This window comes from Watersipora subatra, chromosome 5, assembly GCF_963576615.1.
Source record: "Watersipora subatra chromosome 5, tzWatSuba1.1, whole genome shotgun sequence".
NCBI classification, from domain to species: domain Eukaryota; kingdom Metazoa; phylum Bryozoa; class Gymnolaemata; order Cheilostomatida; family Watersiporidae; genus Watersipora; species Watersipora subatra.
The window spans coordinates 14,797,291-14,869,379 of record NC_088712.1 but is presented as its reverse complement, the minus strand read 5'-3'; the positions used below and the strand labels follow the sequence as shown (position 1 = coordinate 14,869,379).

The 72,089-nt window shown below is 33.7% G+C and overlaps 1 protein-coding gene across 1 annotated transcript; it reads right to left on the bottom strand.

Moving 5' to 3' along the window:
* Positions 1-28,113: 28,113 nt before the first annotated feature.
* On the bottom strand, positions 28,114-62,932 carry LOC137396511 (uncharacterized). The gene is made up of 13 exons (XM_068082817.1): positions 62,891-62,932; positions 61,060-61,108; positions 57,042-57,193; positions 50,658-50,736; positions 49,826-49,936; positions 46,235-46,388; positions 45,549-45,679; positions 41,399-41,512; positions 38,536-38,694; positions 32,775-32,894; positions 32,272-32,600; positions 28,683-29,018; positions 28,114-28,556 (listed from the first exon to the last, which is right to left on the bottom strand). Exons 4-13 carry the CDS (start codon positions 50,670-50,672, stop codon positions 28,532-28,534), a joined length of 1,494 nt encoding a protein of 497 aa, XP_067938918.1. The 5' UTR covers positions 50,673-50,736; positions 57,042-57,193; positions 61,060-61,108; positions 62,891-62,932; the 3' UTR covers positions 28,114-28,531.
* Positions 62,933-72,089: the final 9,157 nt, after the last annotated feature.

Below are 72,089 nucleotides of genomic sequence, written 5' to 3'. Positions count from 1 at the left end.
ACAATGAATGATAGGTAATAATTACGGCTTAGGCTACTATATTTTTAAACTAAAAATGTCAAGCAATAATCGCTATGTTTCCAATATCTGTATTAAATGCATTTAGAGTTGTACGCAAATTGAGTTACTGCGAAATTGAGTGCTTTAATGAAAATTCGCACGATGCGCATTTAACGCCCAAAGTTAGCTAATTATTGACCCAATAAATCATTGTTTCCACGACTAGCATAATTTGCATGATTCACATTTGAGGCTCTGGGCAAGTTCAGTTACTTTGCAATCAAGCGTTTCAATGAACATCTGCCGATGGGCATTTAATGCCAGCGCTTGACCCTATAGGTCAAGTATTAACCTACATGTAATTAATGACTCTATAAATATCTATGCTGTCTTGTCATTCTAAGGTTAGCGGCATTTGTTTAGGCTTTAGAAAATTTGCCCATTGAGACTGCTGAAGCCAAAATAAAAAAAACTGAAGCCTGAAAATGTTTAAAATGTAATAGCCGCAATAATTCAATGCGTATGATTCGCAAGTGTCGTCCAAATTCATCATGATTTGCCAGCATGAAGAATTCGATAAAGTTTTGCTAGTGCAAAACTCGCCTAGCTTGCAAATTTATGCTATTTCCATGATGCTGTTAACTTGCGGTTCGGCTAAAATTTTTGGTTTAAGCGCATCACAGAAACACAGTAAATAGCTGTACAGTTTTGTCAAGATTAGCTTAGCAGCATTCATTTGAAACATAGGCACATTGATAAAAGCGACTGAAGCGTGAACGTGTTTAGAATGCAACAGCCTGAGCAATATTTTAATGCCTATCAATCGGGAAACAAAACTCGCTTAGCTTGTGGACTTTTCCCATTTCGATGATGCGGATAACTTGTGGGTCGGCTCAAACAAGCGCATCATGCATGTCGTAGAAGCGTAGTCTATGCAGTCGATATCAACCTAGTAGTGAGCGTAAAAGCTAAACTTCATTAGCACGCGGCAGCACAAATACCAAACAGGGTAAAGTTTCAATAATAAACTTTCAAGATATGTTTGAATGCATAAACTATACATGTTCATAGCAAGTATAGTGACATGTGTAGCTGGTTCTGCTGGTCTCCGTGTTTTAGTCGCCATGTATGATCTTAAGCTATGAAAATGAGTTTGACCTTACTGAGATGATGGAAAATCTTTGTATGTCTAAAAGGAGGCCAGATTAACGTCACTGTAGAGGAAATCCATTGTATAAGTTTGGATGACTTATTTGGAGTTTTCTGCTTTTCTTTTTTTCCATTACTATAGTACGTTACATAGCTTGGCAGCTTTTTAAAAGCAGAGAGTACTAGTTTGTAAAATGTCTGATTCATATTGCTAATATTTTGGCATTGGTTTTGCCGCGAAACTCGTCTTTACAAAGAATTAGCAGCAGTGTAAAACATTTCACAAAAGTAATAAACAAAGTAGGTCAAAGCTCGTAGACTATATAAACGTGTTGCCTATATTTGAAAATTTGTCAGGTTATTCTTTTGACATATTTAAAAAATTCACTTCGATACTTATTAGAAGCAGGACTTTTATCACAAACATCATTTAATTATTGTTATGCATAGGTTCATACCTGTTGAGGAAGTGGTGCCTTTAACTGCAGCTCACGGCGGGGAGCTGCAAGAAGATGGCTGATTAACACGATGACGAATTTATCTAAGCTCAAAGGTAATCTAAATTACCTTTTTGTTAAACGAGAAGATATGACACTTGCTCTTTTTTCAAAGACAAGCTAGAAACCAAAGTTGTCATTTATTTATAAAAGTTATTCAGTACTTTGGCTAGTAACAACACTTACTAGGTGCTGCCGACAGAAGTGCTGGCTCACTGCTTGGCATTTTTTGCAAAGGGCTATCCTAAAATAAGATACAAGTTATTATTAGCGGCAAATATTACCATCATATAATCTAAATATGGATATTGATAACTGTACTTGCAACAAGCTATATCTTAAAATAATCCACTTTTGTTAAAGATCATCCCTGGCTTAAACTGGATATTACTGAAAGAAATATGAGAAACCATATTTTGATTAAAGACCTCAAAGAAAAAAGTTAAATCTTCAAGTAGCCTAATTTATCTGTCATTAACCTTTGCTAGTATTCATTTAAAAATATACTCTTTCTGCTAAAAATATTTTCCTGTCTTTGGTAGCAGTTAGTATTAAACGTATTTGATTTCAAACTTGTCTGTTTACTGGTGCCACTCAAAATAGACCTGGAGCACTTAATTTCAGTGTGTTATTTTCCATTACACCATTAATTCAATTTTCTAATGAATAGAAAAAAATCGCTTCAATATACACTTGTGATGAAGTAAAAAAACTCTACATAGTGCCTGTTTCTAACAATGAAGCTACGTAAAGTGAAAATCCGTAATTTTTAGGTCAAAAAGTTCAGATATGATTGACCTAACTAAAAAAACCTGAGCACAATATTTGTATAAGTTAACTTTATATAATTTCACACAAAGTTAATTTTACGATACCATTGCTTGTCGCATCATTGTCTCCTTATGAGTTAGTTTCATTTACAAACTTTGTATGTGACAGGGCACAAACTTGCTAAAGAACATGAATGATATAGTCTAGTAGTTGCCTTTTAGTCACAACTTCTCCGTTCAAAATAGTTTTCCGAATCAATGCATACACCCCCTGTGCATCTTAAATGGTAAATAAATGCCTGACACAACAATTAATTTACTGGTAAAATTGTTGACCAATTAACCAAATTCTTTATCAGCCATGTTTATTGTTTAGTATGCACCCTGTTAGAGATTATTGGTTTAATGTTACCTACAAATATTAATTGCTCACAAAGGTTTCAGGTTTTAAGGGAGTGGTTGCTAGTCAATTTTAGAATTATCTCAAAAAGGTCTTCGTAGACTTTGTAAGAAACTATAAACATTTTTTATCATTTTAGATCTTTTTTCTGTGAGCTGGCTTCCAAGATGTTTCAGGATTAAAATTGACAAAACATGATCGCAGCTAAAATACATTCTCCGAAATAACATCAGTAATTGCACTTCTTGTCTGTCTCTCTCAGTATATATGACATGGTCAATTTTATTCATTTTGCAGTCTTACATGTCTCTTTTGACATATTTTGTTTTTTGTTTAATCATGATTCTTAAAACATTACTTCCCAAACTGCTTCAAATACAAAGCACAATTTTTCAAATGCTTTAAAAATAAGTTAACAAAAATTATTTCTAATGCTTTTATTTTTTAAACACTATGTAACCATATAAATAAAAAATGCCAATGAAACTATTTATGTTGTTTATAAACAAGAAGTATGACTATTAACACAGTTTTTAGGAAATTGGAGTCACATATTGTGTTAATGTTTTAACTGTAAGTAAATTTTATCAATTTTAATCTGGAAAAACTCATATAAAAATCACATAAAAAATTGATGAAGTTAAAAACAATGACAAAATATTTATAGTTTCTTACAAAATATATTAGACGACAGTGTGTTTGTGGTATTAATGATCCGCAAACATACCAACACTTTTTTACAAGTTCTACCCAACTCTTTTACACTCAGTCTTACGTACCCAAATCTTAGTAACAACTTAAAAGTTGTGTTCCAATAGCGAAGGGCAAGTGGTAAGAATAAAGTGATTAACAAACTAAACCAAAATTACTGTCAGGTACATCAATGCAAATTAGTTTAAACTAAAAACTTTAAAAAAACTGTATTGACCCGGGAGTGGTTTTTTCTGTTTTACCAATATATTTTTGCAATGATCATTTAGATAATGTAAACTACCTCATTCTTCCCTTTGTTGTTGTGGTCTTTGCCCCCATTTTCAACTCTCTCTTCTTTCCCTTCCGCTTTCTGTTTGTTTTGATCCATTACTCTACCATCTTTCACATCCCAATCACTGTTATAGTCACAAGGATTCTCATCATGAAGCTGGTCCACGTACGACTCAACTGAAGCTGCTTCAGTGTCGTGTGGCACCTCATAGCGTTTCTGTAAAATTCAAAATATAAAAACTAAGATAGTTCTTGCGAAATAAAATTGCTGCTTACTATTGTGTGTTTTATGTAAGCAAAAACTAAAAGCACCATGGTTCTGTTTGGCATTTATTATGAGAATTAGAAAAAACTACTTGTGAATTGAAAGCTTTTTGAGTCGTTTCAATCTAGTTTCATGTTGTCATTCACTGTATAACAGATAAATCATTTTAGTTTAACCTCAAAATTTAAAATTTTCTATCTAGTTCATGCTTGATTAAAAAAATAGCCGTCAATTAATTAATAGGTTGTAGTTTAGAAATATATTGGCAAATCTAGCATGTTGTTCAGAGAGTCAAACATGGGTTTTATAGTTGACTATAAAAAATACTTGAAGTCCGCAGCATAACGTGAGCAGAAAAATTAACATATTCATTTGCCCAACAATATATCTGCAATTTTTTTAGAGAATTCCAGTTTCAACTTGTGTCTTTCAAATATTTGTTAGCAGTGAGAGTATATTCGGTTATATATACAGAAACTTTAAAATAGTGTGAAGTTGCAAGTTATCCGATGTCATGTGCAACACTATTCTCTCTACACAAATAATAACAATAGCAAATAATAACAATAGCAAATCATCTAGGGCAGCTTTTGATGCAGTCAATTTTTCTATACCAATGTGGAGCAAAGTGTTTATTAGAAAAATACATATTATCAGCGCATTTTCGATTCAACAAAAATGTTTTTTCTAGGCAAAAAAACATTCTGTTGGTGTGCGTTTTCCTGCAAAAACAATGAACTAAGTGTATGTTTTTTATGCAATTTTTGGAACAGACTAAAAAGAAAGTTTTCACTTTGAACTTTTCCACAATATTTTAGCTGACCTCTTAGCACACTCCCATCATTAAAATATGATTCAGCCGAGGTACTAGAACTTTTTTTTGCCTTTTCTTAGTTTTCGGTCATGTATTTAATTACATAGTCTCTATACTTCATGGTGATCTAATCATCTATCAAATGTTCTGTATATTTAAATTCCAAATTATCTGTCATATGATGAGTTCAGGTAGACAAGTTTTTGAGCATGCTCATATGCAGAACATCTTGGATAAGAATTTATTGGCATTGTTATTGTTAACTGACAACCCTCTTCAGTTGAGAGATTCTCCCCAAATGATTGACTTCAATGACAAAATTTTTGCATGCATTTAAAATCTATTGTTGGCTGCATTGACAATATCAAAATTTTTTAGGGTGTTTTTTACCTTTTTTTGCCTGTACTTTCTTAACTGCATTCGTATCAGTGCAATATCATCAAATCAATAATCATAATAAAACATCTAGGCTGCTTGGTACATGCTGTACCAGCCTCATTGCATACGTCGTGTTCTTATCAATATTGTCTGTTTGCTTGTTAACTTGGTGTAAACACTATGTTGCTAACCTTCTATATGAAAATTCAACAATATCTTATCTTTAGATCGTCTAACCCAGTAAGTAAACGAGCGCGACTGGCACCTACAAGGACGAAGTCTATCCGAAGTTAATTATATGAGTCCATACAGAGTTGTCATAAAATATTACTCTGTATGGAATGGAACTCACAACATTCAGTCTAGTAGATCAACACTCTCATATACACTATGTTTCCATGGCACACATGAGCCATGTTTGGAGTTGTGGGCAAGTGCATGGAGTTACCGTGTAAATAAGCGTTTCGGTGAACAATTTTGCGATGCACATTTAACGCCAGCACTATGGTAATAAGAATAGAATTATTGACTTCTATAAGTCAATAGCTAGCAACACAGTTTTGTCATCCTTAGCAGCATTTGGAGCTACAACGTTATGAGCATTGGAACTGCTCTATTGAGCATTGGAACTGCTCAAAACAAAATTAAAACTTTTGAATTGTAAAAATATTTATAATAACAAATCCCACTCGATATTTTAATGCGCATATTTTGCTTTTGTCATTTTCATCATTCGCAAGCATGATGTATTCTATTAAGGAGTACGAGTAGCAAAACTTGCTTAGTTTGCGAATTTACGCAAACTAGTTTTCCAAAAATCCTGAGAAAGTAAATTGCGTCTTCCATGATTCGAATAACATGTGAATTGGCTCAAAATTGCTCAGCAATTGCATCATATTGAATATGATGCAAGTATTGAGCATGGAAAATTAATATGGAAATTAAATTGTTATTGAAATTGAATATATTATGCCAATATTTAATTTTTGTGCGGTATGACAGCAGAAGCGGGCAGAATGTTCTTCGGATAAAGTTGGAAAGACTGTTCATGTTAATAACTTTCCTTAACATACCAGGTAATCTCGCATAGCGCATTAGACTGCCAAAAAATATTATGGTACAAATCAAGAAAAATTAATTTTGTGGTTAATTGCATCGATGTTGCAATCATAACTCACCTGATAATTGATTAGTAGGAAAAAAAACTAGGCAGTATATCTACAGAGTGTATAAAAGTGATGATGTACTTTAGTGTTGAAAGCTTGGTAATGAAAATAGTTTACATTCTTTTATTGGTGGATGTATAATGAAAGTAGTCATCGTCCCAGTGAGCAGAATAGAAAATAGTTATAAGCCTACCACTGTTATTTGTTTGTTTGTGAGTACAGTGCACCCTCGAGATACGATTACCCTGATATACGATTTTTTCACCTTACGAAGTCAAACATCGTGATATCTTCACCTCGCTATACGAATTTTATTTCACCATACGAATTTGAGAAAAGTTTCGCCCGAGTTAAAATTTGGCCGTCGGTGTGCTCATAACACACGTCGAAATAAAAAAGACACCGAAATATAGTTTGCCGAAAACATTCTTAGAACGTTTAGAAGAGACACGATGATCGACTTCTCTCATATCCGCGTGGAAAATTTCGTGTTAAATGCACAAGCGAGAGCAAATATTCATTTGTAGCGTTATTATAGCTTTTGCTATAAACTTTCAAGTCAGCATACGTATATAACTACAAGTATCTACATTTAATTCGTTATCTATGGAATCTGAGACCGATCCAAACGTTACAAAACGAAGGAAAATTGATTTCTATGTCAACGAAGTTGGATGTCGTAAATAAGAAGGGACCCGTATTATTAACATTGTCAAGGAATATGATCGCAACCAATCAGCATTTGCAATTATTATGCAATTATTATTAAAACAAGAACTCCATTAAAGCAAGCACAAGAAAGAGCTTCCGACAGAAGATTTGAATGAGCTAGGTCATGCACGCGATCAGCATTCAAAAGGAGCAACCATTTAGTAAAGGCAAGGATGTAGAAGATACGGAAAACCCCACATTCGCAGAAATATTTTAAGTGTTTAATTTACTGATGTGGACTGGTACATTAAAACAATGCATGTATAATATATATTATTTATCTCTTGTGTGGCATGTTTTTCATATTTTAGTCATTTTATTTGTTTCCTTTTGGTTTTATGTTTTATTCTCTTGTTTAACCATGTCTTTGCATATGGGCTTGTTATCTTCTACGTGAATACAATTCATCGTATGTATGTATGTAACTCATATAACTAGCTACTCAGGATAGTTGAAGCATCCACATTACTTTCTGAAACTTGCTAAAGCCCTGTCCCCCCTTAGGGTATAAATACGTACAAACTTTGTATGTATAGTTACATTGATTCTTTTGCACATTTCATACAAGACAAACTACTGTACCACATTCTCTGGATCCTTTTACAAGCGCTAGCTAGAAATTTTCTGCATTGCACCATCAATTTTTTTCGTAGAAAAGGTAGAAGAATTGGACAGGAATGGACAACTTCTTTTAGCCTACTAAAAAATTCCAATTCATTACGTTTTAAATTTATTTTCAAGTGCACAGCACCATAATTAGCATTGATACGCTTTTGCCTCATCTCTGCTTTACTCGCTACATGTACCAGCTAAAGCCACGTTACTCCACAAGTATGTACGTCCTGTATAGAAAATAAAATTTTATTTTTCTTTTCGGTAGCCATTAAATGGTCAAGTGTGCGAGGGGCCGCTTTCTATAACTGCATCGCTCGGCCTTATTGATTTAGGTTGAAAAGGTTTCAAACAGATAGGCTAAAGTTTGTAGTGAAAGTGAAGATATGAACTGCTGAAGGATAAAATTTCGTGATAAAAAGTTGATACATACTAAAACTTAGTTTCAAGTGTAGGTTTAGCAAGCTAAACTTACTTGAAGTGAATTCAAAGTTTATGTTATGCGTACCTTTTGAAGGCAAGAACTCCTTACCGTACGTTATGCATTTGGTACACACATTATAATTTTGCGTTTTATTGCAGATCATAACCATTAAAATACACTAAATACAATACAGTTACTGTAGGTAACTATAATTACTAAAGTTAACATACTATTTTGTTGCTAATTGTCAATATGTACACATTTTTATGAAAAAAATTTGACGATTTTCACCAGGGAGTGTTTGCATTGTTTAATTACAATGGTCTCTATACCCCGATATACGAATTTTTCACCATACGATGCCAACCCTGGAACGAATTAACATCGTATCTCGGGGGTGCACTGTATTGTCTTTTTAGTAGGTGATGGTTAGTAACCTTATATATGCTATTGACCAAAAAAAAACTCCAGACTTTATTGAAGTTCTGGCCAAATCACTTCTTTACCGTTTCAAAGCCAAACTATGCGTTGGGTAAATTGCTAGCATAACGCCTTTTAGCTTAGTTCACCAATTTTGATAGTCTATCACTGTGTTGAGTTCTTAGCATAGGAAACAAACCACTCTTTTGACTGTTCATTGGTTGTCGATCTGGAAATAAAATTTCACTAGTCATTCATATGCGTGATGATCTAAGGCATGGCGAATACAACCTTGTTTCTCTTTTGTGCTTTCTCTCTCTCGCTCTCTTTCGCTCTTTTTCTTTCTCTCTCGGTTTTACTTTCTCTCGATTGTTCTCTTTTTTTCTCTCGTTCGTTCTCTCTTATCTCTCGTTCATTCTCTTCATCTCTTTCTCTCTCGCTTGTTCTCTTTTTCTCTCTCTCTTTCTCTCTCGCTTGTTCTCTGGTTTTCTTTCTTCTTCTCTCTTTCAGTTGTCTTCTTCTCTCTCTCATTCTCTCTCGTTCTCTTCTCTTTTCTCTCTCATTTGTTCTCTGCTTCTCTCTCATTGGTTTTCTTCTTCTCTCTCCCAATCAATATCTTCTTCTCTCTCTTTTTTATTCTCTTCTTCTCTCTCTCGTTCATTCTCGTCTTTTTACTCTCTCGTTCATTCTCTTCTTCTCTCTCTCGTTCATTCTCTTCTTCTCTCTCGTTCATTCTCTTCTCTCTCTCTCGTTCATTCTCGTCTTTTTACTCTCTCGTTCATTCTCTTCTTCTCTCTCTCGTTCATTCTCTTCTTCTGTCTCTCGTTCATTCTCTTCTTTTCTCTCTCTCTCTCTCGTTCATTCTCATCTTTTTACTCTCTCGTTCATTCTCTTCTTCTTTCTCTCGTTCATTCTCTTCTTCTGTCTCTCATTCATTCTCTTCTTCTCTCTCTGTCTCTCTCTCTCTCTCGTTCATTCTCATCTTTTTACTCTCTCGTTCATTCTCTTCTTCTCTCTCTCGTTCATTCTCTTCTTCTCTCTCCCGTTCATTCTCGTCTTTTTACTCTCTTGTTCATTCTCTTCTTCTCTCTCTCTCTCTCTCTTGTTCATTCTCTTCTTCTTTCTCTCTCTCTTGTTCATTCTCGTCTTTTTACTCTCTCGTTCATTCTCTTCTTCTCTCTCTCATTCATTCTCTTCTCTCTCTCTCTCGTTAATTTTCGTCTTTTTACTCTCTCGTTCATTCTCTTCTTCTCTCTCTCGTTCATTCTCTTCTTCTCTCTCTCGTTCATTCTCTTCTTCTGTCTCTCGTTCATTCTCTTCTTCTCTCTCTCTCTCTCGTTCATTCTCGTCTTTTTACTCTCTCGTTCATTCTCTTCTTCTCTCTCTCTCTCGTTCATTCTCTTCTTCTTTCTCTCTCTCTATCTCTCTCTCTTTCTCTCATTCGTTCTCTTCTTCTCTCCCTCGTTCATTCTCTTCTTCTCTCTCAATCGTTGCCTTCTTCTCTCTCTTTCTTTTCCTAAGCCAGCCAGGTTCAGAAACCTTTACTAACCTTTTTCCACACAACTCAGTTTTCAGAGTAAAATTCTTAGTAAATTGATTTAAATTTAATTGGTGTTATGTTTTGTGTTCACTTTTTAGTGAGCTTAAAAAACCAATTGTTTGGTACTTTATCAGTTATTCAAAAGTGATCAGTAGAAATCTTTTTTACAAATTTGTACAAATGATGATTAGATAACATTGAATATATATGAATTTTTAAGAATGCGGTAGGTTTCACATATAAGTAAACATTCTTTTTTGGAAAATACAGATTGCTAACTTTTATCCAGTTACTACCAAATAGCTTCCCGTGTGAGTAGCAACTGAGAACATAACTGGTATAAAGGCCTGATGAGTTAAGTTTACTCGTTGTCCAAATTACCTGAGACTATCAGAGTTATAATTAGGTAGTCAACTACTGTAGGTTAGCAGGATTATAGTTGGGTAGTAATTTATTCACGCAGCATCGAGAAAAAACTAATCAAGTAAATTTTAGCTACCGCATGTGAGAAGTTTGAAAAAATCAATAGCAATATATATTTAGGTAGATTTAAACTTTTATTTAGACAATTATGAGCAAATAAATATTAAAATGTATGTTAATAGAGCTGCAAAAAACTTGATTTTGATAGCTATAACTGATGTGAATACGAGCTCGAAAAAAGGCGGATTTATGGCTATGTAAATTATTTTGGGCAAATCTAGGCACATATTCGTCTTTGAAGCGATTTAATCACAATAAAATTTGGCGCACATACATCTTTAATAACTAAAAGCTGCTTGCAATAACCTCCTGTGGTCAAAACAATAGTTTGTACTGTGAACTTTGGCCAGTTACCTTTGCATGAGAAACAGATTTTTTGCGATAGGAGGAGCCTCTTCTACTTAGGCCGCGGCGATTAACTTTTGTGCCCAATTGTCGAACTGCCTTCTCTTTCAAATCATCTTTGGGCACCAACTAAAACATACCAAGTCATCAATCTAATAAAATTGACTAAGGTTTTGTGCGCATACATCTTCAATAACTAAAGACTGCTTGCGATAACCTCTTGTGGTCGAAACAAGAGTTTGTATTGTGAACATGGGCCAGTTACCTTCACACAAGCAACGGATCCTTTGTAATAGGAGAGGCTTTTCCTTCTTAAGGCACGGTGATTAGCCGTTTTGGCTAATCTTTGAAGCGCTAGTTCTCTCAGTTTAACTTTATTCATCGACTAAAATGTGACAATCATCAGTAAGAAAAGGTTTTTCTTTGGCATATTTGCTACAACACTCTAAAGCAGTTGTATGTTGAATATCATCCTTAGCAAATAACTAACACGTGAATGAGTTTCTTCGCCACTAAAACATTTTATTGTACTATGTACATTATCTTGCGCAAGTCTTGCACATATTTTTCTGTTGGGTGTTTTAACCACGATAAAGTTTGGTTGACTTCAATATTGGAAAAACTTAGCAGTCAGACCACCTCAAACATCGACGACAACCACAAAATATAGAATAATACCTATACTTTCTAGTAAAATTAACTAAGGTTTCATGCCCATACTATGGAGTGCCATTTGTAAAATTTTGTGATATTCACACTATAAAAACATTTTTAGTATATCAGTTTACATGTTTAATATGTGAAGATTCATGTTTAGTATGCTAACTTACATATTTAGTATGCCAATTTACATGTTTAGTATTTGAAGATTCGCGTTTAGTATGTCAGTTCACATGTTTTATATGGCAAGGTTCATGTTTAGTATGCTAATTTACATGTTTAGTATGTGAAGATTGTTGTTTAGTATGTCAAAATTCATGTTTGGCATGCTAACTTTAATGTTATGTATTGCGAAACGCGCATTTTCGCTATTCCGCTGCGATCCTGTTTGATATGCCAATACGCATGTTTGTTATTCAACTTTTATTTTATATGCGATCTCCTTTTTATTACATTTCGAAGAAATGCTCCTAAGTCAATCGCGCCCGTTTTTACACGTAGCCCGCGGCCCATCGCTAAATAGTTGGCAAACTTGGAGAATTTCGATCGATGACCCTGGAGAGCGAAGACACTATAGCGAGATTTCTTCACCGCGTGCATCCGAAGCTAGCTTTGCCACATTCGTTCGTTTAATAGAAAATTCTTTCAAATTCAAGTTACTTGACTTTGAAAAAAGATAAGTCAAGATTCTATTAAGACTCAACTTTCTATATCTGATTTTCTTTACCTCAGCAAGTGAGTATTGTATGTTGCTGTTCTGTAGTAACAACGACGTGGATTTCTTCATCGACCTTTTTTTCTATATATTGAGGAAGTTATCCGTTGACTTACTGAGTTAGACTACTTACGCTAAATAGTTTGCCAACTATTTAGCGATGGGCCGCGGGCTACTTGTAAAAGAGGGCGCGATTGACTTAGGAGCATTTCTTCGAAATGTAATAAAAAGGAGATCGCATATAAAATAAAAGTTGAATAACAAATATGCGTATTGGCATATCAAACAGGATCGCAACGGAATAGCGAACATGCGCGTTTCGCAATACAAAACATTAAAGTTAGCATACCAAACATGAATTTTGACATACTAAACAACAATCTTCACATACTAAACATGTAAATTAGCAAACTAAACATGAACCTTGCCATATAAAACATGTGAACTGACATACTAAACACGAATCTTCAAATACTAAACATGTAAATTGGCATACTAAATATGTAAGTTAGCATACTAAACATGAATCTTCACATATTAAACAAGTAAACTGATATACTAAAAATGTTTTTATAGTGTGAATATCACAAAATTTTACAAATGGCACTCCATACCATACATCCTTAATAACTAAAAGCTGTCTGCAATAATCTCCTGTAGTCGAAACAAGAGTTTGTATTAGTGTCATGGGCCAGTTACCTTGACACAAGCAACTGATATTTTGTGATAGGAATAGCTGCTCCTACTTACGACATGATTATTAGCTCTTTCAGAAAGTCGAACTGCCTGCTCTCTCTCTCTCGCTTTAATAACCAACTAAAACATGCCAAGTCATCAGTAAGCTTAAGTTCCACTTTGACATATTTTCTACAACAATCTAAAGCAATTACCTGTTAAATATAATTTTTTAGCAAATAAATAGCACATTAGCTACTTCTCTAGCAAAATAGTTCATCTTTAGCAACTTGAATCTTTACCTAACTTGTATGAGCTTGCTAAAATAATACTCAACAATTTTATACCAAGTTGTTTCATCGCTAGCAGTGTCATTCACTCTATTTTAAAAGCTTTTTTATTCCTTTGAACTTTACCAGCTAGTATTCCAACAGTGCATAGGTTGTGTCAGAATCTCTATCAGCCAGAATTCCGGCATTCAAATGGTTCTATTTACAAGAGCTATTTATAGCTCAATAGCGTCGCAAAGGACTAAACTTTAATAGATATAACTGATGTGGACATGAGCAAGAAAAAAGGCAGCTCTGTGGCTATTAGGTACATTATTTTGAGCAAGAATGGCCCGTACTTTTTTTTCGAGTGTTTTAACCACGATAAAGTTCGGTCGATTTCAATATTGAAACAACTTGGTGGTCAGACCACTTCCAACATCAAAAAGAACAACAAACAATAGAATAATACCTAAACTTTTGTGCCCATACATTTTCAATAGCTAAAAGCTGCTTGCAATGACCTCCTGTCAACAAAACAAGAGTTTCTATTGTACGCATTGGTCAGTTACCTTCACACAAGAGACAGATATTTTGTAATAAGAATAGCCTCTTCCACTTAGGCCATGAGGACTAGCTTTTTTGGCCAATTGTCCAGCTGACAGCTCTCTCAATTTAAATTTAACAATTGGCTTTAGCAACTAAACATGCCAAGACATCAGTAAGAGAAAATTTTCTTTTGACATATTTGCTACAACAGTCTAAAGCAATCGTAGGATTTTCTTTTGACATATTTGCTACAACAGTCTGAAGCAATTGTAGGTCGAATATCATTTTTTAGCAAATAACTAGCACATGAATTACTTCTACAGTGAAACAGCTCATTTTTGCAGCTTGAATTTTTACCTAAATTGTATGAGCTTGCTAAAATAATACTCAGCAGTTTTATACTAAGTTGTTTTATTGCTAGCAGTGTCATTCGCTCTATTTCAAAAGCCTTTTTAATCTTTTGAACCCGAACCGCCGGTATTCCGACATAACATAGAGTTTGTCAACATCCCTAACAGCCGGAATTCCAGCACTCAGATGGCTTTGTTTACAAAAACAGTTTCTAAGTAACATCATAAACTAATCCAATTCATTCTTGCCCAGGATTTTTGAGTTGACAATTACCTTTCATTTGAAACAGTTGCCAAACCTGCATGTATTTATCTACATTCTTTGTTATAATAACAAATTTTATTATAACTTTATCGGAAAAAAATTGATATGACTCGTTCTTTAGTAGGTCATAAATGATTGTGGTACAAATAAAGAATTCTATGATACTAACAATAATTTCCAATTATATTTTTACTCATTAAATGAGGATTAACATGTGCTCAATAGATATTATAAGTTGTAAATGTTTTTATGAGTTTTTAAAATCATACATACATCATATTTTAGTCCTGATAATTGTGAAGTACTGTTTTTTCTGTTTGATGAGATTTGCTGTAGGTTTTCTGACTTTTTAACTGGTGTTTTACCAAATATCATTGTATTATGAGCACATTTGGATATAATCAATAAAACTTTAAAAAAATTTGATTGTTGGACGAATTGCCCAAGGTCAATGACGCACTGACAAGACCTGCCAGTTTTCAAAGGGTTAAGGTTCCTAAGTAGTTTTCAACTTATAACTTTTACTAACACCACCTAGGAAGCAAAATAAAATGGAAATTTTCAGTTTTTCATCACCAAACTATTATGGGGTTTTTAGTAGTATTTTAACTAAAAAAATATATTTCCTTCTAAAAAATATTTTTAAAAGGATTATAATGTATTTTTAAATACGTATGGCCTAATTAGTGTACAAGCAAAAACCACTTTATCCTGAACACAAAAATTGAAACAAGTTGAAATAAAAATCTAGCGGCTGTAAAAGCAGGGTTCCTAATTATTATATTGGTGTGATGAGATCTGACTTTGCTTTTCATTGTAGGGTAACGCCCTTTTAGCTGCTAATATAAACTATAGCTTTTGGATCAGTCCTCATATGCAACTTGGTAGCTTGATTTAACAAAACTTCCCTTGATTCAACTCTAATTATTTCCTTCTAAGTACATGTCTATGTACTTCCTTGACAAATCTTAGACAGGTGCTTTTCATGTCCTTCAAATATATTCATCTTTTTTGTTACTTTTAATGTGGTTGAAAAAACATGGTCTTTGAAATATGATACATTTTTGATTTGCATTTTTTCATTGCTGTTACTATTTTTTCACTAACGTGAGAGAAACTTGTCTACAACACACGTGTTTTTTGCAAACATCAATTGAAAATTAAAACACATTTGCAGAACAATCTGTAAATTCTAACCAGATCTTTTCATAAGCATGAACAATATACAAATAGCTCTTATAAAAAGCTATTTTTAGCTTTACCTTTCGACGCGTGGCTCTTTTGACTTTCCTCGATATAAGTAAACTTGCTTTTTTTGCCATCTTTGACTTGACTTTGATTTGAAGTCTAAAAGTAGATCATAAATAAAGCAAAAAGAAAAAGAGGTCACAGTCTTGTTCTTTACCCAGCATTAAATTTAGGCACAGCCAGTTTGTTAGCTTACATCACATTAGCTCATAGGAAAAGCTAAGAGTCTTATTACAGTTATTACAGTCGGAGTGGTAGAATCATGAGAGAGCATGTCATTGTTTTACATCTCAGTATATATGAAATTGAATCTAGTGATTCACATGTTGTAGAGTCTTAAAAACTGTTGCTTGCTTCTTGAGAAATATTGTTAGTCTTGAAAACCAAACTCTATTTACCGAGAGCAAAAGGTGTTTTGCAAACAAATACTTATTGTCAACAAAAGCAAGTCTGCGGCGAATCCCCAATTCTTTAGGCGACTCACGTCTACGAGAAAAGTCAATAGTTTCTAAGTCCAACTAACGATCGGTAGTAGAGGATTATAAGTTTCATCTCAATTATTATTTCTAATTAAATAATTTCTTGTGGAATGACTAAATCATATGCCTGTCAATATTGCCTTATTAACATATTTATTATCGTGAACCTGACGGAATGCGAGTCTGAGCATTATAACTTTAACTGCTTATTTTTGAAGTCACTCATTTAGCAGTTGCATGGCAGTAAGGTTAATTTTCAGAAATAAAAAATCAAAATAACTTGTCATCAACGGATCATGGAGATAAATGTTCTTTTTTATTAATACTAGTTTAATGTTAACGAGTCCTTTGAGTTGGAATGTAAACTAAACCAACAGGAATTACTCACACAGCGAAATAAAATTTGTTTATAAGCTTTGATGTTTTGACACTAAAGCTTGTTTAACGCAGGACTAGACTTTCAAGCTAAGCAAATGATTCCGCTCAGTTTCCTTAAGCCACTGCGGTTACAATACTAGAGCGCAAAACGTTCAAGCTCATTAACCATTATGTTTATGAAAGCGTTGGTTAGTCAATCTTTCATGCGGTCTCCCTCAATCCCTACCTAGTTCCAGTAATTATTTATCGTTTAGTGGTTTAATTATCATTCAATGAAAGATTCGAGACAGTAAACAGTGACAATTTCCGATTAATAAGTATCCGGAACTTCTCTAAAAAAGTTTCACCTAATAAAATGAATATTATATAGTTTAAAAAACTGTTTAACAAATCCATATTTTTATAATAGTTTTTTTATTAATACTAAATTAATATCATATAAACTATGAAATATGCATATTTAGCTCTTTACTAGCGAGTAAAACTAAAATGAAACTGCTTTATATGATGACTCGATCGTTATGTTTTCACAGCTTCTATAAATGGGTTTTCACTGGCGTGCACATTGACGGCTGGCCAGCCGACTAGATCATGGAAATTCCAACACACGCGCATTGTAAGGTACAATGATTCAGCGGATGTGTAGGAACAATTATACCATACTGATTATCAACTTATACTTAAGTGTTACCCTATTCAACTTAATTGGTCGTTGTATATTCGTGATTATTAATTTATTGCGGAGCAATTAAAAGCTTGTTCACACTGTAACGCTATATGTTAGCATTGCATCGTCATACAGCGCTGACATATATTGTCTATGTATACTGTAAACCGATGAAATCGACGAAGCAAAGCAGATGCGTTTAAAAAATTCCCAGCTGTCAAACTTCCTCAATAGTTTCCGGAGCATCAACAACAGCCTGATACTTGACAGCCAGATAGTTGCTGAGAGACCAGTATTTGATTTTGGCAGGCATCAAGAAAGTTGTTCCTTTTGGGAAAATTAAAAAGAAAAGTGAAAACAAAAGCAAGCAACAGCGTGGGTTTATGGTAATGTGAATATTGCCATCACCTATGATCACTGAAGTATAATTGTGGCATCGATGCCGAGATATGGGGATAAAGTGTGAACCAGCCTTTGGAGATCAGCGAGTGGCATTGTAATCACCACAACCACTGTGTGGTTTATAGCTCATAGTTCATAGCTCATAGTTTGTTCTTTTAGCAACTTATTAAAATAAAATGGACAATGGTTTTACTTATTTTGCGATAATTATTGTGAAACTGTTGCATACATACAATTGTTTACCTGATTCTATGGAAGATTTAATTGGAGAGTTTTCGTAGTGAGGAACAATATGTTTGCAATACTTTTAAATCGATACATCAAAAAGTCTAGAAAAGGTCAAAATAGGAATCAAAAACTTTAATTTGACAGTTTTGTCAACGTTTCGTGTTTTATTACACCACAAGTTATTATTGACAGGCTGCAATTGATAAAACAAAACATACAATTGACTGTTCATATGGCAGTTTTTATAAAGCCACTCATTTGGATAAAATGCTTGAATATGATTCAATTAGTAATAAACTAAGCCTGCCGTAGTAGCAAGCGATCAGTAAAAAAGAGGCCACAATACCACACTAATAAAGACTGGGTTACATTAGTAACTATTAGTTTACTTATTTTCACTGTTCATACCAATGTCCATTTTCAAACTCAACATCTTTATGGTTTCTTCGTTAATGCTTTGAAAGAACCACCAAAAAATTATTAATATCTGTATCCGTATAGTAATAGCTCTGTTTAACTGTAATTTGATACTTTGATGTCTGTGAAAATAGGTTCAGCTATTCAGTCTGATTGGTACTACTATTTTGCGACTAAAATATTTACTTCCACATGCGCTAACTTACACATAACTAAAAACCTTCTCTATTTGCGTGAAATATGCAACTCTTCAAAGATTTCCTCTGCTAAAAATTGTTTGGTTACTAATATCAAACGGCTGAGAAATACAGACACAAATTTGAAGTAAAAAGATATCGTGAGATGTACAGAGCAGCCAGAACAAGATCAGATTGGGTTCAAACAAAAATCAACAATCAGAACTGAACTGGCCAAGCAAAAAACGCAAATACTTACGTCTTAAAAATAACAACTTTTGTTGCTGTGTGCACCATAAATATGGTTTGTTTATGTCACCTGCTTTTTGATACATATTTGCAGTATTTGGTGGATTAAATATTATTGTATAACTTAAATGTGTTGGTTTATATATATATAGCAAATTATATTATGACATCAATGTGGTTATCTAAACTTGGCTTTCAATAGATTAATCTCTTTCCATATAGCACATAAATGCTAGTTCTAGCTGCAATCTGTAGCGAATACCACAGAGTGCAAAAAGCTTTTATGCAACATTGCTCAATATAATTATGAAATAAAATTATGACTTCAAATTTAGAAAGAGATAAAAAGTAGAAAACTCCAATAAATTAGAACGCAGACTATAAAATCATTGTATGCTAAATCTAAGCAATAGATATCAACTGGTAGAGACGTTTTTCAGCTTCTTAGTGCATATTTATTTCGAGATCTATGACTAGTTATAAGTAAGTTACAGCTGATTTTCTGCATACAACGAGTGCAAATGGGGGCAGCAATTGTTTTGCCTGTGAAACACTTAAAATTTATCTTTACTAAAGTCAACTGAGCTACATGAAATAATAATAGAGTGCAATAATAATAATAATATTCCGTTAATAAAGTGCAAATATAGAGGAAGAGTTGAAAAGTAGACCACCTTGGCAGTCAAACCGAAGTTTTACGGTAATTTAGAAAGTTAAACATTAGCGGCAACAAAAGTTGTGATGTGAACAAACTACATCTCTATCAATCTACCAACTCTTGCAGTACAGAGTAGATCTGCAATACAATGCAAAATTCAAAAAGTAGCGGATAGTTTACTGCTACTGCCACTGCCGCTACTAGTGCTACTGCTGCTAATATGGCTACTGCCACTGCTACTGCTGCTGCAACTGCACTTTCACTAAAATTGGCCCACTCAAGTCTAATGTACATTTACACGTACATACTTCAAGAAACACAAAATGTGACCCGATAATTCATACATACTGCAAAGTTTTCAAAACACAAAAATGCACATAAAATTATGCTAATATTGATAGTGTCCTTGTAATTTGTTGTAAAAACATTTTAAATGCTATTTTTGGCAAGCTCATAAACCTATGCTTTAGCTGCCATATCATTTCAGAGTAAGCAGTCAAGCATTATCACCATCTATATAAAGTTTTTTTGTGCTTCTCTCATTGACATTGCATATAAAAAACACAAGAGATTCTTGCTTCAGTAATAGAAAACGGGCTGACTGCGATCAATTTGTTTGCTCACTTAAGCTTAGTTCCCATATACGTGGCAAAGCACCGGCCACAGCACCGCAGGCTATTAGCGGTGAAATGGAACCTATGCGTCGTGTATCGCCGAGGACTGCCGGTAGTCGCCGGCGGCGAGGCAATAGTTTAGCGCTCTTAAAATTTCGCCAAAGGACGCAAGCAAAACCTTCCCAAAATGTACTGTACATGTGGAGGTCACCATTATAGAAACGGCATAGCGATCAAACATTTTATTTGATTGCACAATTATGTTTAGCGATGCAGTTTTAATGTGAACATATGCCGCCGAGCCTAGAGTTTTGCTGCGCAAGTTACCGCCGGAGTCTCGCAATAACTATGGAAACCAGGCTTTATATTTAAAGACTAAACAGCATTCACATTGCAATTTTTTGGTTGTTTTGTCAACATCCACTTAATACCTGATCATATAACAAGTTTTCGCATAAATTTGCTCTGCATATATGTACACTCTACGATATAATACACAGGTGCATATATGTACAATTTATGATATAATACACAAGTGCACATATGTACACGCCTACAATACACTAGTGCATATATGTACACTCAACGATATAATACACGACTGCCTATCACATACGCAAATGCAGCCCTTAAAAATGTTTTTTCCTACCTACATTCTCACTACATCCAGCTTTGCACCTTGTGTGGTATGTAATACCCCCACTGCACTAATACTCATACTGCTTACTCCTACAATACTGCTTATTTTGCCATAGGAACCGTACTTAAAACAATTATACTGCATTCTTATGTGTTGCGAAGCGCTTACTACTGCTACTGCGCTGTCAAGGTATTTAAGCAAAGATATTTGCTAAGCATATTTTGTTACATGCTTGTTAATGCTTACAATGATATTTAAGCAAAAAGCTAATTCAACCATAACACATTTTACATCTGGGCATCATTGAGTACATATCAATGTGCATGTGTCATTTAGTGTGTGTTTTATTTTCACATTGTTTGCAGCAGTTTTATGGTAAAAGCTTAATTAACTAGTTTTTAATATATCATGATTAACGGCTAAAATAAGAAAATTCATTATGTATTGTTTCAGTTTTGAGTTCCTAACAACGACTAGATAAAACTCAGTCGATAGTGGACCTCGATCCTTGACTTCTAGGCTTCTGACAAAATGGGACAAACACGACTGGCGCCCAAGTTAGAAGTGATTTATTTTCAGCTATTTTTGGAATGAGTGGCGTAAATTGTTACTTGACTAGTTTTGCATAAGGATTGAAAGAACCTATGAACAAGAGCTTGTGGCGCTTTAAGAAAAATCTAAAGATTGTCTGAATTTTTCATAACAAAATTAAATTAAACTTTCTCAAACATTTAGGTAAATTAAACCAAAAAATATTGGCATTATTCTATAATTTGTAATTCTGATGGATTTTTGGGAATATTTGTTGTTTTAAAACTAAAATCAACAATAATTCATTGTGTTTAAAAAACTTAAAAAAAAAAGATGTGCCTAGACATCTTCAAAATGATATCAGTAGTAATGCATGCAGCTTAAAGGTAATCAATAGCTATATGGTTTCAACGACTCTGATACTTAAAATAAATACATGTATATACACAACATTTAAATGGAAAATTTGGGCAAATTCTAACTAACCTAACCGATATTTAACTTATTTGAATAATTTATATGAATGTACCTAAAGGCATATTTAAACTTATATTTTCGCAATCAACAGCAAACACGAAATATTGTAAAGGTTTTGTGCAACCTTCACTTTCCTCCACTAGTACAAGATTTGGTGCATGAGTTTATACATATATTTTCTGGTTAGTTCATAAATTGTACAGGAATGCTCAAGTTACAGGCAATGAACAGGCCCAGAAAAGCTCTGCCCTTATACAAAAATGTTTGAGCTTTATAGCTGGTAAGCTCTGCCTCTGTTCTACTTGGCTCGACTCGGCCATAGCTCAACTTGGCCAATGCTCGACTCGGCCGTGGCTCGACTCGACCGTGGCTCGACTCGGCCATGGCTCGACTCAGCCGGGGTTCGACTCGACCATGGCTCGACTCGGCCGTGGCTCGACTCGGCCTTGGCTCGACTCGGCCATGGCTCGACTCGGTCTCGGCCCGACTCGGCCATGGCTCGACTCGGTCACAGCTCGGCCGTGGCTCGACCCGGCCGTGGCCCGACTCAGCCGTGGCTCGACTCGGCCGTGGCTCGACTCGGCCGTGGCTCGACTCGGCCGTGGCTCGATTCGGCCGTGGCTCGAATCGGCCGTGGCTCGACTCGGCCGTGGCTCGACTCGGCCATGGCTCCACTCGGTCTCGGCTTGACTCGGTCTCGGCCCGACTCGGCCATGGCTCAACTCGGCCATGGCTCGTCTCGGTCCGACTCGGCCATGGCTCGACTCGGTCTCGGCCCGACTCGGCCATGGCTCGACACGGTCTCGGCCCGACTCGGCCATGGCTCGACTCGGTCTCGGCCCGGCTCGGCCATGGATCGACTCGGTCTCGGCCCGGCTCAGCCATGGCTCGACTCAGTCTCAGCCCGGCCTTGACTTGGGCTTCGGCTTTGGCCTCGACTCGGGCTTCGGCCTCGGCCTCGGCTTTGGCTTGGCTTGGCTAAACTGTGACCTTGTTATTCTGCCTGACTGGTCACAGCCGAGCTTGGCTTAGCTCAGCCCTAGGCTCAGCTTTCAGTGGATCAGATTCCACAACAATATAATATTATCAATAGCGACTCATAACACTGTGACTTAATCGTAATAGCCAATGTCATAATAAATGAGAAAAACAGGAAACATGACTACTTTTGCGATTTTGCGAGACTTACTTTTAGTCTGAACATTTCATCTGAGTTCGAGATTTACTAGTTTTAGTCTTGAAACAACCTTGTAGTCGAAACAACTCATACATCAAAACAAATCTCAAATGATAGAAAAATACGGATATTTTTTCATTGTTTACAAAAACTTTCTTTCAGTTTATATTCAGTGTAAGATTATAGTATATACCTAAACTTGAAACACAAAGCTAGGAAAATAGTCTAGCCAAATCATTATGCATTGCAAAAAAATAAAGGTAGTATGTTTTGTAATAAATTACACTTCTAATAAAAACTTCCTTATTGACATGATACTAAAATTGAGTTGTTTTCTTTGTCTCAATGCCCAGCAGTCTTTTTATACGCGAGCTAGTATTGAAATCATGAAAGCATTGTTTATTAGTCCCACCAAAACCATTAGTGTAGATCATTACGGCAAAAAGGCTATCTCTGTCAGACGCATGAAACTACCGCCACTTCACTAGCTCACCTCGTTGTAAATAAGATGATAAGACAAAAGTTTGTTAGCTGAAGTTATTACACAATATAGATTCTAAACTATTTCACGCCTTCATATGTTTTGACTGTTCTTTGTTCGAAATCTTTTCCTGGTCGCGTGAGTCACCGTTTCTTTTGATTACTAGCCTCTAATAGTTGAGGTAAAATGATATGTTAATGGCATGATAAGAAAGTCAGCAACAAAAGGCTAAATCATGAGTTAGCCTGTGTTCCATAGATGAGTCTATAAATCAAGTTTTACAGTAGCAATATAAGGTAGTAGAATACTAAGGTGTTAATAGTGAGTATTACTTTTATCCATGTAACTGCTTTGTTCTGTGAGATTTTCAAGTCCAGGGCCTGTTAGCCCTGCTCATATTAATGTAATTTTAAACATGAATTTAGCCGAATGGCATATAGTGCTAAAATACATTCGGCATATTTATGCAATTGATCATTTAGAAGTTGCATAACAGTAAGGAAAGTTTTAAGGAGGAACAAACTCGCATAACTTGTCATCAACAGCGCATAGAAATGAATTGTTTGGCTTTTCTAAATAGCCATGTAAAGTAATTTGGATTGTGAGCTAGAAGATAAACTAGGCGAGCAGCCATTGTCTCACACATCAATACCAATAAGCTTTGTTTAATGTATGAATAACGCTTAGAAGCTAGGCATAAGTTTTTGTTCATGGTTGTTAAAGTGCTACTTTGACACATAAAGGTTATGCATTTGTACGGCAAAAATTGAACAAATTGAATGAAGCGTTATTCAACAAAAAGAGTGGTTGCAATATTGATACAACATTGTTCAATAAGAGCTTTGGCTAGGCTTTTTATTACTAGTAACTATTTTATTATAACTTTTAGTATTTAAAATATTTTTAAAAGAAGTTAACACGGCACTTACGTGTGCTCTTGACGTGAAATAAAATGAAACTGACCTGTAAACCATTGTCAATATACATCATGGAAATTACCGTTGATTGGCAACCCTTATCATTCGTTGCTTATGCTTGAAAACCTAATGCGGGTAACTTCAAATGTCTAGCAATGAAATGCATTCAAGCGTCTACTGCTGGTCTATCCATCTTTTTCAGTAGATAAAATAGCAGCATATTATAAGTTATTCCTTTCAATGACCTTTTGTACTCTTTTATTATCATCAGTATTATTAGGTTAAATTTACAGATCTATGCATATTATCATGATGAGCATAATAACTTAAGGTTGACTCGCAACAAAATTCATATTACAGTTATTTGGTATCAAAAGGTTTACTGTGTCATACCCTGCTGTTTTGTAGGTGTAAAATATAAGTAAATGTAATTAAAAGGTCCTAAAAGCTTAAAAAATGAACAGTTAATTGCAGCCATCACAAAAACACCATAGGTTGGAATCCTTTTATTTTGATGGCATACTCAAATCGACGTGGTTATTGTTTTGACACAGGATTTTATTATGTGAAATAAAACGCCAATAAAAGGCTCAATATAAAACATCTCGTAGCACTAGTTTATGACAGGCACTTTGAGGGTTCTACCGGAAAGCCCCTAACAAATGTAGATGCTCACTACTATACAGTTCCCCCCCCCTCGATATAATCATCTAGTCATAATCTGACCATATGACCCGTACTTCCTGTCAAATGGTGCAACCAATTTTTTGCAGCATTTTTCGACTACTACAACTGACCAACATGTCTTTCATGTTTATCAGATGATGATACGCACTCTTTTAAGCTAAGATTAAAAAAAACTAAACTAATTTGTATGTTAGGTTTGAGATATCAGTGCTTAAAGCAACAGCATTACAATGATGATAGTAAACAGACATGTAAGGACAATAGAAATAGTTTTATTAAATGCTTGAAGTATATTTGTGCAAATATCTTGACGAACTAGGTTGCATTTAGGTGTAAACAGAAATGCATCGTGTTCAACTTACGTCAATTTGAGCCGTTTTGCAGAGGGATTCTATACTACGCCGTTTTCATTGTGGCTGCAATCAACTGTTTGTTTTGAGTTATTAATATCTTGTTATCACATTTCCACATATTTTGCATCTACAACACAGTAGAGTAAGACATTGTGAAACTTTTGATACCAAATAACTGTAACATAAATTTCGTCGCAAGTAAACTTTTAACGAATAGCCATATATAGTTCATTCTTTATGTTACTTAGTAAATGAAAATTCACATTTATTTTAATTGTTTTAAATAACAACTTTGCAAACCTAAAGTTAACTGTTGTCATTTTAGTCTAAGCTATTCACAGAAATGTTGTGCTTCACCTCTTACAAACTGCCTCTTGTTAGACTAATAAGGTAATATGTTTTAACAAATGTAATCATACAACTTAGACCGCGCAATAAAAAACTACAATTTTTCCTTTTGGTTCTTTGCTATGCCATGAATTTCTGGGTTTTGGCTTTATTATAGTTTAGCCTCACTGTTTCACAGGCCTATTTCTTCCCAGACGTTAGCCATTCTATCCTGGGACGGTCAAAGTTCAGATAGTCAGTCTTCTAGCCATGTCGATATTCCTTCTTTTTAAACTGGCTGCTGGGTCTTTTTGAAATCCCAGCAGGGCCAAGCTATTCACATAGCGCTGAGGTTGGTTGGGCGGTTTTTGTTCAGCAGAGATATCAGTTGGTCGGCTTCCTTCACAATAACAAATATTTTTGTGGAGAGTGTTTGTATCAAGAATCGATGTGTGTATCCACTCTATTTTTAAACGATACTTATTTCATTCGAACTTTTATTATAGTGTTCCAGCATGTATGTAAAATAGTGGGCATTTTTTAAAACTTATCTGCATTTGTTAAATCAAATTTTATTTTATACCGGTAACTTATAAGCATAGTGCTTTCAATTTTTTGTAAATGTTAAGTTTATCATTAACATTATTGTGGAAAAACTTTTTATTATACAGATCTCTAGTCAAATGATCTATATGCAATGACACATGTATTTAAGTTGTTTGGGTTTTAAAAAGCTATTGTTAACATAAGGTAAAATCTATTTAAGTATAATGTAATCATTTATTATATGGAGCAAACTCATTAGCAAAATGCACCATGAGCATAATTTGTTAAGCAGTTATCAGAACTTAATAAAAAAATATTGTAGCTCTTCATGCAATGGAATAGTGGAAATGTTTAGAAACCCTGTACTATGGGCTCTGTTGGCACACTCATATTCAAGCCACATGATCACATTACAATGTAAGTAGTTGTCAGCACTCTCCAAAAATAATGCAACTCTCAATGCCTTCAATTTTACATCTTTGTAAGGATGAGAGATCCAACAATCCTTCTATTTTTCATGTTGTCATTTTATCATTGTTGGCCATCTTTGTAGACTATTTTTATTGCTAAAAGCACAAAGCTTTAGCAATGAGTTCTGGAAAATGATGCTCTTGTTTGCAATTTTATATCATAATATTAAAACCAAACCAAAAGACACTACTAAATAAAAATAAAGATCGTTTTCTAAAAACATGCCGGCTTTTTTGTAATCGAGCGCATGTGCAAACGGCTTGATGACGTCAAAAAAAATGATGGGTAATGCAATTTGGTGCAAAAGAATTAGTGATCACATTTTTGATTGTATGAGCTCTGCATATAGAATATTAGCCTGTCTTGACAAACTGTCATTTTTGTGGAGTTGTCCCCGTCGAGCGGGCGAGCAACAACAGCTTGTCACAAGACGTTCTGCACCTGATGCATCAGCTGCACTTATAGGGAGTTGTACTCTTCCGTCTATGTGGCTTGGTTGCGATGTTATGTCGGTCGCTCCATTGGTAATCATAACAGATTTTGCGCAAAGATTTATGTAGAAAGTTTGAGATAAGAACGTTTAACTAGCGACCCGTCTCTGCAGTAAATTTTAGTAGAATTTGAAAACTTAGACAACAACAGCGACTAAACATGTCGTTATTTGTGCGATCGGTCAGTTTTATTTCTATTTTTGTATCAGTCAGTTTTATTTGCTCTTATTGATTTTATTTTCAATTTATTTTATTCTTAATTTCTACCAAAGTTTATCACAGAGACTGGTCTGTTTTTTTTCTACATACATTTTTGCGTGAAATCCGTTATGATTACCAATGGAGTGGCCGATATAACATCGCAACCAAGCCGCGTAGACAGAAGAGTACAACTCCCTATAAGTGCAGCTGATGCATCAAGTGCAGTACGTCTTGTGACAAGCTGTTGTTGCTCGCCCGCTTGACGGAGGACAACTCTGCAAAAAACAACAGGTTGTCAAGACAGGCTAATAAAAGTTTAAAAGTCTTAAAGTTTTAAAGTCTTGTAAAAGTTTTTAGTGAGTGTTAATAGTTGTTCTATTAAGCTTTGACATTATCCTCTACTGTCTATCTTTATTGGTGGCGCATATCATGTAACTAAAGTTTACAAGCACGCACAGGGCTTTGCCGATGCTCGCCATTTAACCACATATAAAACAGATATTTCATACAGATCTTGAGCTATTAGATGTATGCAAAGAGAATATGACTAAACACCTGCTAGTAGGTATGAATCAACTGAACATTAAAGCCCGTCCAGCTCAATGTACAAGTTGAAGCTTGCTAATATACACATTTAGTTACGTAACACTTGTACAAATCACTACTAAAAATCTTGCAATGTTGCAGCATCATTCCTTTACATCGTTTCAAAACTGTAGACATTTAAAAATAAGGTTTGCCTTTAAAAAAACACCAGGGACCTTCCATTTCATTCATATGTCAAAGGTTGGAGCAACAGTTCATCAAATTGCTATGTGTTAGTGTTGCAAGCAAATGACTATATTTATTAAGTTTTGTAGAGAATTGTTGGAGTTATTCATTCTTGAATATATATGTAAAACTGAAAAATAAATTTTTTTATCAAGATGCTACATTTATAATATTTCAATAGGCATTCCAATTTATACAAATAATATTTTGAAACTAAAGAATAACAAAGTATGTCATTTAAATAAACAAATTTAGCTAATTAAAAAACACAGTAATTTTAATTAATTGATTTACCACACGCCGTGCTCATAAATGATTATGTGAGGAATCTACTCCATAATTTAATTTGCACTCCATGATGAAGGAAAGATATCATGAAACTGTGAAATACCAAAGTCCGTTATCGTGGTGAGCATATGGAGCGAATTATTGTGTAGTTGTGCTTAGATCAATATGCTAGGGTTGTCAAAAAGCTGAAGAGGTATTAATTAAGCTGAAGCAGCGTCAATCATCGTCATGAGGGCTCTGTCTAAAATAAAAATACAGGTGAATTGTCACTGGTTCTAACAACCAGCACGGTTCCAATTAAATCATGATAACATATTGATAGGAGGGAGTGTTGAAACCGTTGTAAACATGATTATATCTAACTCACAATTTTGGTCTAATCGGTCGATTTTCCCGGACTTCATCATCAACGAAATATTGATTGTCCGTGTCCAAGCCTCGTTCTTGAACACCAAAGCCATTCACTGGAAAAGGATTAAAAGCACTTTTATTCCCAATGTTTCTTGCTTGGTTAAGATGTTCTTCCGCGTTGTCGTTATATTCTTCGGTCCCAAAAGCATTATCACGAGTCCCTTCAGAAACATCATCATCATGACCTTCTGCGCCAATGTCATTGTCATGCCTCTCGGCAGCATGCTCTTCTTCACCATGTGGTAATGAAATTTGCTCATTTGCGCGTTCACCATTGATTGGAAGTTCTATCCTGTGAAATTGAAGTATTTTAAAGCGCTATATTTTAGCAGTGGTTCCTATTTCCTATTTGAACTTAAAGTGTAAGATATACTAAAAGACATAACAATAAACTCTTTGTAAATGTCAAATTATTTTGTACATAGTTGTTAATCATAATTTATTATTGGTGATTTACCTTCTTCTAATTGCTGGGAAATGAATTTTTGAAATGTAACAAAATGTAACAAATTTGCTGATAAAATTTTAATGTTATCTGTCATTGTTTTACAAATAGTTGTTTCTCAATGATTTAACAGCATTTTGACCTATAGTGTTTTCTAAAAAACATGACGAAGCAGAAAATTTAATCACTGCTGCCGTCTTAACTTTACCGATATGCAAATTCTCTAACATATGCTCAGTTATAGTTAAGTTCAGTTAATAATAGGGTAGCTGGTCATATACCACAAAATACTTGCTCCCTATAAGAAAGCCTATATACTACGCAATATGTTTTTTTTTAAATCTGTAGCAAGCCTTTCTCTTAAGACCAGAGGTTTGCTAGACAAAGTAATAGTAAATCAAGTCTAACTCAAGTATTTGCTACAGTATTTTTAAATTTTGACTTGTGTTACAAGTCAAAATTGATTGACAATAAAGATTTCACTATTTGTTCTGTTTATTAACTTTAATGAGTCATACACACCATGAGGCACCATGTTTGCTGTTTAGTTACGTTTTAAAATATAAAAAACATTAGAGTCTAGCGTGTGGTTGGAGATTACCAGGTGTGTCCATAAAGTCCAGATAGTAACTACATGGGTAATTGTACTAAAGGTGGTTGATTATTGCAGGTGTGGAAGTGTCAAATCAGCAAGCTTAATGTCTTTAGTTTAAGTTCGGTAGTAAGCAAGCTTCTACTCCAACCTTTAAACCTGGTTTTGAACAAACTGGTGACACACTGACAGACAGACTGACAGACATAGCTTTTATTAAAATAAACATTGAGAACAAATTTGTAAAAGTTTTGTACAAAACAATTGATTTTTTCGGATTATTATTTTTGTGCCACAGAAAAGATGATAATAATTTGCAAAGAACCATTAAGTTTCTTTCAGTACAAGTAGCAACATAACTTATCTTTATATTTGAGGGTATTTATGCAAACTTTATATGGCTCTATTTACAGTGATGCAACCAACGACATTACTCAGTCAAAGTCATAATTCAGCTATCCTTCAGATCGTGTCGCCAGAATGGTTTAAGATTAAAGTCTACAAAACACAAATGGGTTCAAAATGCTCAAGTCAACTGAAAGGGCAATTATGATGTCTCTAGTTGCTCAATCGCAGGCAGCATGACGACGCATAATATAATGACGTGATATCAATGATGACAATAACAGCTAATTATGTCATTTCACAGGTATCATTCATCTGGGCATTTTGACCGCAATCAAGAATTGTCAATTTTAATCTAGAAACATCCTGACAGTCAGTTCCCCTCAAACATCGCAAGCAATTACAAATGCTAGAAAATACCAATTATATTCGATAAAGTCGATTACATTTTTTTACGCAAATTCTTCTCTATTAAGGAGAAATGATGCCTCAAGTCATATCCCCACTGTTTGGTCTTGATTCTTCTTTTCTCCGAAAACAAAAAGGGAGTTACGAAATGATATATTTATAGAAAGAGTGGTCTCAAAAGTTTTGAGGCAGTTGATTTACAATAATATTAGCTAAACATCAATGTTGGTCATAGCAGCTTTAATCAAAATTCAGTATTGTTCAGGTAACCAATAAACAATTTATAATGATTTTAACTGCAACTTGGAAAATGCTGAAAAAGCGGTTTTGTATTAAATAATCTTTTAATAACCAATTCTCAATTCAAAATATGTTTTTAATCAAATCGTTTTCATGCTAATATAGTTTTATGATAAAAGGAAAAGGTATCACAAATTTATAATAAGGTTAGAGACTTGAAGCTGGTTCACACTATACGGCCATATGTCGGCACTTTTCTTTCCGTTTTCATCGTCGATTATGTGAACCATAAACCAATGACATGAATGAAGAAAGGCCAATGCGTCAAAAAATTTTGCAGCTTTCAAACGCTGCTGATATTTTGCTGAGCTTCGAGGACAGCCTGTACAATGTGGATCATTTTGGCAATAGTAACTTGTAGTCGCAGATAGCGTGTTTTGTTATTTTCGTTTATGATAGTCGCTGTGAGACTACGTAGTATTTGATTCAAGCCGTCAAAAATAAAGATATCCTTTTTCAAAAAGCTAATAAAGAAAATGAAAACCCAACATCACAGAGTAAATTGCTGTGCAAACACGGATATGTTTGTGGAAGTGTAAACACTGTCATCATCAATGATCACAAAAGTACTGTGGCATCAACGTCGAGTTAAGGGAATTTAGTATAAACCAGCCTGTTTCAAACAGTAATTACCAAATTTACTTGAACCCTGAGAGACGTTCTTGTCAACTATTTTGGCAGTAAGAAATTAAACCTTGATAAAAACTTCAAAGTTCTGTTTATTGCCAAGTTATTTCAAATAGTAACTTGATTAAAAGTCGCAAAACATATTCTCATAAAATAATATCATTTTTTTCTGTTTCTCTCTGCACATTTGCATAGAGAACTTTTGATGAGGATGCATCAAAAATTTTTGCAGCGGTCAAACTTTGCTGATATTTTTCTGAGCTTCGACGACAGCCTGCGCAATGTGAACAATTTTAACAATAGACATATGCAGCCACGGACTGCATGTTTTATTTTATTCCATTTATAATAGTTGCCGCAAGACTAGCTTTTGATCCAAGGTCACAAAAATAAAGAGATCTTTTTGCAAATCTTTTTTAAAAAAGTGAGCACATACATCACAGAGTAACTTGCCGTGCAAAAGTGGATGTGTTTTTAAAAGTGAAAACATTGTTATCATTGAAGATCACAGAAGCATTATGGCTGCAGCTCCAAAATAAAAGAATATGGCGTGAACCAGCCTTTGCAGCATACTTTTCAACTCGTCTCAAACAATAATTACTAAATTTCCTCAACCCCGGAGAGATGTTCTTGCTGACTAGTTTGCCAGTAAAAAATACATGTTGTTAAAGTTTTAAGTTTCTGTTTATCGACAAGTTATCTCAATTTTTTAATTGACTAAAAGTCACAAAACATTATAAATATTCACAAAATAAAATCATTTGCTATGTTTATTTTTGCACACTTGCTGTTAACTATCAAATTCATTGCAGTTTTTTGGTAACAAACCTGTTACGAATATGGTGATTTCCAGTTGGCATGCCTTCTAAATTCATTAGCGGCACATTGATATTTGTTTGACTATTTCGTTCATTGGTTTTGTTGCTTTCACAGCGGTCATCATCTCTACCTCTTCTGGGATCATCGCCATCATCACCGTCATTACCACCTGTAGTTCCAGCGACGTGATTAGATGGTGAACTTGTAGGAGTGTCACCACTTTCTTCGGAGGTATCCTGTTCTTGTTCTGCGGGCTCATTTGGGTCACGCTGACTCTGATTTTGATCGGTGCTATCAGTGTCATTTTTGCTGCCTGAATGTTGCTGCCATGGGCGTTTCTGAAACAGTTTAGCAACTGATTACAAGTAGCATATTTTTATACTTTATTGCTCACAAATATGCTCATTTATTGGTCAAATCTAAATGAAGTTCACAAAGTTCAATTATTCTTAGTTTTGGTCAAATACTTTACTAAAAACAAAAAGTTAACTCCATAACAGAAAATTACTCACTTTTTTCGTCGATTTTCTACCGCTGAAAGAGTCCAAGATAGGCTTAACTTTCTGTCCGAACCATGAAACATGATGGCGTTCACCAAAAAGATTTGCTTTTGGGGCGGTCATTGTGGAATTCTGCAAAATAATACCACTTGCAACATATATCAAAACAATATACATATAAACCCAATTTTTGTCATTTGTTGGTCAGTCATTCGTGATAAAGCTATAGAAATTAAAATTCTGCTTTGCACTGAAGTTGAGCTTAGAATTTCTAGGTCTACCAACAAGCATACTAACCACTATGCCAAAAAGCTACATTGCTATACAATGGAATAGTTGTAGTTTTACTCATTACACACATTACATCAAAATTTGCACGCATGGGGTGCTTGCCAAATACGCTGTCGGTTTCCACTAGCGCACTTAAAGATCATGATTTATTGAGTTAAAGAACATGATACATAGCAGAATGATAATCACAGTTTTTATAATGATAGAATAACTTACTAGCTTATAAGATAAATATAGCTAGTGTAACGATCTAGCTCAACTTACTAAAACTCATTAGGAAAAGAAAATTAGTCAATAACCACTGCATTGCCTGAAACTGTTTGTAAAATGTATTTTTATTAACATGGAAATGCCAGTCATTCATCTAGCTAATTTATGTAGTTGTATAAGCCTATACTTTCACTAAAGCATAAGTCAAAACAAATGCAAAACTGGAAAGGGTCTGAGGCAATGGTAACAAATAGCTCAGATAAAAGCATTGTAGAGTATTAAGGTCAGCTAATGGAAATAAATACTTATCTTTAGATTTCGAGAACAATTTAAAGCAGAAGAGAATGATTTTACTGTTTTTCTATTCATACTGTGCACTGCTACATTTTATTAATTGTGCCCATAGCAATCATTTCCCGTTGACACATAAAACAATAAACAAATTATTACGTTATTTAGATGTCCTGCTGAACTGTAACTAAATTATGAGCCTTTATGGCTAATCTAACCAGGAATACAGTAGTTGCTTTTAAAAAACATTGAAAACTGGCACCAACCATGATAAATTATTATGCTTGATTAGCTACAAAACTGTTATATTAGGTAGTTCAATAGTTTGACTGGCTACAGAAAGTCTAGTAGCAGCATTAGTTTACTAGCATTAAAATCTAACTCGTGGCAATGCTAGCAAAGAAATATAAGTTCAGAAAAATCATAAAAAGTGTTCACACCTGCATTAGAAACTGTCCCTGTTACTTGTTAGTTTCAAAAAGAGCAAAATTAATTTGAAAGCATGTAGAAAGCTTATTGAACTGGCATCACTTTTTCGGTTTTTAAGTTTTTAAGAAAAGGCATAAAATTCTCATAAAGAAAGTGGCATACATTTACAGCATCACCAACTTGGTGTTTGCATTAATCATAGAACTCTCGGTAGCAAATTTCCATACTCTCTGCACCTGGTATCAGAAGCTTTTCAAATATTCTAAAAACTGATTAAATAGTTTTACTGCATTAGATAAAAGTAGAAGTTTTTACAACAATTCAGATCTATAATATTTGACATTTTTATATCACTTAAGAAGTCGAAAGGGCATTAGAATTCGGCTAAGCTTACAACTTTTCAAAAACAACTTCAATGACACTATACAAGTTGATAAAAAGTGGCAAAAGCATTTTGTCATCAGCTGATGATTTTAAATGAAGTTTTTTAAGCTTTCAATCAGCTAAAAAAAACACAAAAGACATAATGCATGTATACTTGCACTACAACATACTATAAACGACTGCATAATCTCTTTGAACCAAGTTATCATACAAAAAACACTAGCCAAGAAAACAGTCAGCTGGGTAAAGGTATAGATGGATTTGAAACCCAGAATCAAGTCAATCAAAAGAGAAACTGAGAACAAAAGTGTGTTTAGCTTAATATCCAACTAACTTGTTTTTCTAACTAAAGTTTTTTCTAAGAGTTAGAGAAAGAGTTAGAGAAAGAGTTAGAACATTATGATGTGGCTGAAAATCTTACCTGCATCTTTTTATAATGCAATTTTTCTAGAAAAAACCAATTGAACATGCATTAAACATTAAAACATTGAACTACCTTTTTTCCCTTACATGTAGATTATTTTGTGCTAAAAGTGTCTAAGAGAACCTGAAAAAATCTTCTCTGGGTACTGGATAAAAAAAGTCAGCACAACATATGTTTAGAAATTTGGAGTTCATAAGTTATTACTCCTCTTGCACCAGTGATAGTTCTGAGCGTTTTCAATATCGAGCATGCGAATGTCTATTGAAACATCACACCACAACACAACGTGTGCACAACTCCAAATCTGCATCAACCGCACAACTCCAAATTTGCATCATACACACAATGGAAACAATGAATAATGCACCCGATTGCCTGTACATGTTCGTTTTCCAGTCGCCATGAGTTTGCCATGGCAGGGCTCGTTAATGCAGATTTGGAGTTGTGCACACGTTGTGTTGTCGTGTGATGTTTCAATGGAGATTGAAAATGGTCAAAATGGCTACGCCAGAGGTCATACATGTAGGTCAGAGCAAAACAATCCAACCTGTTCAAATTGAAATAACTGATGAACCATATTTAATTGGTAAAAGTTTACCTGAAGTCTGTTGAAAGCTATTTTCAGAGTACACAAAATAGTGAAAGTTAAAACGATACTGAATGAACTTACCCTATTTTTGCTATGAATTGTGACTAATGAATAAATTTGTTAAAACATTTAATATACATGTAGGCGCTGTTCTCTACTCAAAGGCAAAAATAGAAAAAGTTCATAAAAGAGCATAATTATTTTCAAATATTAAAGTTGAGAGTGTTTCATATCATGTATCAAAACTTTTTTTCCTAGAAAAGTGTTTTTACCTACAAACAGCTTCAGACTGTTGAAAAAACCTTACCTGCACTTTTTTAAATAACAGCAAACCTGTCATCAAAAAGCTTAAAATCTTACTGTTACAACATATGCAAAAATAGACATTCATTAGAGAAAAGCTTCAATCGAGATAATTCTACTGGGTGAGCAATCAAAAGTCTAGTGTTATTATTGCCTAGCAGCCTGCAAGCAAAAGTTCTGTGTATTTTAAAAAGCATTGTTGCGCAATTAATGTCTCCGTGATTTTGGCTGGGCATGTCTACGTTCAGTGACAAAAACCTCAATAACTGGAAACGTTCAAATTTGCTAAAAAAATTTTAAGGCTATATGTTATTTTTGTTAACACCAAGTGCTTTTTTTAAGATTTGAATTATATCTTGTTGTTTTCAGATGTTTTTGACTACTAGTCTTTCCACCAAACCAAACAAAGTTTATAAACAACTTCATAAAATCACAAAATATGCTAGAGTGTCAATTTTCTCATCTTGCATATCCTAGCAGCATTAGGGACAATCTATTTGAAATTTTATGGAATGATTTGTTTTGGTTAGAGGTGAGGTTCAAATAGACAGTGGCGTGGCATTTTTCAACTGACTTTTCAGAATTTGTAGGAGACCAATTTAGAGTTTTATTGGCGAAGCGCTGCTAATGTTGCCCATATTTTGCAACCCTTTTTGAATGGAGTGACATAACTTAATCAGCATCATCATATTCAATAACCAATTGTTCATATGTGCCAAAGTATCAAACCGAGTTAAACAAAAAACTACTTTGATTAAATCATTTTTGCCATACACACTTATTAATTATTTTTATGGGTCAATTTCAAAGTTTAAAAAAAATGGTCAAGCTATAGATTTTAAAAGTTACCTCAGATGCAATTTAACAATGCCTACCATTACATCATCTGGTGTTGCTAAAATGTATTCTCATCATTCACCAAATTGCTTCGAAGTCTTTAGGTAAGATTGTAAACCACATTATGGATGTATCTGAAAACAGCGGTTACGAGCTAGGCTTTAGCGATGTTGAGCCTAAGTGTAGTTCAGATGATTTTGCCAATCAATTTTTCTAGACACACCTTTACTAAAACCATGGCAACTACTGCGATAACAACAAAATAACTAAAGGTCGTTATTATAAATTTTTCTACTGGTCTCTTTTATCATGAGTTAATAAAGATGAAATAATGTCAATGTGAAGGTCAAACTGAGGTAGCCTTTAGTGGAAGAGTTACACTGTTATCTTCAGTTATTTTCTTATAGCAGTGTTCAATTAGAGGTGGCACTCAAATAAAGGTTACACTCAAATAGATGCTTCACGGTAAATACATTCTTTAATACCAAGAATAGCATCCATGGCGTAGTGATGCAAAATGCTTAATTTGCTAATAGGTAGTTTGGATTGAAATACTAAAAAGACCATTAGTGGTGACAAGAATATCATCTACCCTTAAATTGCTCTTGTATATGGTATGAATGAGATTTCCTCAATGATTGAGCATGCTGTCTACTTAGCTCACCGCAAGCAGGAGTTTGCGTCGTTTTAATGACCCATGATATACATAAATGGTTCTTTGGTCTAGGTATATACATGTGTATAGCTTTAGATGTATATCTACATATTATTACTTGAATGAAGTGTACTAGTTCTAGCAGTTTGTAAAAACCCTGTTAGGTATTAATGATGCAAAGATTTACCAGTAAAGGTATAAAATCGGATGAATGAAATTGAGACTAAATGCATCTGTTGCCAAAAATGGTATTCACACTGACCAAACATTTTTGTATACAAATTTTCTTTGATTACTGTTTTGGAATTATTTTGGGTTACCATTGTTGTGTCATTTGTGTTTCTTTTTAAGCACATCAGCGCTACATCTAAAATTCAGGTAAAATCTTGCATCATGCAATCGCTTGTTTTTATTATTTCGCAAACAGGGTTGACGTATCCAAAATGCAATTACAAAGAATCACAAAGTTCTTGCCTTTAAAAACTTCTAGATATTTTTACAATCTTTTACAACTTATATTTAGTCATACAAAAAAATTATTTCAGAAGTGGAACTGTCGCAATGGAAACATTTGATGAGCGCATTTGGAAAGCTTTGAAATGCCATTGATTTCATGATTTTTTTTAAATATCTGATGTATTTGTTGCAGCATTATTGCCTTATTATGATAAATGTGTACCCAAATAATAGCTGGCTCATGAAAAAGAAACAATACCTTGGATTTAAAATTTTTTTTTAAGTTAAGATTCCTGCATAAATATATAATTACCTCAATCACTCATAACGCATAGTTTTTATACACTACGACTACATTACTGACATTGTTTTAGAGATTTGGTTTGAAGCAACCAAATTAGTCATTTAAATTTTGTGTCAGCATAAATAGAAATATAATCATATTAATGATAAATATAGAGTTTCTGAAAAAGATGTTGACTCATAAATTAAATCTAAGCAAAACATAGTTTTAGTCTTATCTGATTTAAAACGCAGAGTTTTTTATTGATTTAATGTCATTTGTGTTATTTTTATGTGTATTTCTTAGTCCAAAACTTAAAAGGTAATTGATTTAACTGTTAGGAAAAAAGAAAAGTTTGGAATCCCTCAAAACAAGAAAAACTGCTTGTCTTTTAGCGGTAGACGGATGACAAAGTTGAAATCTTTCAAGCACCTTTAAATTGTTATCGTTGACAAGGAAAGGGAAAATAAAAAAACTCCTCACAGAAAACGCAACTTGATAACTGAAGAGGTACACTTCCTTTGCTAAAACTAAACAATAAAACGTCTATAGAAGGATTGATGTTAAGTTTTACTCCACAATATCTTATCTTGTAATATATCGACAACACTTTGTGTTTACCTGTAGTATAACATCAGTGATTACATGTTCCTTCACCAAAACAGACTTCGATAGAAAAGTTGAACACTGTTTCTTGCTAGTTTCAAAGAAAATATTACAAACTGGTTTATTGCTGACAATAGTTGATGGCCACTCAGAAGGGAAGCAAAATGGCGGAACCTAAAAGCCAAGCAACAGTGTTAGTTTTGTGAGAATGCAAAAAGACTTGATAAAATAAGGTAATCAGAGGGTGTCAGCTGCAGAAGCAGTCAATTCTAAACAGAAAAACTCAACTGAAGTCAGACAAAGGTAAAACTAAGGTCAGACAAAGGTTAAATAAAGATGGGAAAACAGTCAGATTGAGGTCAATGTAAGGTCAAAGTAAGTTGAACATAAGGATTATTTTAGTCAAGTAAATATATATATATATATATATATATCTATATATATATATATATATATCGCTCAAAGTCCTTCTGTGGATATGTAGGTATTCTGTAGGTTTTCCGGCTACAGCTATTATTAGAACACCTGAGCTGGACAACATTGCAGACTCAAAGTCATGGCTTACCGTCATTGGAAGCCTAACCTTAGTCACTAACTTAGTGGAATTTTCCATTGGAAATATTCCAGGCTACTACCTTGAAAGGTACAGTTGTTTGACAAAGTTTTATAACATTCACAGCTGTTTTTACTTTTCTCATGATATGTAGTTTGAAAGTGAGAATGGCAAATATTGTTATATATTAAATACAAATCAATTTTCTGTCCAAATACTCTTGACTGAAACCTTTGCATTAGCAAACCTAAAAATACTATTTTTTTTATTTTTAAATACCATACATTTTGGACTATAAACCGCACCCCTATATAAGCCACATTAGCTCTGTTTAAAAAAAAGATTAAAAAAATACATAGCCCGCACCTTTGTATATGCTGCAGAACACAAGATGGTGCCTTTGAACATGGCCGCAAGTTTGCTGGTTAAAATGGCAAAGTGCCGTTAGGCACTGTTCTTTATCAACCAACACCTTTTAACTTAGTGCCTAACGGAACAGTACCATTAGGCCTTGTTTCATTTTTTTGTTCACTGCTACAGGAGTACTAAGCGGATTTTCCGATTAATGTGCCCTAGCGGTGAAAGAAAAATCAACAGAATAGCTGCACCCTTACATAAGCCGCATGGCTCAAAACATCAGAAGAAAGTTATAGTCCAAAGTTATAGTCCTGCTAGTAGTCCGAAAAAGTATGGTATATATCTAAAGATCCAAATACTTTTAGTATATAATCTATATAACGTACACAAGTATTTATTCATGTATATATATTTCTGCATATATTTAAAAATATTTATTTGTTTTTATAAATATTCATTTATATATATTAATATATACTTATGGATGTGTAACTGATTTATCGTGGCATGTGAGCTAACAAACCAAATATTTTACAAAGGATTTATGCTGATCATTTTAACTGGTCTGGCAAGATTAACCTGTTATGCAACTTAAGGCTTGATAGTTTATTATTTCACTTTGCTTGTATTTTTATAATTAAATGTATAACATATAGTGATAAGTTTCACTTGGATTGCTATATATAATACTTGATACAACATAAAACAAGCACGATGCAAGTAATTTCAATACTTCTTTAGCCAAGTTTATAAGTTAACTGGAAAGCTTCAGTTAAAGCACCCAGTGTTAATAATTACGCATTTTGTAAAGTTTAAGCTAAGCAATTGCAACTGAGCTAATTCAATACAATTTGTAAAAAGAGGAGGCCATTTAAAAAACTCATCTTAATTTCAACATAATGATTAATTTTGTCAAGCTTTTAGTGGTAAGTTATAATATTATCAGTGCACTCTATTTTATGTAATGACAGTTAATGCAAATTAGTAACCATTCAAAATTTATGAATTTACACATCACTTTTCAAAACCTTTAAATTACTTCATAATTGTATCTTCAAGAGGAAACTTGAACTAGAGTTAGTTTTTTGTTCACTTGTAATTAGGAAGTGTTGGCAGTACAGAGTTCATGACCTTTTAGTAGCATTATTATTATTACTGTTTCATTTAATGTTTTATAGATTGTTTTATTACTACCAGTATTATCAATGATGTAACTGCTATAATTAGCACCATAATAGTACATGATTTTTAACTGTTACTATTACCATTCTCATTGCTGATAATATTATCCATATTGATTATGAATAACACTGTGATTTTTTTGTTTTTACTCTCACCATTCTGGTGTCAGCTGCTAAAACTATTTATGTCACTGAAAAATCAGCCTTTGCTATGCAGCTAGCCGATTATGTTTAAATATTTTAGTTGCAGCTAAATTATGTTACATAACCACTTCAATTATTACATAATTTAATTTCATTGAAAAGGGATCATTAACCCTTGTGATAATCTATTAAGAGTAGTTCTATTAGCAGCTCACATAAACAAAGACAAGCTAATTCATCTCAACTCCAGTATAATTGTCATTATCATCAATATTATTATTATAAATATTATTGTTTTTTTTTATTTTTACACTTACCATCACTATTTTTATTTCAGAAATTTTATTGCCAAAAAAGATTTAGGGAAGAATTGTTTAAATATATTTAAAATGATACAAAGTGTGCTAGCGAGGTTACCTTTTCATAACATTTCATCATCTGACTGATTTCGATAAGCTAAGAATAAATTATAAACTGTTCAAATTGTTGGGCCGTTTAATAAGTTATGTTGATCTAGATAATCTCAAGATTAATGCATTATGCTAAGTCGTATACTTAAAATATGAATAAAGAAAATTTATCGATAAAAATATGGAGATGTTTTTATCCCAATTTTTGAGGAAATAATCTAGAGATTGCATACCTCAAGCGGTGCCATTCTTTCTGGCCTTTTCAGTAGAGCAACTTGAGGACTGTGAAAACTTTCTATCTGTAACCCCATGAAAACCAAAATGAGGTTTAAAGCTGGAAGGGCTGTCTGAAAATAACAAATTTCCACCCTGATTAGTTGCGCTACAACCTACCTTTAGGAGCATGAAAAATGTTAATTGCAAACAAATTCTAGCATTTGGCAACACTTCTGGACAACTGAAGTTTTTGTGAAATTTATTTTATTTTTAATGCTAAAGCATAAATCATTCAAAGTGATTGCTGAGCAATTACATAAATGCTATTTTTTTATTAAAGAAGTAATGATTGAAATACATTATTTTCTTCCAAATTCTCACGTTTTTATTAATTAACCTGAAGTTCTTTGATTTTTAAATAGTCAGCAAGTGGGTGCTAAAAGAGCTAGTTTTCAAGAACAAGATAGTTTTAAAACAAGAAATATACTTGAAACAAGAAATGACTTGACTAGTACCAAGCAATGCTGAAAAAGCCATTGCATCAATAACAACTATTTCTTTCATTTTTTTTCTGTTCGCATTGAAGTTTGTTTTCCAATTCCAAATTGTTTTGGTGGTTTTGGTTGAAAATAATTAATTGCGGTATCAGGCTAATAGTAGCTATTCAGTTAGTGAGGTCTTGATATTTCGATGTATGTGAAAAATGGTTTACATTCACAATGGAATATGTACTAATAGACTTGGGCTAAAAGCTGTGATTAGTACGCCTGCGGCTAAAAGGTTGTCACTAGTTTTGCAAAAAGCAACACATAAAAGCTCTGCTCTGCTAAAAAAGTTGTTTGAACAATAATACCGAATATTTCAGCAGTGCATAAAAAGAGTTGAAAACGGAAGACATTGTGGGCAGCATTGAACAGTTTGAGGAAGATGAACTCATCCCAAAGGAAAGCAACAATCAAGCGATGCAAATATTTTTGTTTCAAAAATGTCAATTTTGTTTCCAAATGTATTATAAGTATACTTTGTTTATGTCACATTTCTTGGATGTACATGTAAATTGTTAGAATTTGATAGATTATCAGTAAATAAATTATAATTTTGGCATATTTACAGCATTTTGTTCCTAGCGTCCTTGCGGATATCAGTCAGCTTGCAATAGTTTGATGCTCATAACTCCTATTCTTTTGCACATAAAAAGCTAGTAAAACTGCAAACTGCAAGCAAAAATAACAATGAGTGCAATGATTTTTTATGCAACTTTTTTTAATATAATTATAACATAAAGATATTCTTCCAACTTTGGAATGAAGTAAAAATTGAAAGCTCAAACAATTGTAGTGCAAGGCACAGGCTTTAAAATCAATGCAGGTTAATTGCGAGCAATGGATATTAACTAGTAAATATATTTGTCAACTTCCCAATGTATATTTATTTATATATCTATGATATGTTGGAGGTGAGTTTGCAGATCTGTCGCATTCAAAAGGATTAATGTCCCTTAAGGGTTAACCTGCTTCACTCATACAAGGGTTAAGTTTATTTCATTAAAATTTTAACATTTAAGAATTGTATGTTTAAGAATTAAATTTAATTTTTAAAATTAAATTTTAATTTTTTAAATTAAATTAAAATTTTAACGAGCCTTCTTAAACATACAATGTCGGTATCTGTTTGAAGATTACCAATAACAAAAAACCGTTATCAAGCAAGGTTTAAAACATAGAGTAGCAAAGCCTTTAAATAGAGGTTTTACAGTAAGTAAATGTAATGAGAGAAACAAGGATCATGGTGTTCAAATAGTGGTTTTACAGTAAGTAAATGTGACTAGATATACAATGACCATGGCATCTAAACAGAGGCTTTATATTAGGCAAATGTGATGAAAGATGAAAGGACCATGGCGATCAAATTCAGATTTTACAGTTATTAAATGCAATGAGAGATACAAAGACCACGGAATTTAAACAGGGGTTTTACAGTAAATAAATATGGTGAGAGCTACAAAGGCTATAAAAATTATGACAATATTTATTTTTACACGGATAAACTTTAGTGATTTATAATGTAGTACTTGCACTGAAAGTGGTAGAGTTTCCTGCTTTAGCAAAAAAGTGTTAAACATTGAAAACTATACCTGATAATGGTCCATTGCTTTAAAATTGTTTAGAAGTATATATAATGTACTTGTGATGCTACATGTAGCACAAAACACACAAGTAGCAGGCAAATTACACTTGCTGATAGAAGATAAAAAGGTGAGGTATCAGTAATATTGGAAAGCTAGAGGCCATTGGCCAAACAGTGTTACATGTAAATTGAAAATTGAACAATCATTTCTAAAAGAAAACTAACTAAAAGAAAACTAACAAGAACCTGTATGCAAAGAAAAGTTAAGGCAAAACTTGTTGAATGCATCTGAGCGGAGAAGATTCAAATTTATGGCAATAGAGCCTCATATTTAAACAAAGTTGAACATGTCAAGGAATGCAACTGGGATTATAGTTCTTGCTTAACAATCGGTTATAAATGTTGAGTCAAATTAAGTTTTTCTTGTTGATTCGTTTAGTACTGCACGATAACACGATATAATTCGATACGACGATATATTTCAGTGGATGATTTTATATTTGGTCAGTTTTCAAGTCGATATGAAAATCGAAGCCGATATTTTATCGAAATAGCAGCTTTTTAATTTACAAATATGGAGTTGTCTATTCTCTCTATTGTAACGAGGTGACAACTCCTGTTTTTTCAACTGATATTAGCCAATATCATCTCATATCGTTCATGTTAAAGCTTAACAATATACATACATCGAAAGAAGACAACTCCAATGCTCGATATTTTTCGATATTCGATAGATTTTGAGACCAAATAATCGAATGTACATGCAAAGATATCGTGCAGATATCGTCATTACTGTTGAGCTAAGTAGTCAGATTCAATACGCTATCATAAAAAGCCTATGCTGTACAACAAAAGCTTAGTGGTCATAATCAAAAAATTTTGGCAAATGAGAAACTCAACAAAAAGATATAACCTTAGAGCCGAACCTTAATGATAAAGCCTTCAATCAAAGCTAATAAAAGAGTTTGTTTTAACTTTACCCATGGTGCATGAAATGAATTCAAGACACCACCTATTGTGGAAAAAATCGGTTCATTTCTTGTGGCGGTTCCTAATAGAAAAATATTCAACAATAATTATTTTGAGGTGAAATTTGCTAAGAGAATGATTGCAAACCAATGTGTAGAGAATAGATTTAGACATAGCTTAGCAACAGTGCAATAAGGTTGTTTAAGACAAACGTTGATTTGGCCAGGTTATAGAATATTATTTAAAACCATATCCATGCACCTTGTAGGAGGAGGCTAAAGCCTGGTTCCCATATCTATTGCCAGACCTTGGCGGTAACGTGCTTAGCAAAATGCTTGAGACGCTAGGTTCGGTGGCTAATGTTTACAAAGAAAGCTGCATTTCTAATCATCAATCATCAATCATCTAATCACCATAAAATTTTTGCTCGCGATGCCGTCACAATAATGGTGACCTTCACTTGTACAGTGCATTTCAAAAGGGTTTGGCCTGCGACTTTTTGCGAAAATTGAACAACCCTAAACTTTTGTATTGACTGCCGGCAACTACCGGTGGTACTCGGCGGTACCCGACCTGTAGGTTCATATTTCATTGCAATAGCGTGTGGTGTCGTGGCCAATGTTTTGCGACGGCGTATCTGGGAACCAGGCTTTACATACACAAGTTGACAGCTTTCATAAAGGATTAAACTTGTGGCAACAGACAAAGGCATTCATGCATGAACAAGCGAGTGAATCTTTACAACTAGACTACTACACAGTATCTTCAAATAAAACATAAAAGCGGACGGACGAGCCTCCAATTATTGTTTGGAAGCTCTCACTGAAAACAACCTCTCAGTTTTGAGCTAGACAGCCATAGTAGGAGCACCAATGAAAAGGTCCATGATATATCTAGTAAAGTTGATGTTTACGCAACCAAATCATATCATCATTACTTTGATTATTAGACTGTCAGAGAAAGATTATTATGTCAGATTATTATGATCGATCAGATCATGAGGGAAGGTATTTACTATTTACTATGAATTTGGCACAAAAGTAAAGTATGAAACATATTGAAGAGATATACCTTAAAGACTGCCACTGGCATGTTGCAGAGTTTGCCAAAGAGCAAAAACTGTCTGGAGATGCCTTCATTGCATGCAATCAATGCAAGCAGCGCAGGGAAAATAGCATAACTTCGGTAAGACCAGTCATTTCCTAAAATATGAACTGCTAAGATGATAAAACACCAATGCAAAATAGATTGCAGACATTCATGACATCTTTTACCCATAGTGACAGAGAAACTAGGTGCAAATAAAGTCGTTAGGATAGAGTGATGGCTTAAGTCTTTGTATATAGTGTAAGCGTAAAGTAGAATGTTATAAATGTATTAGATGTGTCTGTAACAGCAGTCTTCATAAAAAATGCTGCTGCCAAAAATGATAATGCTTGCTCTGTCTCTTTATGCCGTTGCCTGTAGTGGATGACCTTGTTTTACATTTTATCAACAGAACGACCTATTCTGAAGCAGTTTAGGGATAAATCAACTTGGCTTACAATGCGATCCAAAAATTTAAACAGTATACCAAATTGATTTACCAGTTTGATGTTTCTTGGTTTTAAAAATGCTTTTCTCTCCTGGTTCTATCATTGAGCCAATTTTCCTCACAAAAGCTCTATCAACTGAATCAAGTGAATCAGGCATTTTCAAGTACTCATTATCATCAGCAGGCAGAGTGAAATATGAAAAAGGATAAGTTTTTGCATTACCATGTGATCCCTTTGCTGTCAAAAACCCTGGAAAATCGTTGACTTCTTCCAATCTTTCCCCGTGTTCAATTTCAAGAGGAACCACATCTGTATTTGTAAGTTCTTCTTCATAGGCATCAGAGGGTTGCAATAGAATAAAATCGAGCTTGAACTGCTAAAATAAAAAATTGTTGAGTACACCTTAAATAGTAGTTCTTGAAAGTCATCACAAACATTTAAAATTCTCCAAAAATATATATCGGCTATAATAGTATGAACATATAATTACACTTGCTTCAAATACAACTAGTTTGCAAACAATCTAAATATTTTCTGTGGAGCCAGGCCCGTATTCCCTGGGGTGGCTGGCCGGCTGAGCCGCCCCAACTTTTTAGGAAGTTTCGGTGGCTAAGTATAGTCAAACTCGGAAAACTCGCCCTAGGATAAAATGTAAAATTTTATCACGAACACTTGGTTAACTCGAACTGATTTGTTTGGTCCGTTCCCACGTAATGATAAGCTGCTTTAGATAACTCGACCTCAACATCATTAACTCGAACAGTTATTTGCCCAACGGCTACGGGAACGGTTTTTATCGCTGTAGAATATCACTTTATTCCAAGCCATAGAGATAAACGTTAACTTTTAATAGTTCTTGGACGCCATTATTATCATGATTGGCAAAATATTTTTATTAACAAATTTTATAAAGGTTTGTTAAAAGGTCAAGTTTTATCAAACATCCATTTGGAAATGGCCCAACGAAAGCGTAAAGAACCTTGGGATGAACTAAAAATAAAATCGGCGAAATTGATCTTTGTTGAAACGCTCAAAAGAAAAAAGATGTCTTTTTTTCTTAGCGTTTCAACTGCGGTCAAGTTTAACCTACTTTATTTTGAAAACATCTAAGCAGTCGCATCACCTAAAACAAACAAATCTCAAATAATAAAAAAATTGTTTATACTTTCCGATAAAATCTTTTAAAACTTTACGTGACATGCCCGGTTGAGGCCTTACATAAAGGAAACCTGTTTAGGGGGCTGATACCGCCCCTCCAAACCCCCAGATGCTCATAACTAGTCGCCTAACATTAGCTGCCCCTATTTGCAACCAGGGAATACAGGCCTGTGTGGAGCAGACTTTACAAGAATGGTAGTAGTTCAAAGCAGTTTTGAATATGGTATGTGTTGACTAATAAGAAAAATCTTTTTGTCTAACATTAGTTTTGAGATGCCCATTCAATCAATATTATAGCGAGACTGTTTCTGCCTTTTTTGCTACAATAGAAAAGTGGGGAATGCATTTATATTTGCAGAACCCACTCGGATAGGTCTAACAGCAGGCTTCACAAGCAAATGTTATACAAAATTGGAAATTACTTCATGTAATTCTTAGTTTGCAATTAATAGCAAAAACTAAAAAAGACTACTTTCCTCATTAAAGGTTGGTATAACACTTTCAGAATTGATTTCCCTCAAAACAAAGATAATGCACCCAACTTTTAAAAATAAGAAATAACAGGAACGTAAGAGGTGTCATGATGACACAAGAATATATATAAAGAAACAAAAGTGGCAATAACATTGAATTAAAAATTACTACTGCACAAGATTTGCGATTCGAGGACACTTTTATGGATTAAGGTAGATAAGTTTGAAAGTAGGTACATACCAAAAAGCAGATTAGCAACGAGGAAGAGAGAGAAAGAGTGTTATTGATTTAATTAATAAAGCATTAATTAAATTTATATTGTATTCTACCTTTTAGAATATTACAAAAATTTTAGCTAACTGAATTAAACAAAAATGATCAAAGAACACAAAAGCAATCACACAAAAATATTGACAAGAGTTATAAAATAGCTTATAGTGTTTTAGTGTTTGCCTAATTATTGATCATACCAAAACAACTGTGTGAGGTAGTCGGCCAGAGAAGTTTTAAAATAAAATTATCTGGCAAATTTAGACCTCCAATGATATCGCCATACTTTTCATCAGTTTCTCTTATCTTCGAGCAAGCTAAACTGCCTATTTTAAGACAAACTAGGTGCAAAAAATGCTCTGCTTCATTTCCTAATCAAGGGCCATTTGGTATCATTTGTTGATTCACCATAATCCACCAATATAAAGTTTTTATATGTATCTATTTTTTGTTAATATGTCCTGAATTTTGATGAGAAATGTTAAGGAGTATTTAGTTTATTCTTTATATCTAATAATAAGATCATTTTGATGACACTTCAAACTAAACTCATAAATGAGTCTCTTTTAACATGAGCTTATTTCATCAATAAATTAAGATGCCTTTTATTAGTTTTATTTTGTAAGCACAAATAATACAAGTGCTATGATTTTACGCTAAAGTTGAGAATTCAGGTTTTAGCATACATGGTTCAAATATACATTGTAGGTGCATATTCAATTAAAAACATTGAAAAAAACAAAAGTATCATAAAACAGTTATACATTTACACACAGAATAAAATTAATTTTGTCACCGATAAAAAATAAAGTTTAATGATAAAATATAACAGTAAATTGATAAATGTAGATGTCAATATGTTGGTATTTAAAATATGTAGTCTATGGTTGTATCTTAGAGAACAAGACAGATTGTGTAGCAAGCGAACGCAAACAGAGAGCTGCATTATAGTCAGTACAGAAAGCTAAACTATCAAAGAGCCATTGTCAAATTGACCAAATGCAAAAGAGAATAGAGCAATAGAAAGACGGAAATCGAGAGACAAATAGAGGGATAGACGAGTAGATATAGACATGGGGAAACGAAGAAACTAAGACGCGGAGAGATGAAAAAACGGAGCGTCGGATTGAGACTGATTGAGACACCTTGAAACGACTAAAGACAATTGTGATGGATTGAGACAGATTGAGACAAATTAAGACACAGTGTGACGGATTGAGACTGACTGTGACGGCTTGAAACGGATAAAGACAAAGTGTGGTAGGTTGAGACAGATTAAGAGGGATTGCGACGAATTGGGACTGATAGAAATGAATTGAAACAGGTTAAGACAGATTGAGATGGATTGAGATGGATTCAGACAAATTCAGATGAATGGAGATGAATTGAGATGGATTGTGTCAAATAGCTAAAGAGATATAGAGATATATGGGGATAGAAAGATAGAGAGATAGAGACATCAAGAAATAGAGAGAGAGATGGAGAGATGGAGAGATGGAAAGATGGAGAAATAGAGAGATACACAGATATAGAAATAGAGAGATAGAGAGATATACAGATAGAGAGATGGAGAGATAGAAAAAATAGAAAGAAAGAGAGATAGACAGAAGAAGAGAGATAGAGAAATATAGAAAGAGAGCAAGAGAGAGGAAAAGATATAGAGACTAATACACAATAGTAGAGAGATGAAAATTATGGCTCAGAGAGAAAGGTAAAAATTTGAACAGTTGAATTATCCTGTAACGAGGCTAATTTTTAATTAGTAGAGCAACTATATAAACCGAGTCATCATTAAATTCAGATATAATCTCTTTTTTAGTTTTTTTAAAAGAGCTGTCAATAAATGGTTTTTTTATAATACCCACATTGGAACTAAAAAAATTTACAGGACATACAGTAACGAATTCATACCTCTTTCATGGAGTGTTTGTTTATTTTTCCAGCCATCCACGCATTTAGCAGAAAATATCCTAGCAGACTCAAGAGCCATGTCAGTAGAAATGTGAAACACCAACAAGAACCCTAAATGGCGACAAGCATATCATCATAAAATGCTGAAGATGAAACTGATTTTCAGATCTTGAAGTGCTCAACAAAATAGTCTGAGAGAACGTTTACTAAAATGAAGCTTTCTTGTAAATATAGACGTTAACTGTATCAGACTTTGCCACTCTCAATTCGAGATAGCTTTGTACTGTTACAGAGCATTAAAATTTATATTTCCCCTATTTATAAAATGATATAGTTTTCATATAGAATTAATACAAATAATGTTTAAGCATTCATTCAACACATTTAAAAAGAACTACATGTACTTTTCTTGAAGCAATCATTGTGGCATTCAGCAATACTAATTATTTCCTGAAAATAACTGCATGAAATAACATCAACTGTAGTTTTATATTCATGTTTATATAGAATCATCAGGTTTGACAAAAAAGCAAATTCTCACAAAATACTAGTTACTAAGTAATTTAAAAGCACGAAGAAGTTAAAAAAAGTTTCAACAATTTTAACATTGAATTAAAATGCGTTTATATAAATTTAGTAATCTTTGTAACTCAAAAGAACAAACTACTGTATATGTAGATTTTTTGTAGCTAAAAAATTGCCTACAGATTGCAAAAAATTGTACCATCAAATTCAGTTAGCTGCTAAGTTATGTTACATTAATAACAATTATAGCAATATAACGCGGTAGTGATATTTAACTCTTAAGAAACCAAACCGTAATTATAAATACCTGAAATATTTTCATGCTTCCCAATGTGAATTCGGTCACCAACAACTTCAAATGCAACTCTTGATGTATTTTGGCAAATCTAGAAAAAAGTTAGTTATTATATTTATTATTAAATAGCAATTGATTTGTTGTCATACATTTGTTCTGGCTTTTTTGGTGCCATTGCAAACGTAATTGCACCAGCACAATGAACATGCAAAAAGCATGTTCAGAGATTAATTGCTATTTTTGCAACATCTCTGTTAGATGTTTTGTTTTAAAGTAATGTTATACATTTCTATAAATAGTTAAAACATCTTTTGAACCTTTAGTATGCCCGTGATAAACTGTTTTCTTGTAAAGAACGTAAATGGCTTTCTTCCATGATACACTAAAATGTTGGTCCATGCTGTTATTTACATGTGCGCCAGCATTTTGCTCGGTTGCATTACAAGAACTTGGTTTAACAACATACGATTTGCTGTAAGAGCCCACACCTTCATTGTGTAGACTTGAAAGAGCCTAGAATCTAAATGGATTTGGATGCACCAAGCATATATAAATACAAAACCTTTGAGAAGCTTTGATCTTCTATTTAGTGGCGATGGTTGCGAGTGATTGCCACTGTATGCTTGTCAACTTGCCCCAGTAATTGCAATAATTGCTTTACGCAATGCCATCAACTTTGGTGGGGCAAGTTAATAACAAATAACAATAACAATAGCAAACAATAATTTTTGTTATTTGTGCAATGTAATTAGTATTAGTGAAGTGATGTGTTATTGTACAGCATCATCGTGCTTAATGTAGAGCTACGTCTTTTGCTTCAGTAAACTTTGCAGGTGCTGGTACCTTGTGATGTGTTGCAAGTGTTTCGCGCCGTGGTGTCATTAATAGTTTCGGGTGATGGTAGAGCTTATGTCATAGTGACTTAGTAAATGTATTGTGCTGAATATGACCATTAACTTCAACAATAATATGCCTCATTATTGGTTGGTAGTGAAGATGTTTTTAAAACTGCCTGTTTAGCCTCCCGATTGCGCTCGAACTGATCTAAATTAAGCTAGGCAAAAATTATGATTGTAATGATAAGTTAGTTGCTCAAATAAAACTTATTTTTTACCACAAAAAATTGGTAATGATGGTAGTTATGCATTAGGTTCTGTTGGTTTCAACATGCAGGATGTAGGCTGTCATTATGAAAAAGCTATCGCTTATTTAGTTTAACTTTTATGGTGCTGAGGAAATGTCATATGTTAAAGTTATTATGGTTTCTATGGTTCTGTGAACAGTTGGCAGCTATAATTTTATTAATTATTATAGTTTGAAAATGATAAGGATAATTGTGGTAGAGATAGACACATTAAGAGAATGTGTGAAGCAAAAATCGTGCAGAAGAAATTAGAAGAAAAGGAAGGAAAAGAACTGAGAAAGCTGAATAAGCTGACAAAATACTATGTATTACAGTAACCGTGCAGTTTACACAAAGAGCAGGCTGGTCATTCATCCACAGTCATTTTTGAATAGCTTTGTCTGACTTTATGTCGCACAAGAAAGTGGATTATAAAAAGCTGGGCGTCAAAGAAACCTTCTGTGAGAACTTTATGATAGAACTAAGATTAAACCGTCGGAAAAAAGCAAAGACTTCTCTTAGCATATTGATAAAAATAGGAAATTTAGTAGATCCCATAGATGTGCTCTAGACCTAGATTAAAATTGACAAAAATGCTTTTAACAGACATATATGTCAACTGACAGATATCTAACTGTGTCGCTTAACACAGCCATCTATCTGCCTGTTAACCACAACAGACAGTCTGACAGTCCGTTGTGGTTAAAATACACAATTAAACCTTCAAGCATTCCAGTCTATAGATTGAATGGAAAAGGGTTCAAAGGACAGACAGCTATTTTAATATGTGTACATATGCTTTTCACCTCTTTGTTACGAGAGACAAAGCGTGCAACGCCCATCAACAACAACATTACGGCTAATCAAAAGAGCGAAAAGTATTTTGCATCAAGTTACATAAACATGAGCATAAATGACTGTAGTATGACTGGCATGTCCAGCTGCTAATCAGGCAAACAACACCAAATGAGTTACATTAACAACTAGTATATTGCATCCATAAGTTACAAAATCCAAGATATCCTTTGTTTAACAAGTAGTAGAGCTTCTGTTATAGCATTCATTTAACCAATGCGTCGAGAAGGAAGCACATTCCATTGCGCATCATTTGGCTTGCTGCATGCATTTGCCTAACTAAATTTATTTTTTAATGGTCTCACATCACGTAACCATAATGATAAAAATTTGTGACACTTTACGCGATTAAAAATGGCGGATAAGTCAAAAAATGAAAAATACTCATTGACGCAAAAGTCTCGCTAAACTAACAATATGAATATTGAATAGATTTATTGCTGCGTACATGATCGTTAAAATTTGGCTAAGTTCAAGTTAATTTAATGTAAATACCACTGCGTTCGGAACTCTGGATAAGTTGCCAAACTAGATTTAGTAAGTAGCACGCCAAAAATACTAGGGTAAGCATATTAACTGCAATCGGTCAACAAAAAACTGGAGATTTTGTCACAAGTGTCAAGGAAAATCACAGTAAATAAGACTTATAGACCATCCAAACCGTTTTTCAGTGGTTGCATAATAGAATTTTAAACAACCATGCTCAGCGGCTTTATGTTCAACATATGGATTAGACACTTGTGTGTATTTTGTTTACTTCATGCTTGCTGGTAGTGACATAAGAATGTAGAGAAAGGTTTTCTAATTACATTTTACCACAAAATGTCGTTAACAACCTCAAACACTTTTACATGCGTTCGTTTCTCTTCAAGAGCGGAATGTTGTTACTTATGGTAAAGACATTGTTTCCGGTATCTTAGTGAACACCACGGTAAAATCCTTACAGTATGCCTATCAGATTGTTTTATGAGATCTGTATTTATGGGCAGCTTTTCATGACAGCAAGAACTTCTGTAAAATGTATAAAAATCAGAAGCTTCTTGTGTTGTGATTCAATTGTTCTGTGGTTTTAAATGGTCTTTAAAATGTCCTTTTAAATGGTCTTACTGATGGTGATTGCAGAGTGTGGAAACGGTTTGTTGCCAAAAATGTTTCCACAAAAATATTTTTTCTGCATCCTCAGGCACTTATGCATGCATCGATTTTTATTCAACAGCTGAATCATCAAGCTGATTTATGCAAACAAACAAAAATATTTATACAAAATTGATATAATAGTCTAAAAGTAATTTATTTTTTCTGTTGATAAAAAATGTTTTGAATAATCTTGTTTGCAAAATGTTGTAAGCCCCTTTTGAATTGGAGTTTTTAGCTGGTATGCATACCCAAGTTACCATATCATGTTTTATATCATCAGAAGTTGCAAGTTGAAGACTTTTTAAGACATTAATTTAATTTCAGATGTATTAAAGAGATTTTCTTTGAAAACTTAAAAATTTTGTTTAAAATATCACCATAAGTAAACACTGGCTCAGTCTAAAAGTTGCTGAGTAATAAAGAGTCTTAAAGGTAATCAACGTTTGATAATAATACCAATTGCGTTACTTTGCTATCAAAGCAATAAAATATCAGAATTTACCAAAAAAATAAAAAAGTTTTGCTAGACTTGCAGATCGTATTGATAGCTTTTAACATCTTCTGGGAAAAGAGTTTTTGGTTTGTAGTTAGCGATGGTAACAGCAATAAGACCAAAATTTTTCAAATTTTCATTTACAATTTCAATGAAAAACTATGTACAAATTCAAAAACAAAGTCGCATGTCTTGTTTGATATGCATGACATTAAGGACTGTAGTTGGGCCAGCAAGTATTTTACCGTTAGCACTTTGTTGCTTCTGAAAATTTCCAAACTAACAGTGACGTGATCCACAAACTTCCAGTTTGCAGACTGAAAAAGACGTTTATATGAACTTAATCGTGTCTACAAATACATTTGGTTAATTCAATTTGGCTAATTCCTTAGCAAAAAATGTCATTGGTTGAATATTTTTCAAAAGAAAAGTAAATAAAGACATAGGTTAGAATATCATTTTGCAACAAACAAAATTTTTGTTTATTAATACCTTCTTTACAATTTTATGATATCTGGCCGTAGTGGAATTAATCAGATGCTAGTCAGACGACGTTTCAATGTAGCAAAGGGTGTAGCAAAAGGAGTACTTTGAATTCTTAATCATTTTTGGCCACTCATCAGTTAATGTAAATTGTTTTCAAATTTAAACTGAATTCAAATATTTGTATTAGGCTAATTAGTTTTTTTGTATTACTATTATTTCATGTCAAGGAACCTTGCAATTAACTGTAGATTCATCTATCTCATTCTAGTGTGGTGAAACTAAATAATCATAGGTTGGAGTCCCATTGACAGCGGTGTTTTATCATAACAGAGGCTTTGGTCACACAGAAGGACGTATAGCTTCTACTTCAATTATGTTAAATATATATTTTGTTTTAATTTATTTTAGACACATACAACTTTTTTCTTTACAGCTTAGATTTTGCTTTGTCAAAAAAGTAAAAAAGATTGATTTTATCTGACATTGAAAGTGTGCACTTTCCTAATCTTAGCGTAAATTGGTCATAATTACAAACCATATACTAGGAAAAAGTGATAAAAAATTGAAAAGTTATCAACACAACCCAAAATTATCACAATTACTCTACAACCGATATATTATAAAAATAATTTTTTTGCATTATTTGAAGAGCTAAAGGGCTGAGTTTAAAATTTTATTGAACCAAATAAGGCAAATTAAATTTATTTTATGGTTTGTTCTCCAAATAAAACTCTAGAAATAAGTTATTTATGTTGTAGAAGCATGTGCTGTAGTAAACTAAAGTTGTCCACCGGCAGACCTACATAAAACCAAAACGCCTTAAAATATGAGAATTCTGCTTGCAGTTTAGTTTAGGTGCCATAAAAACTATGAAAATAGTCACATCATAATTACAAAAGACTAAAAAATGTACATAGTACACTGGAGTGTTTATGACATAAACTAGCAAATTATTAATCTATATAATACATAGATTAATAATTTGCTAGTAATACGAATACACATACATGTACAACAAATTTTGAGAAATATTATTTCTCAAGTTGGTCGTATGTGTATTCGTGTATTCGTCATTTTGATTGTCAAGCTATAGCTATTATTTTAGCATTGACCCCACGCGTTACGATACCCCTGTTAGGAAATTTTGATTTAAGGCGTTATCATATTCGACATACCATAACTACCTACTAATTATTTTAGTCATGTGCCCACACGTTACGATGCTCCTGTTAAGAAGGTTTTTTGTAAGGTTCAATTACTATATTTAGGGTCAATGCCAATTCTTCTCACACGAAAGTTTATATGAAGAGCTTCAACATTCCCTTTCCGTTCTGTCAGACAAAAGCAGTGTGATATCTCAATTTTACATTCACGCCAGTACTGATTGCGTAGTTGTTTTTGTGGTGTTTTGTGTAGTTGGAATAAATTTTTAAAAAGTAGAAAAGCTACGCATGCTTCAAACTTTGTCAAACAACTGCAACTTTCAAACTTCATATCATGAGGAAAATGTTTTGAGCAACAAACAACCTTAAATTGGTTTAAATATAAATGTGAAATAATTAGCAAGTAAAAGCTAAATTAAGTTTGTTTTGTTTTGCTACTTTTGCAATAAAAAATAATTCCTTAATTTGGTAATGATACAATTAATATGAACTAAGAAAACCAAATATAAATCCTTAGTATAATGGATTAATAATAACAATTATTGCATAGAGGTTTGTGTATAAAAAAGGGTTACGTTCCATCAGAAGCTATCCCTCAAAGATTTTCTCAGGATACGTAGTTTGAAAGTGAGAATGGTAAATATGGTGATATGTTTTATAAAAATCAATTTTTTGCCCAAATCCTTTTATTACTCGAACAACGCTGGGTTTTACAACTAGTATTATGTATTTTAAAATGAAAGTTTAGCTCTCATAACAGTTGTCAAAGCTTTATCAGATTGTATCGTTATAGTAGCTTAAATCTGTAAAAACTTTATGTAGGCTCTACAGTATTCTCAGAATAACTGTGGCAAAAGTGGAAATCATGCCTTTTTTAATAGGGATATTGTTACCATGGCACTGAAAGATGAAATCCTGCAACTCTGAAGTGTTTAATAGCACTCACCATAAGTCAAAGCAAGACAATGACATATGGTTTGATGGTTTCACTCATTAAAATACATGTACTTCAGGATTCTTAAGATGTCAGTTGTTTTGTATTACAACAAGTTTTATTCATGACACTTTTAGATGGTTTTCAATTTATGTGAACACTCTCGGGTCAGAGGTCAGTGTTATAGCTGGCTTAAACTACTAACTGTTCAGTACGCTGACAGCAGTAGAAGTTTCCAGAAACTCAGAAGGTCATTTAGCCATTTTCTTTTGTCAGGCTCCTCAGCAGCAGGCTGTTCATCTTTTTTGTGGGGTGGTGTTTATTTTTCATCATTCCTCTTGCATCATTCGAATGTTTCTATGGTCATAAACTTGATTTACAGGTTTATGTGTTTGTAAATACTTCAAATACCTGTGTGAAAATAGAGAAATACCATTTAGTGTCTCATGAGCTGCTCCTAAAGTACTAGATCAGATATCTAGCCATAATCGAACAAGCAACATTAAAAGGCAACATTCTTGCTTTTGGTGAGAGCTTTTTTTGCTAACTTTAGGCTGGTGACTTACAATTTTGACAGATCAGAGTATAAGCAATATAGTACAAAAACGTCAATAAGTATACAAGAATCATGTAAAAAGGAACAGCTAGTCAATCGAATCATATGTTTGATTTGATTGACTAACTATGAGCCTTTTTATGAATCTCGCACAGCTTAATTTGGAGAGTATATTTTTTTGAAATGAAATTATCTTTAACCCTTTGGCAGGGAAACGACCAGAATGTCGTTTATCAGTTGCGTGGGGAAACGACATTTATGTCTATTGCGGTAGACGTTTATAAAGCTGTTGCCTAGTAGTGTTAAACAAAGGATATGAACACTAGTAAGTTTTAAATATCATCAACAAGATATCGGTCGATGATTTACAATATGAAACAATTATCTGAGAGGCGTTGCTTTGTGCTAAAAGCTAAACAAGTCGCGCCTCCATGGAAAATAATAAAAGTTGGAAAAACCAGTCAACATCGGCTCGACTTTCTAAACGGTAAAATAAAAGATTTCTTGATCCTGCGATCGTTAGTGATTTTTTGTCTGATCAGAATGAATAGAATTCAAATGATGGAAGTGATGTAAACTTTTTTGGTCTTTTAATATACTTGTAATATACAGAGAAAACGATCGTAATGGTGGCTCGCACGGCTAAGTTATAGCGTTTGACTCTACCGAAAAAAAATGCTTCCAAGCTTTTTATACAGGGACAATTGCTCATAGTTGTATTTTTTTGAATAGTACATATGTGAATAAATGTATATGTACAAAAATTTATGTTCATAGAAATAAGTTTAAGATTTGAGCTATGCATGTTCATAAAATATCGAATTTATTGAAATTTCAAAAATAAACTACATGGGTTTCGGTTGTTTTTGGGGGGGCTTATACCTGGTCAAAGGGTTAATAATTTACAACAAATAAACGGAATTTATAGTTGACTAAAAGGGTTGTTTCAAAAACATGTTTTACTTCAAAATATTCAATGGTACCTTGTTTATAGCCTTTCCCAGCAAGTGGCCAGTTTGACTAACCAAATTAACTAACTTAAAGTACATATAATAAAATAATTACTAATGCAGTCTACACCAGCCGATTTGTAAACCAAGCTTTTGTAGCTAGCCTTTGAACTATATTATGGTAGTTAATGGTCACCGAGTTGGAACCAAATTTGCCTGCTTTTATGCTGAGTCAGATAGGTACAGCTGATATACTTTCGTGAGTCAAGCTTCACATTCTTTTACTGTTTCCTATAAAGTTTTCCAAATATGTTTTTAGCTAGCATAATGATTAATTTTTACAGCCCACTTCATCACCTATAATAGATACCCATTGGGAGAACTACCATATGTTAACAGCTTCTACTTCAATTACTTAGCAATGGCCTCACTAGTAATTAGAAAAGGAAGGAACAGGCCTGAAGCATCAGAAGGTGTTTGGGTATCTACTTTTCTATCTAACAAAGACTCTAGAGAAGATTAGAGTAGTATCATTCTTGACTTGCTTTTTCAGTCGATGGCGTTGTGAGAGGAGCTTTTGAACATTATTTTAAGATGAAAGGACAGTATTTTAAACTGCTTAACAAGGTTTCTCACTTATTATTCGACGTATTACAGTGATGCCACCAAACATCTCTCCGTAGTAGAGATTTGCTGAAAAAAGCAATTTCATGAATCATTCCAATTAAAATTGGTCAATAATTGTCAACTGAATAAAAAAATCGGTTTCAGACTCATTTGCTCTTTTCACTTGAGGCAGTTGTTGCCCAGCTGACCAAATCGTCTAGAAAATCAGCATGATATCGGCAGGCATGAATGCAGCTGGAGAATGCAAGTCGTCTGCAGAGACGCTGCATGTAGCTTCTCTAAATCTGAGCTCAAGCTGCTTATTGTAGCAGCTTGTTTTGCTGCTCATAAACCTGTGTTACCATCAACATAGTTTCAATCATTGTAATAAAGTTACATAACATTTACCAAAATTGTAAAAAAATGCTCTAGATTTTAAAGCCAGTAGTACTAGCCCCTATAGAGGTTTTACTTTTGCTTTATAATTTCAAAATGAAATGTAAGATTCTATAGTTTTGACTAATAAAACTTATCAATATAGAAACAAGTTTGTAGTAAACCATTATAATCCATTTAGTAGATAAGGTTCATAGTATAAGCAGTTATTACCTCTTTTCTTCCAAAATACAGATTATTAGTTATACATTGATAAGCCAGTTTAGTTCTGTTCAATGCAAACTTAGTGGCTGGTGAGTATTTTGAACAATTTTCAACACACTAGTTTGGTTAGCTTGAAACTAAAGTGACAACATGACAGATTTTAAGAGTGATTAATTACCTTGATTATTATATCTCTGTTAATAAAACAACAAGGTGTCCACATGAATTCGTAATAAGCATTAAAGCTCACCAGAGCAGACATGTTGACGGGAGCTGTTGTATTGCCTGATAGCAAAGCTTGACACTGAGAATGTCATTTTCACAGTGTTTATCTAGTAGTTGATTAGATTTTTTCCCGCCATCTTTTAAACTAAAGCTATTGAATAGTACAGTCATAAGCAAACACATTCATGTAGGCTGAATAAAGAATTGTGTGATAACATCAGTGTCAATGTAAACCTACTTGACTTGGGTCAAACAGAATTTTTAATCAGCGTTTGTTTTTATAAGGCTATTCAAAAATTGTTCAACAAGTTCTGTTTTCTCAGAAACTATTGCAAATAGTAAAAAACTCTTTTTCTATAAAATATGGCAAAATTTCCAAAAATTAAAATTGAAAAAGATTTTTACTAACCTCTTGCGCTCGTAAAAAAACATACATAAGGGTCAGTTTATGTTACTCAAGTTTTCCAAGCGATTCGGATGCAAGAAAAGTATGAGTAGCAACAGGATGATCGATGTTTATCATTTACTTTTTTGCTTTTAAATAGGCACAACTAACTACCTTATTTGACGTAGCCCCTCACATTGCTTGGCTGCATATCTTCAGTTAAATTTTGGACATTTCATAATTTGTATATTAGGGTATATTTAATTTGCGATAAATAAAATAATGATCGTATTATTTACGGTGTTCATCAAATAAATATTTTGAATTACGTTGTAATTGCTCAGTGCGTTTAGACTCTCATGATACTCTGTAATAAAAAATTCACAAGTTTTTATTTTACTTTTTTTGAGGTTTTTTTAGTGTTTCATTTCAGAATCAGATATACAGAAAAAAGAGACTGCCAGTTAAAACGATCTATACCAATAAGATGCGCATAATTTCTGCGGAAATGTAGCAATGCAAAGTTAAGTTTATCATACTAAACCTTTTAGGCAAAAAATTGACCTGGTATAAAAGCTGATCTTAAAATAAACTTACAAAAATTGTACAGCTTTCATCAGAAAGCATCGGCATTTTCTTTCAATGGAATTTGTTTGCATTTTTAAAGTAGCCTGACTGCCAGGATATTTTAAAATTAAAATTGGCAGAGCTTGATTGTGGTTAAAATTCTGAAAAGGCTTTTTATTATGGAGCTTGTCAACTTTAGTCAAAAGTTGACAAGCTCTGAAAAGGCTTTTTATTATGGAGCTTGTCAACTTTAGTCAACAGTTAGGGAGACAATTACAAGAAACCATAGGCTTACATTGTCAAACGGATGAGCTCACCGGCCTGGAAAACTAACCTGTTGACCTTATCTTTTGTTCCTGATAAAGATTTGGTTGAGTCTTTGTCTGAAAGGCAAATAAGTTTAACTAGACAACCACAAGTTGATAAGCAAACAAAAAAGAGTGATTATTTCATACAGTCACTCGCTAAGTAGGCTTACTAAACGGATGGTGTTCTTCTGTTTATTCACTCTTTGGTTGTCAGTTCCTTTCTAGTCAACAATTAATATTAGTAAATAAGTTTCCTTTGGTTTAAAAAGTACCTAAAGTGTTTTTAATCCTAACAAATTGATGGATCACCAGAGTAAAGTTGCACCATTTATTAGAAGGATGGCGCAAACAGGTTGGCACTTTAATAAACATTAAGATTTTTGGCAAAAAATCAATGCACTCAGGCATGAACCAGGATATGACAGCCTTGCCACATCAGTAGTTTTAAGTAACATGTTAAAACATAGGAGCTTCTATTAAATTGAAGAAGTTCTTACTGAATCAACCATCTTGTACTGAGCTAAACATATATAGTAAGAGCACCAGTAACAGAGGCCCAAACAGAGTCGGTATACTGCATGAGACTTGTTTGGTTAGAGAATTACGACTAGACCCATACTCAAAATTGTAGTATTTTTCGTAAAAAATTAAAACGTTTTTTTTCTTAAAAGTTGTTATCATACACTATTTATGTACTTAAATGGTGCTGCCACTATATTTACAGATGCACTGACTGTCAATTTTGATATATACATAATTAAGAACTAGTGTTAGTAACTGAGTTGCCATTTGTTTAAAGTGGGCCTAATACGTTCTTTATCCTAACAAGATGAAAAGTTCCCCAAAAAATAAAGCTTTTTGGCTTTTCCCTCAGCATTGTGAACAAAGACAACACAGCAAAAAAATGTTTTCTTGTTTATTTTGTTATCAAAGGTTTGTTTAGCCAGCTTTTTAGATGCCTTGACTAGAGTCTGATTACAGTAGTTTTGGTTGATTACCTCCTTTTTAGTTGTAAATCAGTTGTCCTTTTTTTATTAAGTATAACCGCATAGAATGGCCCCTAAATGTTGGACATTTTTAATAATGATGGCTAAAAAAAGTGCTTCTGCTTTCTTTCTACGCTTTGGATAACCTTCAGCGTTGACATTGGAATTCATAAGTCTGTGTTTTGTAGAAATTATTTGTGAACTGGTGTCACAGCTCGAAGTTTCCATAGTGAATTGTTTTGTCTCCAAAATTTCCTTTTTGTTTTTTCTAACAGGAAAATAATTGCCGAAAGCGAAATATCATGACTTTACAGATTTACATGGATCGACTTTTAAAATCTTGTCAGGTAAACTTTATAACCCCTTAGCTGTTGTTTCAAATCTGAAAGATTCATTCATTTAACAAAATCCTAGTAACCATGTTGTTTCTTGTTTTATAACCAAACCAACAAGATATACCTATTTGCTAAACATAGGGAAAAACTAATAATTATAAGCATTTTTATTGAAGTAAACTTTAGTAATGGAGTAAAGGCAGCAAGTTGTGAAAAGTTAAAATACAGTTTAACTTTTAAGCCATTTAGCAAACTTGTTGCGTTAATCAAAAGATGTGTAAAACTTGAGCAAGGGAGCAACAACAAACATCATGCCAATCATGCAGTACATGCTAGTTTGTGTAATTAATTGAAAGCTCATACATCAAAATCTTCATATCAATTATTCAACTTTTTATTAAATAAATTTATCAATGCTTCTCTTACTATATTATTTTGAAACAAACTATGATAATATAGTAAGGAGGTATTCAGTAAATTCACAACATAATATGAAATATTACTTGCTGCAATGAAAATAAGAAAAAGAGACTTACATTGTATATATAATTTAGAGGGAGACACTTACACTGCATCATTGCTCATTCTTGGTTATGAGAGGCTAGAAACATCTGAATTTGCATTAACCCAATTGAAAAGGCGCATTTTGGCTGTAAGCCAATGAACAAAGATAAATGCTTACAACCAGCCAATCAAGATTACTCCACACGGAAAAATGATTTACTGCATAAAATGGTTCATCATAGACCTAGTCAATCTGGTAAGTGTGCATTTTCCATATGTAGCTCTTGCCACCATGATTAGTCTGACCAGAAACCAAAAAGGTGTATCAACCTCAATTGGTTTGTCATACACCTTGCATGGTCAAAATATTATTTCTCTTCACATTTAGAACTACTAACCACTATCGGTAACAAGCCTGTAAAAACCTTTAAAACCTATAACCAGCCAGTAAATCATCAGTAATTTGATGATATTATTAACTGTGCAGGTTATATGTGAGATTTTATAAACATGTTTTTGTGTAGCGTATTCTTTTTCTATTCATTAATTTTAAGTTTTTACTATTTTAAATTTTATTAAACTCTAAATCAAGATTGCATTTTGAAACGCTGTCATTTTTAAATAGCTAAAAAGTTGAGAAGTTTAAATTTTAAAACTTAGTTCAAACTATAAATTTTAATTTTACATTAAGTTTTTTTCACAGTTGCAATATATTTTAGCCCAGCTATCTTAGTTGCATAATGTTATGGCACACCCGCAATGAAGAAGTTTTATGTGTTCGCCTTTTCAGAACCTCTGTTAGCTGTTGTTAACAAATTTATTTTAACAGCTTGCAAATTAACAGACTGATCTCAGGTGTTTCTACAGTTGGCTGGGCTGCACTGTGTTTAGAGCTTAAAACAGAACAGAAAGTTGGACTTCTATATAGCAAATGAGAAGTTTCGCATGCTCTCTTTTTGTTTACTTTTTTCTATAAGCATTTTTGGTTAGTTGTACAAATTAACTTCAACTACAATTACTAATTACCATTAGTTAGTCACAAGTTTTGAGCACTGGTCACTGACATTTTAGAGTTTTCTATCATTTAAAATTCTCTCTTTAATGACTTTTTATAGTGGCTCTTGCACAAAATCTATGGTGTGATAAAACGTTTTCTTCGCTGGTAGAATATTTACACATAGCTCGTACCTTATTTTCATAAGCATCAGGTGTTCTAATTCCAATAGCATACTTTTCACGTTTTCGAAAAAAGTTGCCATTGGCTTAGGTTTGTTTAGCTTACATGAGCATACTTAATAATGAGATGAGAAAGGGACCTGTGCGCAATACATTCATATGAATAATTTATTGATTTAGGCTATAAAATTCAAACAATAGCCTAATAAAAACATGTTCTAAATTGTATTCTAAAGATTTTTTTGTGGCTTTTTGAGGAGTTGTCTGTGAAATTACTGCTTAGGTCAGGTATTGCTGAAAATAGCAATGTTAAAGCAACTCTAAACTTAAGGGTATGCAATTGCCAATAGGGTAGCCTATTTTACCAAAGTCACCTGTTAGATATCTGTCACATATGCTATCTTAGGGTAAAAGTAAAGAGTTTAAAAGTGCCTTTCAGACAGTTTTCTTGTGATATAATCTTCAATAAAATGGTACAAGCATTGTCTTGTGCTGCCTATCCTGTTGTACAGTGATTGCTCTGCTTGAGAACTGTACTAAGTCATTGCAGTGCAGTACGCAGTAATTTAGCAAAGCATTACGACTTTCTAATTTGTAGTAGACTTTTACTGATAATGCGCTCTTACAGCAAATTAGCCACTGCGATCTACTGCACATTTAGTTCTATGACACTACTTGAAACCAGGAAACTCATGCAAACTGGAAATGCAAACTTTTCAAAACTTGAAACTGCATGTGCACTGCAGCTGGGCATTGGTATGAAGTTGATACTGTGGATAAAATGACAATGCAGGTTTTTTAAGCATGTGTCCTGCTTTGAACCAAATTTTCAGGCGCTGAGTTTTGCAACTTAATGATCTTGCGTTATAACTCCCAAATCATGTCGAGGATGAGTAAGGGAGAAAAGCGTTATCACCATTCTGATGAAATTGAGATCTTTGTGTTGTATTTCTTTCAAAATTTATTCAAACGATTATAGAATATTGTTTCTTTCATGTAAACAAGGTTGCATCATTTTATATTTTCTTATTATAATTATACCTTAAGCTATATTATATTATCAATTCAACTATATACATTATGGGAGTGATAATCAATTTGTTTGTCCCCTCATCCTCGAGCCTGAAAAGTATTGACATCCAACCAATCAACTCAATTGATTACGCGAAGAGTTATCACAGAAACATTCTAATAATATTTAAAATGTAATTCAAAAGTTCCTACTGCATCAAATGCTGCGACACGCGCACTAGTATTCATTGTATCTATCACTGCACATTGTGCAGTAGGCAATACCCCATCACACCAATGCTGCTTACTGAGCATTGAAAAATAGTTGTACTGTTAGACTTTTATATTTGATAGCTAAACAGCAACTGACTAACTACATAGATGAGACAAGCGAGTAAAAGCATAATTTGCATAATAATTACATAATGATTACATAATAAATGAGTGGGTAGATATGACCAAGGAGTCTGAATGGTTACATGCAAAACAAACAAATGACCTTGGTCTATGTCATCGACTAGTACATATACAACATGTACTGCATGAATAATGCATATGCTGCAATAGTAAAGGTACACATTGCAATTATACTGCATACTGCATGGTTTTGACATGTTTGATACTGCTACTATACTGCAATGCAACTATATAGACATTTAGACAAAGATTTGCTACAATTTTAGTGCATCTACATCTGGGCACCAGTGAGTACTTATCACCCTGCATTGTGATTTTTTGTAAAGGTCACGACCCTGTGCTGTACACCAATCATGTTTGTCTGTTTAACTACTTATGATATGATCATCCTTAAGTAGTTATCCGGCTACTAGCTGATATGAAAAAGAAATTAATATTGCTTCATCTGCTCTCTAAGTTCACACAATAGCTTTTTCTAACCTATTAATCAGTGGTGTAGAGTGCAGAGAACTGTATAGAGAGGCTGAAATTTTAGAAAGACTTCTTGTAGTGACATCAGATTTATGAATCTGATTTTTGATTTTCATCAAGTGTTTTTCCTGTCCCCGGGGGTGACAGAAAAAACATATGATGTTAAATCTGTGGTCTGGAGTGTACGAGTTGGAAACTGTATGATGAGGCAGAGTTCTTGGAAAGACAGGATTGATGGGACCACTTGAATGGTGCCATAAAGGTCATATAAAGTTTAATCTCTATTTTTAGCCAAAGCAATATTGGGTTCTTAGTCTTTGGTAATTATGATATACATGAATGCATAGCAAAATAGTTTGTCAAAAACAAGAAATTGCCCAATGGCAGAAAAAGGCTCAGTAATAAGGGTAGACAACTCCACTTATCTCAGTCCTAGTCTATATTATGAAAGGAACATAAATAAAATGGTTTACGCATTGGCTAGCCAACAATGTTGCAATTAACTGTAAATGTGTGTATGGAGCTTGGAGAAACATGAAAACTCCATATTGAAGACACACCACAACTATATGTTTTTTTTGTGTGCATCATTGTCCAGCACATTATGTTGCAGATATAAACAGTGCTAGAATTTGCTGATCACAAACTAAGGCTCTTACTGCTTCTAGAATTAAAACCAAAGACCACAACTTTATCAAATTTTAAGTTTAATAAAACTACTTAATCTAAAATCTCCAACATAGTCGTCATTATTACAATTGTTGTAGCATCTATTAGAGTCAAGTTGTTATTTGTAAAATTAAATGAATTTCTTTACAAAGTTCTTATATATGACACAAGTGATTAATTACTCATTTCTTATGCGCACTAGGCTAAGAGTATATGATTGATTATCTCGAAGTTACCTCATTGAGGAATTGCGAAGTAAGATTAAGGATTGTATCAAATACTAGTTATTTAGTATTAAGTTGTCAAGATTAACCTAAATGTCTAATTACATCACTAAGCAATTTTAATTATTCAAGTGTTAGTGTTCAGGGACGAAGAAATTGTTTTCTGATGAATCTTTCACTTAGTAACCTAGACAAGGCTAAAACACCTGATTGGCAAGCTACATGTTGAGGTTCAATTCCAGCAAAGCGCTACCGGTGGTAACATAAATGCCATCCAGCCTTGAATTGCTTTTTGTAACTGGAGGTGTCTCCAGTCATTGTTTGTGCAACAACACTTTAAAAACATGCACAATCTCTGCTTGCGGTAAGCTAAGCAGTTATCATACTCGATCTTCAAGTCTTCAAGACTTTGCTCATACACTGTCTCATAAGGAAATAGCAAAAGTCTAGAATAAGAGTGGAAATATCACAACAAGAGAAAATAGCTGCGCAAGACAAGACCTTTTTAACAGAGTTTTGGTACTCTTATGCCCAGACTCATATGAAAAGAGGCAAAACTATAATTGTATTCATTCTATTTTATTGATTTTTTACATTTGAGTTTTCTAACCTGTGAGCGGTTCTGAAAACATTTCTATTTTAATTGTAACGTTAAGTTAAAAGAATGAGTCAAATAAATTAAAAGAAGCATTTTAATTTGAAATAAAATTTATTTAATGGTTGATTATTTTGTTATCTAAAGACTAGCCTCTATATTTATGTCCTTGAGAAAGTAGACTGTTGAACTAGGATTGCAAAAAATAGCTGACTGATACATTTCAAAAATATCATAATCAGAATTTGTGCTGGTGTGAGATTTTTAGCGGCTAAACATGATATGATCATCCGGTAAATATTGAATCTAATTGTCCAATTTTGAAGTTCAATTTGTTTTAATTATTTTATTCTTGCGGAATCACTTGTTGAAAAGCTTCAATTTTTTATATCTGTTAGTTTGCATGGTTGTTGTGTTATTCATTTTTGATGTTGTTGGGCCTTCTTTTACTTGTAAGTCTAGCCAACCTGCCATGTAGCTGAGATTTATGGAACATTCTTTTAAGCTACATTAAGAACTTTCTCTATGGTAAATTATACCAACACTGCTTGAATGCAATATTTCCTGTGTTTACTGTATGTGTATTTGGTGATAGAAAATAAAGATTTGTTTTAAACAAACTATATTTTGGAGATTTGCTGCACATGGGCAGTCTAATCAATATGTTAAAAATTTCAGCAGGTTTCAAGCTTTTTCAGCAGTTTCAGGTTTTTTATAATTTTTTTATTTAAAACTTGGTTTTTTTTGTAATTTAAGATTACCTTGAAACAAATTGAGCAATTTGAAACAAATTTGAAACGCTTTGAAATGAATACTATTATCCAACGGTGATAAGTTTTAAACAAAAGTACATAGAATCAACTTATTGATTTATTTAATAAATCTATAGAGTGCTTACCATCTCTATGGTCTCTTTATAGTAGTTTGCTTAGCAACCTATAATTGAAGAAGTATCTTTCATACAATCAACCACCAATAAACTTGGTTATTCTTGACATTTTACATTTAGTGTAATATGATTGAAATAATAATTAGTCTATTGAAGACACATGAAAGAGCCTAATAAATTATTTTTACTGCTTTGATATTAAAATTTTTATTCATTTTTATCGTGTTTGAAAATACTGTGGGCCCTTTTATTATTGTCGCACAAAAAATGACTATGCTATCTTGGCTGGATGCGTCTGAGCTCAGGGGCCAGGGAACCTCAATCACTAGAAACATGCCTGGTTGCAGAGAGCAATTTATGGTTGGATGTCATTCCTGTCACAACAAGAGGCTTTTTTTGACAATTCGACCTTAACCTGTTGACGACAGGTGCAATGTTTTAGACTAGTGCTGGGCATGAGTACTTCTTGGCCAGCGGGATTAGACTCGCCCGTTCTGTTCGAGTTTTGTGAGCATGGGTTATCTAGCAGTGCTTGGCCTGAGTTCTTTTTTTTGATGGGTCATATGGGTATAGGGTTTATTGATACGGTTTTTATGCTTAAAACGTCCAAACCTTTGACATATCTTAAAATTTACAATGCTATATAATTCTATTCAAATTATTTCTAATTTTTTACTATTTTCTATCGACCGACATTTGTGCTCGCAGCGCTAACAGGCGAGTTGTTAAACAGTGCTTAGAGCGCAGGGTACAATAGACAGCGTTTTTTTCACTCTACTCGACGGGTTCGTGAACCAAAGCCTGAGTTTGCAAATCAAAACCCGAACCAGCAAGATGTAAATGCTCAAAATTTCTATTACTCAAGACTCGAGAGAAAATAAAGGTCAGAGTTCAGCAAGTTTTATTACCCGCGCCCAGCACTATTTTAGACCACTAGGTTCGTGGCTGCATTCATGATTGCACTTCTAAAATGGTAAGTACTCCATGGAAGGTTTATGAATAAATTCATATACCAAACTCAATTGTTTAGATATAATCGCATTGAAACATAAAAATATTTGTAAAGATATTAAATTAGAGTGTCTTAATTTATTATTTGTATGGTTTCAACATGGGCCCTACCCTAAATTGTGTATCTGCACATAATATAACCAAAAGAAAACCTACCATACATTTATAAACTATGCTGACTCTACGCTGCCAATTTCTGTTTAATGCATGTAATAGAAAAAAGATTCTGAGCAATCTTTTGTTGCTGCATATAGTTGCTGTTTCAATGTTGTGTCAAGTCGACTTGCACGCTTTAATTTTTAAATTAGGATGCTCAGTCCAGATTATTTATCAACTCAATCTCAGAGTTGCCATAAATATCTAAACAAAAAAAAGGAAATTCTGCTTTTCCCATACAATGATTGATTGGAAATTAAAATTATTTCACTTGACTTGGCTATAGGAGCCTTTCACTCATTGTGATTAATGGAAACCGAAGCCATCTGCAAAAAACTAGCAAATCGATATAAACGTTCGGTTTTTATACACACTAGTATGCTAGCAGTTTCGAGTGCCGAGAGCAATTGTTATATGTAATAAGAATGTGCATTATTTTGCTGTACCATGGCAAGGCAGCCAAGTGATCCAGTGTATCATAGCATCTCAATCTACCAAGCCAAATTCCCATTGTCAATTCCTGTGTGATGCCGTAATGTATGTAAATGCATGTGTAATGTCGTAAGTGTGATTTCAGACAGATGGACGAATGCAGCACTCATTATAGTTGTAGTAATCGTTTGTAGCTTGTTTTTGAGCTAAGTGATTCTGTGAACTTTTTTAAAACAATAGCATAACACAGCTAGATTATTCATTTTGTCAACAATGTTTAGTGCCTGATTCTCAATGTTCACTTTCCGGTTTGCCAAGTTTCATGAGTGTGTGGTAGCTAGTTTTGTGGCTGTTTTGCTGATTGTTGCACTAGCCTTTACCATATCAAGAGTCGTGTTTGTCAATCTTCCCAAAGCTAGGCTTGAAGGTTTGAATAAAAGCTTGCATAATACTGTACATGATAACATTCAGCTTCGTAAACTGACATTCTATTCCTTATTTTCTGCGCACAAAATGACCTCTTGTGGCGCACTACACAGCTAGAGTGCTAATCAGTATTGGAATAGAATCCCTGAAATAATTGCAGCGCCACGCATTGCAAGGCATTGTGGGAATTGGAATAGTGCCGCACTGGAAGATTGCTGGAATGCTGCAATCTGGGAAACCGGTCTAATAATACCCCAACATGATCCCAGGGGCTGCACAAAAGGTTTTTCACAGTGCTTGCTTTTGACATATGTGAGCTAAATTTGGATCTAAAAAGTTAAATTAGCAGCACTAGCTTTGACAACAAGCAAACGTACTAGCAAAGCATTGTGGGATCTGCAAATAATGCGGTACAGTACATACCACAAGCTACTGCCAAAGAACATTTGAAATCATCTAGCATGCCATTTATAGTTACATCACGGACCTGAATTTGAAACATGCACTGTAGATGAGGTCATTCAAAAGGGAAGTAGATTTTGGCTAGTAGGCTAAGAAAAGTTGTCTGATCCCTGACCCTCCGAGGAACCGCAACTCCAAATTTGCTGTTGTTTATAAAGCAAAATTGCACCTTCGTTTGAGTCCTTACAACTGTCTTGCTGGTGCACTATGCCACTGGTGCTAATTAGGATATTGCCAGCCTAGTCGCTTATTGAAGATAACATTGGTCGTGCACTGTGTTGCTGTCGCAATCTGAAGAGGTTGGCAATCTAGCCACTTATTGATGATGATACTCACTGGTACACTGTGAACGCTGGTGCAGTGCGGCAATCTAAAGCTACATGTAGTTAATGCTTGTAGAAACATCTAAAAAAGTTGCAGTTTGCCTTGTATTGGGGACTTGAGTGAATATACTCATACATACAGGAATATTTATTCCTTAGAGAACTAGCCTTAGCAAGTTTAAAAGGGTAAAAGTGGATTTATCAACTATTTTAAGCGGCTATTTGTATAAGAGCTACAATGATTTGTAGTTGGTAGAAAACTGGCCCTGCCCTCAACCCATGGTTATAATACGCATCTAATGGTTACACACACAAAAGAGGTAAATAAGGATATATACTTTGTTTTTTTACACCAGTGTACATCATATGAATGGGATACGATAAATCACAGGCTAGTTGAATCATTACTGTTTTGTAAATCTACTTGTTAGTCAATCAGAATCGCTGGACAATACTTAATTGCATAATTTTTTCAATCCATTTAATTCAATCAATAAATTTATGCTTTGTTTCCTTTTTGTATTTGTATTCTCAATAACTATATACCCACATTGCCATCTTCTAATATTTTATATTTCATTTGCCACAATTGCTACAATTCTAGTGTGTATAATGATACATGTATAATGATCTGCGTGTCATGTAGATTGAAATTGTGACACTTGTGGCATAAGAAATGTGAATTATTACAAGGTGGCTGTAATCTACTTATGGTTTGTGGATCTCCACTAAAAATCAACAAAAAACACACAGTAGATATGTACTAGCTGTATTATTTGCAGGCTAAATACTGGTATTTCAGAATTACAGCCAAGATGGGTGTTTGGCTAAAAAAATGCTCAAGTTTCACTTATTTCGCAAAGTCAGAATAGATTTGATTTAGTTGCCTATGAAAAAAATAACTTTGGCTAGGTTGTAGAAAAGTTTACACACAAAATAATAATAATCATAATAATAAGAATAATAATT

What these genes read in the sequence shown, in the direction of transcription:
- LOC137396511 (XM_068082817.1), bottom strand. An exon ending in GTAGAAAATCGACGAAAAAA is followed by an intron (nt 32,601 to 32,774) that starts GTGAGTAATTTT and finishes AAACTGTTTCAG; the next exon opens with AAACGCCCATGGCAGCAACA. An exon ending in CGACCGATTAGACCAAAATT is followed by an intron (nt 28,557 to 28,682) that starts GTGAGTTAGATA and finishes TTTTTATTTTAG; the next exon opens with ACAGAGCCCTCATGACGATG.